General features: G+C 39.2%; 4 protein-coding genes across 4 annotated transcripts in view; 1 reads left to right on the forward strand and 3 right to left on the reverse strand.

Moving 5' to 3' along the window:
• Nucleotides 1-1,695, reverse strand: part of LOC110948780 (neuroblast differentiation-associated protein AHNAK-like) — a 13,667-nt gene extending 11,972 nt beyond the window's left edge. The window contains exon 1 of the mRNA XM_051954383.1: nucleotides 1,439-1,695. The gene's annotated coding sequence lies outside the window, so the exon portion shown is untranslated. The remainder of the gene's footprint in view (nucleotides 1-1,438) is intronic.
• Nucleotides 1,696-18,497: 16,802 nt separating this feature from the next.
• Nucleotides 18,498-25,373, reverse strand: eef1g (eukaryotic translation elongation factor 1 gamma). Its single transcript, XM_022220160.2, has 10 exons — nucleotides 25,254-25,373; nucleotides 24,204-24,362; nucleotides 23,873-23,936; nucleotides 23,505-23,647; nucleotides 23,192-23,335; nucleotides 22,915-23,044; nucleotides 22,121-22,325; nucleotides 21,181-21,353; nucleotides 19,607-19,731; nucleotides 18,498-18,870 (listed from the first exon to the last, which is right to left on the reverse strand). The coding sequence occupies exons 1-10, from the start codon at nucleotides 25,263-25,265 to the stop codon at nucleotides 18,712-18,714; spliced, it is 1,314 nt and encodes a 437-aa protein (XP_022075852.1). The 5' UTR covers nucleotides 25,266-25,373; the 3' UTR covers nucleotides 18,498-18,711.
• A 121-nt stretch (nucleotides 25,374-25,494) lies between these two features.
• polr2g (RNA polymerase II subunit G) lies at nucleotides 25,495-29,856 on the reverse strand. The gene is made up of 8 exons (XM_022220162.2): nucleotides 29,612-29,856; nucleotides 29,230-29,339; nucleotides 27,937-28,096; nucleotides 27,337-27,387; nucleotides 27,162-27,227; nucleotides 26,209-26,280; nucleotides 25,999-26,032; nucleotides 25,495-25,794 (listed from the first exon to the last, which is right to left on the reverse strand). The coding sequence occupies exons 1-8, from the start codon at nucleotides 29,621-29,623 to the stop codon at nucleotides 25,781-25,783; spliced, it is 519 nt and encodes a 172-aa protein (XP_022075854.1). The 5' UTR covers nucleotides 29,624-29,856; the 3' UTR covers nucleotides 25,495-25,780.
• Nucleotides 29,857-30,014: 158 nt separating this feature from the next.
• si:ch211-175m2.5 (uncharacterized protein LOC568697 homolog) lies at nucleotides 30,015-35,205 on the forward strand. Its single transcript, XM_022220161.2, has 5 exons — nucleotides 30,015-30,349; nucleotides 30,439-30,597; nucleotides 30,677-30,776; nucleotides 33,208-33,338; nucleotides 34,157-35,205. Exons 1-5 carry the CDS (start codon nucleotides 30,296-30,298, stop codon nucleotides 34,442-34,444), a joined length of 732 nt encoding a protein of 243 aa, XP_022075853.1. The 5' UTR covers nucleotides 30,015-30,295; the 3' UTR covers nucleotides 34,445-35,205.
• Nucleotides 35,206-55,605: the final 20,400 nt, after the last annotated feature.

The following is a 55,605-nucleotide window of genomic DNA, read 5'->3' on the forward strand; positions in this document are numbered from 1 at the left end:
CCCGTCTTCCTCCCTTCTTCTCCCCCCACACACCCTGGCCACACGCCCAGGTTATGAGACCAAAAAAAAGAGAGAAAGAAATCTCTCTTTGCCCACGACTTTAAAAAGTAAGTCATAAAAGACATGCATGCCTCAGAACCAAGCAGGCAGGGAGAGTTTTCAGCTTTCTGTTATGCAACACAAACTTCACATCCACATTCCATGAAGGAAGTTTGCATTAAAAATGTACATGAGATGATATTTTCATTGTTCCATATGACTTACAATCATACAGCAGCCAACAACACAGTGAAGACACAAAGAAAAAAAGTCTTGCTCAATACTTTTCATTTGGCCAGCACCTCCTTGAAGTCCCATGAAGGGCTTTAGGATTCACTTGGAGGGACTCACAGCGACAACCGTCTGCAGTGTGTATGGGTTTTTTTTTTTTTCCCTGACTGTGTAAAGGGTGTGCCTCTGTGAGGAGACAGCGAAGCAAGAGAGGAGGGAGGAAAAAAGAACGAGGGAGGAGGGAGGTGAAGGAGAGGGATCCACACCCAGCCTCGTTCCTGCGAGCTCTCATAGAGATGTACTTTTACTTTTTAAACTTCTCTGTCTGAGCAAAAGGGCTGATAAGAGAAACACCCGAAAGATAACAACAAACAAATCCTGACGACGTCGTCATCTCTCTTCCTCTTCCAATTAGCTTTCATTTTGTGTGTGGAATATTCCTATCCCATAAAACAGCTCGTTATCTCAAAGACAATGGATTCGTGTATCACTCACATTGCACGACAGTGAAATCGCAACACAAATAGTGATTTTCTGAAGTGTCACCTCTTATTGCTAAAGAGCCTATAATCATATCAAGGTGCCTTAAATCTATCCTAGTAAGCTGATTCCACGCTTACATGCATCTATAATAACAACCTTTGTCAAAGGAAAAGTGAAGTGCGCAACTCCAGTCAAGTCCTCTGCATTCATGTGGCTGCGGGTACACACCCACTTCTCATGCCTTGCACTATATTAAGCAAGTGAATAAAAAAAATATGATTTCAGCACAAAATCACCGCCACGTTACACCTACATAGAAAGAACACAAGTAACAATAGAGTCTTCATATAGAACTTCCCTGTTGTAAAACTTCCCCTTAGGAAAAAAGACCTGGGATACCACAAGAGATAAGCACAAGTGATAAAATAGGAGAAAAGTCACAGCAGTCTCACCCCTGATACACACAATCACTACAAGGCCCTCTTGCTAAATTAAAGGAATGTTGGACAGATAACTTTTGCAACTTAGTTGTGTAAACTTTGCCCAAGTTGTTACAAGGGATTTGTCATTTTCTAGCACAGTTGAGTCTAAGCAAAAGACAGCTGGCAAAGTTCAGAAAAACATTTCTTTTTAAACAAAGAAAACAGTCACATCAGTTTAAGAGAAGAAAAATGCGCATCTTTACCTGTGCGCAGCTTTTGCGCATGAGAAGCCTCACACGAGCTTGAGCATCCTTGAAAACGTGTCCTCTCCCCTTCTCCTCAGCCCAAGAAAAGCACTTTCACACTGTCACAACTTCGCAGTCTGTTAGGATTCTGTCACGATCAAGCAGATTTCCAGGGCGTTTTCTCCCCCTTCTCTCCCTCCCTCCTCTGCTCTGAGTTGATTTAAACCTCTTTTTTTTTTTTCTGTGTGGCTGCTCCTCTGGGCTGAGCAGAGTGGTTGGACAGGGAGTTGGGTAGGGCTCCTGGTTTGCAGAGGGGAGTGCAGGGGAGGGGACCTGGGCGAGGGAGTGGTCCTCAGCAGCCATGGGACCACCCACTGCTTTACATAGAGGGCTCCAATGACATGCTACAGGAAAAGTAAGTTGTGCTAAAGAGAAGAAAAAGTTTTTAAATTTGCACCGTGTACAGGTTAATGGCAACTACATTTCTCATTCAAAAAGTAACAGTAGTTAATAGTTTTAAAACAGCTTTTCTTCAAACACACATAAACAATTTAAGTCATTGTGTAACAAATGGCAAAAATTGACCAGCTTAGAGGATTTGTGTTTCATTTTGCAATACTGAGTATAGCTTTCAAATAATTCTTTCGGCTAGTCAACAAACAACAACTGCTTGAAATAGTTTTAAACCAGTTTAGTTTTTGTTTCACATTTCAGAAAAACTCCGATGTACACGGAGTAACATAATGGCGATCATATGATCGACAATGACACAAACATGTTATTACAGCATTTCAATTCCCGCACACAAACTGACACAAAGCTATCATTAACAAAATGACTCAGTATGGAGGCCTTTACTTACAAACAAAAGGCAAAGTGTGTATTTACGAGACAAGATTTACTTAAGCGTTTTGTTTAACAACGCCCACCCTGCTAACTGCTACTAACTACTATACTGCAACAAATCTACATGTTATATTATAAATGACTTCATTTCTGTTTTGGATTTTAAAGCCTAGTAAAGATTTTAAAAGCACGCTCTTACTTTAATCCACACGTTCAAAAGCAGAAACAGCAATTGCAATAGTAATCTCAGTAATTGTCAGGAGGAATACCATAATTACTTCGCGACATAATTCTGTAATAGTCAGTGTCACACGAAAGATATTTTTAGAATGAAACTTTCCTCATTGTCATCGGTAGTACAACTTTTAGACTCTAATATTAGGTCCACTAAAGAATATAACTCATATTAAGCTCAAAACATTGCAAATAATCACAGTTTAACAATGTTGTAATGTGGTGGGAATGAAAAAAGAAGAGATGGCGTAATACATTGTTGAGAGAGTCAAATTGGGTGAGGCTTCAGATAAATTCAGTCTGGGATTAAAGATATAATTATAGATGAAGAAGTCTGATAAAATGAGTTCTGCAACTCAAACAATGTTTTAGAACCATTTTTGTTGGATGTACACCAGCAGCCCTGTCAGATTGCCTTAAGCACTCCCTTATCTACACCACCCATCATGTTTCAAATAATAATAATAATAATAATGGCTTTATTATTATAGCACCTTTTAAGAACTGAGTTTACAAAACGCTTTACCGACGCGGCAAAAAAGAACAGAAGGATACTCAGGCAGAACATTGAACAACATAAGGCCGCTCAGTAAAAACATGGTGAAAGATTCTCAAAATAAATTAGTGCAACATAATAAATAAATGGCACAAAGAAAGAACAAGTGGAAAAGAAACAAAAATAGAGGGTAAAACCATAAACACAAGGCTAGAAATGCTAATAATAGTAGCAACAGTGCATAAGTAAAATAAATATAGAAATAAGCGAACAAAGATAAAGTGAAAAGGAATAAAATGAACGATGAATACAAATGATTAAAGTAAAAAAGAACAATTAGATGATAAAAGTAGACGATAAAAATAATAAGTAGAAATATACGATATCACATAAAAGTAAGCCTATAGAAATGTGTTTAAGCAAAGTTTTAAAAGAAGATACTGATTGAGTATGCTTTCCAAAGGCCTTGATCACAAAAGCTCGGTTACTGTTAGGTTTCAGCCTCGGCTTTGGAGCAGCAAGAAGTGCCTCGCCTGAGGATCTACGGCTGCAGACAGGCTCATATGGGGTCACTGTTTCTAATACATAGTTTAGGACCAGACCCTGACAAGGTTTAGAACTGATCAGCAAAATCTCGCTGTCATTCTAAAACGGACAAGGAGCCAGCCAAATGTGTCCATTTGAACAGTCTTAAAAAATAGATTTTTATTTAACATTCTTGTTATAAGAGTGGATATTGGTACTGAAGTTATTGTCACACAACATATCCGCCATTGTTTGTTGTGGTTTATTTAAGTGTGCACTTGGAAGCTGAACATTACATCCACGTATCTAATAATTTCAGGTCATTATGTCAAACATTTATCCCAAGGTTGTTGCTAGAGGTACGGACCCGTACCCGTAGCCTGTGGACTACGGATACGGCACCTGCCATTTGCCAATCAGATACACGAGATCTTGTCACGTGACTCCCGGTAGACGCTGGAGGTACGGACCCGTAGCATCAGTACTACAGATATGGACCCTAAACCTGGCCCTAACACTAACCCTAACCTTAACCTTTGCTTACCTTTAAACAGTTTGCAGTGGTTAGCAGCTTCTTGACTCGCGAGACTTGCATACGGGTCCGTATCTGTCTGGCAAATGGAAAGTGCCGTATCTGTAGCCCACAGGCTACAGGTCCATATCTGTAGACACTACCTTATCCCAAACTTTTAGCTGTTTAAACCATTTATCCAATCCATCCTGTCCTGCATTACATATTTCAAATATCCGAGCTGTTTTGTAATCTTTTTGCATACCTTCTGGTTTACAGATGATGTATAAGTACACCTGGTTGGGTATAGCTGATTTAGGATACACTGTATTGAATATTAGAAATGGGATGTCGTGAGTTATACATGCATATGTGCATTTTAATGCATATTTATGCTTCTCCAGCTCTCACAACGATGCTAATCATCCTTAAAACACCTCTTACACCCTTCTTCGAATGTCACACCCAGACTCCATGAAGTGAAATACAGAAGATAACACGCAAGGAGAATAGCAGACATAGAGGAAGTTACTGTGTTGTTTTGTGGAGGGAGAGACCGGGGAGTGGTGCACATATGCTTGTACAAGCGCATGCACACACTCGCACACACACATTTTTTAATTTTAATGTTACCACATTACAACACAATGAATCAGCCCAGATTTTGTTGTTCTAAAAAACAGGGCCGACTCCCACAAAAAGAAGACCCGCTGTTTGTGCGTGTAATAGTCTGTAATTGTGCACACGCTGAGATAAAAGTGAAGCAGTAATCCCAACCATGAGCAAGATAAGCAAAGATCTTGAAGAAGTATGCACGAAGGGTGCTTTTTGTTATTTTTTCTCTTTGGACTCTAACAGTTTTCTAAATAAACAAGTAGTAAAAATGCTCCAAATGAAAAACACATTACTGTGCCCCTCTAAAATGTTTGGAAACAGATACTCTGTGAATAAATAGCTAGATAAAATGTAAAAGACTGCAGACATCCTTTATAATATTGATGCGCACAAAGTTTTCTACAAAATCCAAAGTTTTAACCACAGATTATCTTTCTCACACAGTATTCTGCTCCTGCACCTGTTTGCTCAGCTCCTTGCATGTTTGCCTTTTGTGCCACTGAGGTGTGGCTGCTGTTGCCTTTGAAGAACCGTTTCAGCTTACAGCAACTCCTGTTTCCAGACAGACAACTACGATGAATCCGCATGTCAACAGCAGGACTCCTCTCTAAACTGCATGTTGCTCGACAACTTCTCAGCAGGCGTTGAATGTTTATGGTCACATAACAACTCAGCAGTAAAAAGTTTTCTTTGCTGCTCAAAAAGACCAAAGTTCAAACATGTCTCACTCTCACTCAAGAACCAGTTCTTACACTAATGAGGTGAACCCAGGTAAATGCAATTATTACTGCATGAATTATCTGTAATAAATCTGAATTAACTCTCAGCTGGAGCAGATCAGGCGTGGCAGATGAGTTAGATTTGAGACGACAAAAATGTAGCTTGCGCCAAAGGGATCGATAAATCAGTAAAAAATGTGCTGAATATTCTGCATGTTTTTACAAAGTGAATCCCCTCCTGTCTGTCACCGCTGTGCAGCAGGTCACTCTTGTTGAATACAAGGATATGTGGGAATGGGTGTGTTTCCTGGTCCTAGGTGTGTCAGCCAGTGTGAACGAGCGCAAATAGCTTGGCTCAGATGTGCGATGAGTCACGGCCCATGTCTACAATGAAAACAGGGCAGCCCAGACTGCAAAGGGGAGTAAAATCGGAGGATTAGATGGGGATGGACGGTTGAATGTGTGTGTGTGGGTGTGTGTGTGTGTGTGTGTGTGTGTGTGTGTGTGTGTGTGTGTGTGTGTGTGTGTGTATGATTAATGTTTCCCGCAGGATAAAGGAAGTCACATGCATCAGCCTGAGCAGAATTGTAACTTGTGATGCGATTTAAAAAAAAAAGACACATGCAACCTGGACCTACAGACTATTTCAATTCTATCAAATGTCCTTGAGCAACTGTTTGGTTCAGCCCATAGGTAGAAGAGCCAAATGGGTGTGGGCTGAACATTTGGTTGTGTAACGCAGGTTTAATCGGACACAAAGGACCGATCGAAATCAGTAAATCCCAACCACGTTCCAGCTCTTAATTCAAAGGAAATGACAGTTGTTTTGAAAACTTCTGATACAGTTTAGGTTTTGGCCATATGAGAGAAAATTCTTGTATTATCCTTGCAAAATGTCACGATTATGAAATGAAATTCTGTCCTACATTCATACAATGCAGGCAGTGTACTTGGCATGAGGCCGGTTTGTATGAGTCACTGGGATAATTTGCAAGAGCATGAGATACAATCGAGCAGCCAAGTTTGCGGCTCTCTTTTTTACTGTGTCATTGTTTCTGAAATTTCTTTATCGCATGTTTGCTACAGGTGACTGGTGTGCGATTTATTTAGTAAGTAAGGTGCAATCAGCAACTTCAGTCACTCTGTAACTGCCAGCATCATATTTCCAAAATGCTTGCGTTTGTCTAATATACTCATCACTTCTGTTCTGAGCTGGACGCAGCGTAAGACTGAACTTACATTGATAGTGACACCAGAGCAAAAACAGTGATTTACATAAACAGCAAGCAAATTCAAAGCATCTGCTTGCGCTAAAACTGATCTTGTTTGCTTCATTTGTGATTGTTTGAAAATGTCAATAGATTTCAAAGTCCCTCAACGGTGCAGTTTGCATTTGGAGAGATTGTTAAAAGCAGAAAATCACACACAAATCAGACCGTGTCCAAACAGAGAACTTCTTTGTAGCTTCATTAGATTTTCTCTTACACAATGCAGCATTGTAAATATTTTGTCAAGTGTGTCTCCAGCCAGTGGTCAAGACACAATCAGATAAACACAGTCAAACAGACGTTGTCAGTATTGTAGAATCTCAAAGAAATGTGGCTCCAATTTAGCTTGTGTTTTACACGAATGAATGCACTATTGTAGAGGATGAGTCAGAATGGCTGTAAAAAGTACGCAGCACAAATAGCAACCTATCATGTGTTCCTACGGCTGTTTCCAGTTTCAATAACACGACATGCAGCTTCTACTTCTTTGTGTTACTGTTTATGCCAACAGCAGTTTGTGGTGTCGCCTGAGGACAAGGCAGGGACAAGCAGCAAGCACAAACATTAAGGGAAGTGCTCGTTATTCAGGATACCATGAGTATAAAATGCATTTAGAAATAACAAATGGTAATATGAAGACAGTGAGTTACATTAATAGAACTGATAAAACTATTATTTCTTGTCTGCACCGTTGCATCATTCATAAAGTTGGAAAATGGACTCAACAGACTGTTGGTATATTGCACTAAATTCAAGTGTTTATAAAGTTTCATGAGCAATGTTTATATATTGAAATATATATACTGAAATGGAATGAAATGACAAATGGAATGCAATAACACAAGAAAAGAGAAAAGAAGAAAAGAAAACAAAGGTTTGGAAATAGTAACCTCAATCTCAAACTTTTCATTGTAAATTCCCAGTGTTTTTTGGCACCCTCTAAGCTAAATGTTTGGTAAAATGTTATGCAGAAAATGTCTTGTAATCACTGAGGGGGCACACAGTGTAAATAATTCAGTCAGTAGCTTTTTGAAAGCTGCTGAACTTCTACTTAACGATAGATAGATAGATAGATAGATAGATAGATAGATAGATAGATAGATAGATAGATAGATAGATAGATAGATAGATAGATAGATGGGCCACAACTAAATGCATTTAGGCATGTAGACGTGGTCAAGACAACTTGACCACGTCAGAATGGGGAAACAAGGGGATTTAAGTGAGTTTTAAAATATGAGAAAATATCCATTGAGTGGCAGTTGTGTGGATGAAAATACCTTGTTGATGAGAGAGGTCAGAGGTCAGATTACAACCAAGAAATGCAGAATACCATCTCTGAACACACCTTGAAGATGAGCTACAGCAGCAGAAGACCACACTGGGTGCCACTCCTGTCAGCTAAGAACAGGAAACTAAAGCTACGATTTGCACAGGCTCACCAAAATTGGACAACAGAACATTAGAAAAACATTGCCTGGTCCAATGAGTCTCAAGTTCAGCTGCGACATTCAGATGTAGGGTCAGACTTTGGTGTACACAACATGAAAGCATGGATCCAGCCTGCTTTGTATCAACAGTTCAGGCTGCTGGTGGTGTAATTGTACAGGGAATATTTTCTTGGCACATTTTGTGCCGGTTAGTGCCAATTAAGCATCATTTAAACACCACAGCCTGCCCGAGTATTGTTGATAACCATGTCAATCCCTTTACGAACACAGTGCACCATCGTCTGATGGCTACTTCCAGCAGAATAATGCACCATGTCACAAAGCTCAAAGGATCTCAAACTGGTTTCTTGAATATGATAATGAGTTCACTGTATTCCAGTGGCCTCCAGAGTCACCAGATCTCAATCCAGTAGGTGTGTTGCAACATGAGATTTGCATCATGGATGTGCAGCTGACAAATGCGCAGCAACTGTGTGATGCCATCATGTCAGTATGGATCAAAGCCTCCGAGGACTATTTCCAATGCGTTGTTGAAAGTATGCCATGAAGAATTAAGGCAGTCCTGAAGGCAAAAGGGCGTTCAACCTTTTGTTAGGAAACAAGGTGTACCTAACAATGTGGCTGGTGAATATATATATCACATTACTGACAGAACATCTTGTTGCCAAACTTGTCAGCAGCTTGCCAATTTTCTGTTCGGCAGTTACTGTGGAACCTTTGATTCTGAATTATGATTGTGTGTGCTTGTGTGTATGTGGGTAGGTTGGCGGGGGGGGGGGGGGGGGGGGGGGTCATAGGTTTATAATGTTGTCTGTGCTGTTTATATTGGTGTTGTTGGCAGGGGCGGTTTTAGACTTTCAGCTCTAGAGGTGCTTAGCACCTGGTTGGGCGCGAGGGGGGGGGGGTGCACATCTGACCAATGTCAAGCGACGGCTCACCCAGCTCTTCTGCATTCATAACAGAGCTCAGTCATTCTCTTAGATACTATTCGTTGGTTCAAGAAACAGTCAAAATAGTCCTTCTCAAAATGCTGACCGTTTGAAGTTTGATTTTCAAAATATGTCTGCTAGCAATGGAGTTAATGCCACAAAATAAACATTTGAATACATGCAGTAACGTCGCTTGTGTTCTGTGCTTTGCCCCCCAAACCTTACCTGAAGCTTTTGCTGGAGTTTTCTTGGGGGAAAAAATGCCCTAATAGCCATTGTGACGGTCGGCCTACAAACAACCCATTGATAAAACAATGATATGGCACCAGTGTGAAATTACAATAGCCTTTTTTCACCTTCATGTTTGGCATGCCATAAGCATTGCTTGCTTCATTTTGTGATTTGCGAGGCTAAACGAGTAAAATTCGCTAGCTAGAAGGAAAGCTAGTTAGCTGGATTGTTTGTTTAAACAACTCAGGCTTACAAATGCAGATTTCATGGACAAACTTGTGAGTTCACTTCAGAGTATAAATACCAAGTAAATGTTGCAGTCACCTGCAGTTGCTGGCTCTGTTGGCTAGCCTGTCAATCTCTCTGCCCGATCCATCACACGCACCGAGTGGTGGGAGCCAGCGCAGCAGCAGAGTAGAGGGGAACTTGCGCTCTCTTAATGGATCAAATCATTATCCAAAAGGGGGGTGGGGTCAAATTAGGGACAACTTTGCCATATTTTACTTTTGGTTTGAAACGGTAACATAAATAACACTGTTAATAATTATTTCAGCATTTATTATAAACATAAATAAATAACGCCCAATAATTCTAGGGGAGCTTAAAAAAATTAAGGGGCGCTCAAGCACCCCTGAAAATGGTCTAGCTCCGCCCCTGGTTGTTGGTCCTCTAACTACTTTTTCGGAAGAGCCCAACCGGGGACGGGAATTGAAAATTGGCAGAATGCCATACACTCAATATGTCAGATACCAGATGTGTTCTATGCTAATTGTATGGCCCCTGATCAAAAAATGAATAAATTAAATTAATTATAATTATTTTAATGGTCATGTGACAAAAAGAAGTCCGATAGTCACTCACTCTGCTTCCACTTTGTTCACTAGACAGTTTGTAACTGTGTCAGCTGTTGTTTGGTGCAGAGCAGGTAGCATTCAGTGGGACTTTGAAGCATTTTTTTCCTGAAAACAGATGCAAACAATGCTACGAGAGCAGTAAAAGTGAACAAAACTGCAGGCTGAACAGCTAAACAATGAGCAGGAACTCATTTTAAAGCCCCACAAAACCAAGAGGAGCTGCTGATTCAGATAACAACTGCAGACCAACACTACAAGACACCACTTTCACACAGCTTTCACAATGACATTTCATGCTGTTTTTCGAAAAATATAAATTATAGCCACTTGCCAGTTTACATAAGTAATTTTAAATGCAGGACAAATATTTGCTATGGAAAAGTTTTACACTGCTTTTCCAATCACTTAAATGGTTCTTTTAACAAGAACCAAGAAGCACAAGGACATCACCCCAGTATGTTTTAGGATAGATTTTAAGATTTTACTGATTACTTTTAAAGCCCTGCATGGCCTCTTTCCTGGTTACATTTCTAACCTTTTAATGCTGCATGCACCCATAAGCATTTTTTTTTAGATCCTTGGGCTTTTCTCTCTTCCAAGGGCCTGAAATCAAAATGGGACAGAGCGTTTGCAGTCAGGGCCCTGAGGCTCTGGAACCATCAATCAGTAAAAAAAAAATCTAGAAATCAGAGTCAGCGATTACTTTTAAGTCTCTTCTTTGGACTTAATTTTATCTGAGAGCCTTGCCTAAGTTTCATTTCCTCTAAATTGACTTTAATACTGTTCAGTAAAGTTCCAACCTCTTAACACTTTGTTGGTTTGATATACCATGTTGTATCTCTATCTGTCCTTTAAATTCTGATGATTTTATGACTTCTATGTTCTATTTTGCTTCCCTAGCACTTTGTGACGTACATTTTGAAAACATTTAAATAAACATTATTAAACAAAGAATCCAAAAATGTCATATTCTACAGCTTATACCAGAAACATTTCCAATCATATTTCTTTAGATTCACTTTAGCACCACTCTGTTTTCTTCATGTGAGGCCAGTGATGTTCAAAATGTGACTAAATTCCTGGCTTGTAAAATTTCTTTTGAGAAATGGCCTCATCCCATATGTGAGGCCTGTTGAAAAATCCAATTTAACTTAATTTAATTAGTGTTGATAATTGAATTTTCTTCATTTTCTTGCCAAATTAGGTAGCCCACGGCACAGAACCCAAAGTAATAATGTTCTTGATCCCCACATCATCAAAATGTTTCCCCCAAACCTAATTACTACATGCATCATTTATTACCTTGTAATCCACAAATTACAGTATATGTGATATTGCACTTCCCTTACCCTGGAGGGCTATGAGTAAGCAGTCTACAAGCTGGGACTTCTCAAAACAAAGTGTACCTAAAGTAACCACTGACAGTGGCGTGTATCCATGGAGAGATTACAACTACAAAGCAGCGGCAGACAGCTAATGACAGTGTGCAGTACTCAAGATACACTATCTTGCAACACGCAGGTCACACCGCCTGATATTTGCTATCACCATAGTAACTCATCATTGGTAATCTTTTTGGAATTCCCCAACAGCGCGCTCCCTTTGCTTACACACACACATACGCTGATGATTCAGAAAGGCGAGTTGTTCCTTTGGTACAGAGAAGAATGTAGGGGGGGGGGGAATGAGAGACAGATTGAATTGTGGTTTCCACTGCAAGTTGTGAGTCACGAACACGAGGGAGGGACTGAGAGAAAAGGGAAAAAAAGATTATTCTGGGATGGCTGCTATAGCAACATAATAAGCAAGGGGGCAGGTACTTGTAAGGGATGTTTCCATAGCAATGCCCTGTGTGTGTATGGATAAATATCACATGCCACAAAGCAGTTTGTACTGTAGTAAGGAACTCTGCTCTACTTTGTTACAGAGTTTGTGACTGTCTTCATAGAAGATGATCTCCCTGCTTCCTGTTTTTCCAATTCCTTTGTGTCTGCACACAAGACTCATCTAAACAGGCTGATGCCAGGAACGCCTTTTGCAGGTTGGGTCTTGTGGAGTAATTAAGTGCGTGGAAACTTCAGGTGTATTACTGTTGGCCAATTGTTATGACACACCAGCCCGCAGAAAGTTAAGTAACTCCATTGATCAATCACATTAAAAGAGACACAAACACCTCTGTGTTTGCATCTGATTAGATTACAGCGATTAATTGTTCAACAATGCTTAACAGTCACTCGCCAGTATATGTTTTGAATTATTGATCTAAGAGGAGCGATAAGGGGTTTCTCCTCCCTGTGGGTCCCCTCCCAGCTACTGTGATTTGACACCTTCCTGATCTGTACATTCCAGTCATAACTATAAATGTTGCAACACTCCAATTCTTTCTATGGGTGTGATGTAAAACACCGGCAAGTCAACACATGAAACCGCAATCTGTCGGGGTTGGGGTACCGGATTGCCCCAACAGCTCATGTAGAACTAAACGGCCTCTTTCCTAACAGAACACTGGAAGAAGAAGTCTGAAAAACATTTTGGGAAGAGGTGAAGCAAAACAGGTATCTGATTTTAGTTCTTATACCTGCAAAGTAGCAGCAGCAGTAGTCGCATTTTATGACAAGATAAAGTATTGCCTCAGGACAATTTGAAGACTGAAGGTGTAGCACACACCCAACCACAGCTGTGGAGCTATTATGACTAACTTTTGTATTTCCTAATACACAGTGTCTTACCCTAAGCAGAAAGTGCACCTACTGATAGGGTAATTAAAAAAACTAAATACAAATTCCTATTATTTTTATTTGTTTTTTTACAGTGATCAGTATTTCTGCCCTTGGTAGTCATGGCAGTGTGTTATTATAGTTTTTGCTTTAGTTTGACAACATGCCCCACCTCCAGATTCTGGTAATATGAGCCAGAAGCAACTCTGGGGTTTCATGTCCAAAAGAGCAGGGGCTGCTCTCTGTTTTCCCTCTGTACCTCTCCCTTGCTTCCCCTCGTGTCACACACTTTCCTCTCCACTCTCACACTGGCAACCCTCTGTTGCAGGGCAACGCAAACTCGCCGAGAAATAACTAATAAATAATCACCTCTCTTAACAATGTATGCTGCGGTTTGAGGATGTTATTTGCAGACATTGTTATGTTAGCCCACGACTGCTTGGTTACTATGATATATCATCTTGTCTTTCTCTGCCTTCTTCAGCTATTTCTCCTCAGCAGACTCACCTTTGACCTCCCTCATTCCTTTGCAGTACTGACTTACTACGCTGTGTTTTAGGGCCATGGAGAATGCTGCTCACTCCTCTTAAATGCACTAATGGAAAGGAACTACTCTCAAGTGGAACAGAAGATTTGAGAGTCTTTTTCCTCATCTAATAGAAACAGATACACTAGATATGCATTTTGCCTACATTTAAAAGTGTGTGTGCTTTTAATAAATCATCCGGTTTAGTCAGAGCCCTTACCTTACCTTCCTTAAATTTCAGTTGAGCATACATGCTCCTGTGTGTTCCTCAAATGCAAACAGAGGATGCATGAGGTGAAGTAGCCCTCAAGTGCTGACTAAGGATCCATTTTCCTGCCCCCATTCCTTTCGCACGACTTTAGGGTGTGCGCTAAAAGGACATGGAGCCCGACTCCAGACTCGAGTCCAGGGAAACCCCATAAAAGTCTGAGGGTGGGACTGTGTATTGTGTGCTGGCTGAGTGTTGTTTCTGTCCGCTTGGAGACGATGTAACTCCAACCAACTGACAGTGACACACTCCTGTAATGGTTATTAAACCTAAACAGTGCAGCAAAGCTGTAAACATGCCTAAACTGGGAGGAAATATATCTTTATGCGAGGACTTTATGGTCAACTTTAAAACTTAAAAGATCATTTCAGTGCCTGATTCAAATTTTTAGTCAAGAAAAATGTTGCAAGAGAAGGTCTGTCGTAACACCAGCTGCACTTAGGTTCTTTAGCGAAAACAACGTTGGACTGCAGCCTTTCACTCCCCAGTTTTTCACCTCGCTGTTCCAAGCCCTCCACCGACTACCTCACCCTTTTCCAGATGTGTGTCTTGCACCACCAGATGCTCAGCACATGCATACCATGCCTAAAGCTCCTACTGGGGGCTGACAGCCACACAGGGACCTTGTGTGGTGAAACAATACAACCTCTTTCTCTGTGTTCCTCCTCTCACCAGCACTCCTCACTGCTCCAACTGCTTTAAAGAAAAAAAAATCCCCCCCACCCCCTTGTGCAAAGACGTAGAAAAAAATGTCCAGAGAGCAGGGATCGGGAAGAGAGGAAGGAAAAACTTGTGAGACTGTGGCCAAGAGAGAAATAAAGACCAAGAGGGAGGAAGGTTGGCAGGACTGGAAGAGAAAATGTTGCTGTTGGCATAAGACTGCTTATTGTTCTTGTGGCTTGCTTTAGTTTAGCGTTTTAACTCTGAAATCCCTAAAAATAAATGAGGACCAGGGTATGCTATGGACTAGATATTGCTGCAATTGTGTAAAAAACTTGCTTCAAAACGATGAAAACTGCATGTGTTCTGCTCCCATTAACTTCACATTTGATGGCATGATGGGAAAGCTTTCCTAACGCCGCTCCTTCAGCAGTCGAAGGGTTAGCCTTCAGCAGTGTTGTAACTGCTGCAATGCTGCGGGTGAAGTCGAACTTATTTGCTCAAGTTACAGCCCTCTTCCACCATGATCCACAGGATGGGTGAGTCATGTGTTCAAGGACTTGGGCGCTTCACTGTTGTGGGAACATTTCCATTTTCTGATTTCCATGAGACCACAGAACAAACTAAAATGGCTTCCCTGATTCAACAGTATGGTGCAAGATGGTTGCGCCAAAATGATCCTGAATCACGCTTAGTAAGTAGGAAAAAGTGACACATCTGACTCACTCTGGGATGTGAGTGCTCTCTTGTGCATCTCTCATGTGTGTGTCAGACAGAAGAGCCACCCAAGATCTTCCTAACTTTAACTTATTCGCTGATTCTCAAAGCTCACATCCGGAAAGAATCTGAAGTCACAGTATAAATGTAAACCAACTGAATTAATGATATGGGCTGGACCAGGTGTCCTATTTATCCTACAACCATTTACAACACACAATAAAGCAGCACACAAAGAAGGAAAGGATTAGTCGGCCTGCAGGTGTGGGAACAGTCAACAACAAATGATCTGAAGTACTGTACAAACTTTCATATGGTTGGGTGTGTCTGATAAAACCTAGTGCTTTGTCTTCAGTCTAACAAGATGGACAAATTATATACGTGTAGCATCAATCACTACAAAATGATGGTTTTAGCTTCATTTTAGTCACTTAGTCTGACATGAAAGGAACAATTGAATATATTTAGGTACAGAAAATGGTAACGCTGCATGATCTGTTCCTCTTAACAAAGATCATTTTTCATTTTGGTGATAGCAGCTTGCAGAAGTAGACTCTGAAACATGGCATTTCTGCATTTGAGTAGGGTGTGGTCAAACCATACAAGCTTTCATATCTGCCCTTGAAGTAAATAGATCTCTCAGATGCAGTGCACTTACTATTTGGGGATGTTTCTGCATGTGAAGCTAATAATTCTCAATATAAATGTATTCAAAAGTACACCTATTAAACAAATATAAAAACTTTAAAATTTGTGGAGAAATAAATAACCACGTTTATAGTTCCGGTGTCCTAGTGAGGAAAACTTTGTATCACAAAGTTCAGATTTTATGTTATTGGCCCTTGCCCTAGGTCAACTTAGAGGAGTTCCTTATAAAGATTTGTTCCAGGCTTCTTTTCCTTGGGGAAACAGACGACATCAAAACAAGAACCCATGGTTTAAAGCAGACTGCATTCTTATCTTCGTAAACCACACAGTTCAGCCCAGGCATTTTCTCTGTTGGATGCTCTCCATCAACATGTTCCACCGTTATCCTTGCCTGCCCTCTGCAGGGAGGACAAAGCAGTGGAACAAAAGATTGTACAATCCACAGAGCTTAGAACAGCCCAACACACTCAAGTCATGTGTTTTCTAGACAGGCTATATGCTAAATTCACTCACTCATTAAGAAAATCAACCACAAAGTGCATATGATGAGGTTACAGTAATTTGATACCAAGCTGAAAAGAATTTCAGTTTTAAATTTCAGATATGACACATCTGCAAACCCAGCAAGACATCTGCTTGTGGTTTGAAGTGTTGTACCACACAACAGTGATGTCAGTGTGTTGAGAGCACTTTTACATAACCATGTAAAGGCATATAACTTTTGACTGGACATAAAATACATAATCAAGGTAAAGTCAGCATTATGCCTGTTGTGTGTACTGAATAAAAAAAATATGGAGTTTGTACACAGCTCTACTCTGCAAATGAAGAGAAAGTGGCTCAGACAGCGACAACTAATGCTACTGTTGCATCTTGTGCATGGTAATGTTGCTTACGGTCGTTTTGAGCCTCGGCAATAGGCGTTTCATCAAACAGCTTTTAATCTGTATTTTGGCAGCTTGTCATTAAAATGCTGCTTTATATCAATGAAAAACCTTTTGTAAAACTACTAGGGTGATGATTTTCATAAGTTGTCTGCAGGGTTGAATAGGAAAAAATTTTTGCAAACTTGTGAAACACTCATTTGCTTCCTGATTGGGGCTTCTCAGTCAGCACGTCCCTTCACAAATTACCACACCCCTTTCACACATGAACAACTAGAAACCAACCCTAGGTTTTCATTTCAGTAATCCCTTGATGTATGTGAACAATTATGCGACATGGATTCTCAAGCCTGTTGTATGAACAAAGTATTTCTCAAATAATCCATCACTTGTCCTGTCGAAGCTGGTTTTCATCAAGTAACATCATAAAATAAAACACAGCCAAGTGGATGTGGCCTTGGTCTTCTTAACCCTTGCCACCCGAAAGACGCTCTGGAGCGTTTTCTTGTTGCGCCGCGGTAATCAAAACAAAGCAGGAAAATGAAGCGTCAGCGAGTCTCCCTTTAAACGTGTGCTGAAAGTACAGATTTTGAACTTTCTACCAGTTTTTGAATCATGTTGATCGGCCAAGTAAAACCAGAGATATGATCAATAATAAATGCCACATTTTTTACCGAACTTCACCGGAGCTATTTCCAGCGTCTTTTATGCGTGGCGAAATTTTGAACTTTGGACTCAGTGGAGAGTCCTCTCTGCTGAAAGCATCTGGCGAGAAACACAGACCTTTGGAGTTATGCTTGGTGTAGGAAGGAAAATGTGGACCAGATTTTCACAAACCTGGCGTTCTCTGGAGTAAAAACACGAACTGGATTTCCCCAAAGGTGACTGAGAAACTTGGAGTTGAGTGACAGAGACGCTCTGACGGGGAGCGGCAGCACAGACACGCCCACAGACACGCCCCCAGTCTCTGTGTTCATAGTAAGAGAGTGGAATATTCTAGAAATACACAGAGGAGAGATGGCCAAATTGTGGATTTGGAACTTTCTATCATTTTTTTAAATTTTTTTTTTAGTCAGGGGATAGTTATAACTCTTTGGGAGAGCAGCACGTCCTTCACTGGCTTTGGCCACAGATCACTCTCTGCTAGACACCAAGGATGCACAGAAAATGAAGATTTTGTTTCAGATGTAATATATTACTGCTACTACTACTACTAATAATAAAATAATAACAATAATTATAATAAAAATAAAATTATAATAATAAAACAACAATAATAATAACATTCATAATAAACATATTCTAGCAATGGAGAACACCAGGACTCTGGATTCTCCTTGTGGTCCTAAAGACTGTTTCTATTGTTTTTGTCATTGTATAGATTGTGGTGGACAGAAAAAGCTTTTTGGAATGTACAAATTCATTTATGTAAAATTTTATTGTGACTCCTCATGATTTTGTAAATAGTTGTGCAAAAACGCCTAAAAAAAATTCCCGCATTTTAGTGCAAATAGTGGTATATAACTGTTAACTGCTAAATTTGTACATTATTTTATGACAAACAATGTATATTTACATTATAAGTTCTGAAAAAGATTCATTACACATGTTTATGGTGTCCACAGCAAAAAATGTAACTTTTTTCTACTCGGATTTTGTATTTTTTCTGCTATTCTAGGTCAAGTGTGTCCATACATTATATCAAAATGTCTAAATAATTATAGAATCACACAGGTGAGGTTGTGCTGAAAAAAAAGATACCAAGCAAAGCAAGATCAACAGCTTTTAAGGTAAAATCAGAATTTGTCAAAAACGGACCTAAACCCCCCTAGGGCCCTAAGGGTTAAGGAAGCAATCTCTGCTGGAAATGTTGAACATTAGAGGCATTTGTTGATAGCACAACGCTCTAAATACAAAAAAGCCCAAACCTTTCAAACAAACAGACTTTAGTCACACACCAGACATCAAACTCAATGGATGGCATTGAGGGAAATGCTTTATTTAGCAGGTCAAACAACAAAAAAACTTTTTTGGGGGGCCACTGAGACAAAATTCACTCTTGTCTTCAAACGCTGTCATTCCAAGTCATTCTTGCAGTAAAGTAAGTACGTGTGGCTGAAAGTCCATAGGTTTTAAGTGTTGGAGAGCAGAAGCGTAGAGTGCTTTCGTTGGACTGTGTGCTCAGTGTCCTCTCACTTGAAGATCTTGCCCTGGTTGAAAGCTTTACCCACATGCTTGAAGTCTCCCTCCCAGGCAAAGTACTCTTTTACCATGGTCTTGCACTCCTCACTGTTTGGATCCAGCTTGCGCCAGTCATATGATTCGTAGTCAATCTGCCAGTCTTGACACAGCTAGGAGGGAAATGAAATGTAATAAATGCAAGTGAATCACCCTCTGCTTTTATGAGCAGACAATGTATCACTACCACTGCTATCAGACATTAAACATTCCATCTTACCCATAAAAGAATAGTTAAGCCATCAAATGGTTTGCAGACCATGTAAGTCACATCGTCCTTTAATAATGTGAATGTCAAATCTTAAAACATTTTGACACCAGTCAGACTCCTTCCTGCATACGCTGTTCCTTCAGTTTGACTATGAAGCAATCTAAGTTTTCTATAAGCCCCAAATACAGCTACTTAACATCTGAAGTTTAAATAATAATCTTGAACTCTGGAATTGTTAAAATATGCCCATAGCATGAACCAGCCTTTTACTCACTAAATCAGAGTTGACTGGGATGAATATGGTCTTGACTTTCTCTTTCCCTGTCAGATTAAGACTTGGTGCCATGACAGGACACTGCCTTGCCCAATGACAGGGAATATCTACTCACAGGGTAAATGTTTGACTAATCTTTCAACTACTCAATACAACTGTAACCCTTCACCAAGAACAGAGTATTACTTTTAAATATCTACTGGTAAGACCACTAATCTACTTGTTTCTCAGGACACTAATCCAGCTCAAGTATTTTATACTGACTGTACAGTATGAAATCAAAACAGCCAGTCTGTGTATGAGCCTAGTCAGATGATTAACTAAGAGCATTGTCCGAAGTGTGTTTACCCTTTAAAACACTTACAGTGAAGGCTAGTTCCTGGCCTCTGAAGACCCAGATACCAGAGATGCTGCTGTCATTGTTGGTGCCAAACAAGATGACACTGGCGAAGGCATTCTTTCTGAGTTTGTCCAAGCGCTGGAACATACCTGTGAAGGACAACAAGCGGTTTGAAATATGGCAGCTATGTAATCATTTCATCAATGTGGCTTTAATTCCACTGAAACAAAACGTGTCAAAATAGTGTAGCAACGAATGAACCCACACTCTGACCAATGCTGCCATATGTTTGTTGCTAAAGGACTTCAAAAATAATTTCAATTTATTATCCACACCAACTTCACATGTGCCTTTTTAGATATGTCCAAAAACATGGCAGCTAGAGTACCTTGAGAGAATTTCCAGAGTAATATTTCAATACTCCAAGTGTTGTTCAATGTAACCATAGCATGAACCAGCCTTTTGCTCACTGAATCAGAGATGACTGGGATGAATATGGTTTCTAGTTTATCTTCCCCTGTCAGATTAAGACTTGGTGCCATCGCTGGACACTGCCTTGCCCAATGACAGGGGACTTGTAATGTCACAATATCAGACACTTGGCAGTCTATTCCAATATCACTGAATTTCACAATTTGACACCAAAATAAATAGCAAAAATGATGAACTACTTAAATGAATGTGCATAAAATAAACTCTTAGTAAAAACTTGCTGCTTACACAGTATGCTAACGCAGTAGCAACATTCCTTCACAAACTAATGACAGTACCCTGCTGTTATGAATAGCACCCAGCTGAAGTTGTAAGCTGTTGCTACATTAGCCTCAACTTTAACCATGGAACACTGCCACAACAACCGCTGCAATTTCACAAGCTAATAAAAAAGTTTAAGTTTCTTATTTGCCTATAATTCATACGCTGTTCAGTATCTCCAGTGCTTATGGCATCTACTGTTCCTTCGAAACCACAGAAAAATCTAGTCTCAATTTTTTCATCGATCTGACAAATACTTTCTCAAATTTAAATAGAGACCGGTTTCTGCCAAAATGTCATCATTTGTACACAGAACAACTATGTTGTCTTTCACAGTGACCTGCCCTTGTTTACTTATACTTTGTTATGTATTCAGTGAAAATTATCCTAATCAGCTTCCCTGAAAAGCTGTGCCACATTGACAAATGAGTCAAAACCAAATGATTGATGAGGGGCTATTCTGTGGCTCTAAATCTAAGAACTAGGCCTATAGCTGAGAGGTGAAGTCTCCCATGACAGTGAACACAGAACACAAACCAGACTAAAAGAGCCATGGTCCATAAAACCTTGTCTCCTCTGATCTTTTTTCAGATTCTTAGAAGCCTACACACTTGTGTGGTCAAATTCACATTATATGGAAATAATTAGTTCTGATTTCGGCTTGCAACTCAGGTTAACACATGAACTAACCTCCCAACCTTTTCTGTATCTTCTTCCCAACCACTGAGCTACCATGAAAAAATATGCAGGTGAATTTTCTTCTCAAAAATGACTTCCACATACTTGAGTACAACCCCTAAAGTGGATTACAGATGTTTGGTAAAGCAACTGCTGCCGAGTCTCACCTGTGATAAGGTTGCAGCTCTTGAAGGTAAGGGTGAGCTCTTCGGGGTATTTGTAGACAGCATACCAGATTGAGTATCCCTCACGGTCGAAGTTCTCCCAGAAGTGAGGAAGGGCTACTGTCAGGGTGTCCTCATTGGAATATTTTCTCTTGAACTCGTCCATGACAAATGTGCTATACACAGAAAAAGAAGAGAAGAAAAGCTAGAAAGAAGTACTCGTACATACAGTACATCTGCTGTTCATACATGCGGAGTAGAGAAAGACAAGAGTGTAGAAATTAGGTTTTGTAAAGAGAACCAAGCGCTCACTTGGAGAGGCATAGTTTGACTGCCAACGCAACTACATTAGAGTGTCTCTACGTCAACTTTGGCCAGTGACAATAACCCTAACCAAAACACTGGCATTTACCCAATCCCCCTACTCTATCTTTAATGTAACAGTATTATTTAAATACCTGGTAGATCTTACAAGTTAAAGTCTGTTTGTGCCCATAGCATGAACCAGCCTTTTACTCACTAAATCAGAGTTGACTGGGATGAATATGGTCTTGACTTTTTCTTCCCCTGTCAGATTAAGACTTGGTGCCATGACTGGACACTGCCTTGCCCAATGACAGGGGGACATGTGTTTTCAGCAGAGGACAGTTTTCTTTTTGAGAAATAGGCCTGTTAACACCCAACAAATCCCACACGTCTGGCAATGAGATTCAGTGGTCAATTCAATGCCATCAAAGGCTCCTAATGCACCACGGAGAAGCAGTTTTCATTCAGTGACTCGCATCAGTTCAAGTAGAGAGGAAATTCTCTGGGAAATTATCAGCCAAGGTGATCAGCTACAATCAAAACTTGCAGTTGGCTGATTCTCCGTGTCACATTGTTGAAGTGCTGATTAAGAGTGAACTTAAAATGTGAAAAATGTTTAATGACAAAGTCACTGTACCTCTTTGGCAGGTGTGCAAAGGGGTCCTTGGCTTTGGGCTCTGCAGCCAAAACAGCATCACAGTCATCCATTTCCTCTTCTGGAGCAGGCTTCTTCTCTTCCTTTTTCTTCTCCTTCTTCTCCTGGGGCTTGGCTGCCTCTTTTCCTCCCTTCTCTTTCTTGGGTGGGGCCTCTTTCTTGGGCTGCATCTCAGCAAATTTCTTGGCTGGAGTAAGAAAACAAAATAAGAAACATGTTTAAAGTAAAATGATCCAAATAGCTGTCTTTGTTTTTGCTATGTTTGGAACAACACCATGGCTGGGTCTCACAGATTAACTGTTAAGGACTTCTAGAAAACAAAGTTGCTTACATGATTTGTTTCTTAAATTCTACATAATTTCATGAAAATGACTTCACTTTAATAGATGTGTACAGGCCAGTGCTCTTTAAATGAGAATGTATTTCTTTCAGTTCAATCCTCAAAGCACAACCCTAAAACTAAAAACCACATGTGAGCCAATAACTTACATTTTAGGAGATGACATTTAAATTGGATTCAGACTTTCCAAAAATGAAGACAAACAGCAGTTTGAGCTATTTAGGCAATTTTAACACCATCTGAAAGATAAGTCTAGCATAACAGATAGATATGAGTATAAACCTAAGTCCAACAGCTATTTAATTGGATTTCATTCAATAAACTCAATATTTGTGACAAAAAGCAAGTGCTCATCTGACTTCATCTTTAAATTACACAGAATGTTCCAGTAACCAGCCTTTGGATACACATGCTTCATGCCCTCATGGTGACTCACCATCAAACTGGGCCATCTTTTCACACAGTTTGACCTCCCCGAGGACAGCTTTGAACTGGGGCTGGTTGACACAGGTGACAAACCAGCGGGTCACGTTGGAATAAGGCTGACGGAAAGAAGGCTCAAGGACCTAAGGGGGAAACAGAGGTATTAGGGATATTTGGAGAGCATCTCGACTTAAAATCATTATACCGATGATCTGTTGTTGTAAAACATAAAAGTGCTTGGCAGCGTGTGTGACCATTTGTGTGACTTATCCAATGTGTGCATGACAAACCTGTTTGTAGAGCCAGAGCATGGAGCAGACCACAGTGATGTCAGCCAGGCTGACCCTCTCTCCCACGAGGAAGGTACGGGTGTTCAGGTGTTGGTTCAGAACTCCAAGGACCCTCTTCACATCCTCCTTGGCTTGCTCTGTGGCCTACACAGACCCAGACAAAAAAAAAGACACTTTTCAAGATCACACAATAAAAAGTCTACTGTGTAGTTTAGTGCCCCAACAACAGGGTATCAATTGCCCTGCCTTCCATCACAGCCCTCAAACGATTACTGAAGTCTTTAGTTTGATCAGAAAGTGTCGAGCTGCACACCTGTTTGTTGAACTGCATGATTCCCAGAGTGGGGAAGACCCATGCGCTGGCTGGAGGGATGATCTCTGAGTCAGCAAAGCTCACCCACTGCATCACCTCAGCTGTTGCCTGAGGAGTGGCACCACGCAGGGCATCATTGCTCACTGTAGTTGAAAAGTAGAAAATTCTAAATCAGTTAAAAAAAATGTAATAAAAAATGCACAGACTATGCGGTTTACCGTAAACATGTAACTAAAATTACAAACATAGCTTAAAACACTTAAACCCAGTTGCACTAATGCCATTTCCTTTAAGATTTTTCGTAACCTAAATACATAATGTGTCTGGATAAACACCTTAACATTTATAAATTATTAATCTTAACTTACAGTAGTGAGCAATGGCATTACTCTCAAACAGACAGAAGCCGTCATCTCCCTGGTAGGCAGGTACCTATAAACATAAACAGAATTGAAGACTAATTTTACGCATTTAGTATGTTTTCATTTAGAGAATCGAGCAGTGCATTAATAAATGTGCAACAGTGATGCAGACACACTGTTAAAGCCCAAAGCGACAAAAGATTCACAAGTTCACTTAAGAAGCAACCACATTGAACAACTTCACCTAATTCATATGAAAAAGGGGGTGTTCTACATGCAGCCAATGATTGCAAAGCTGGACCACTGCCATTTAACTTGATAAAACAGTTACACTTACCTTGCCCAGTGGGAAATTGCTAAGGAAGGCAGGAGTACGGTTCGTCTGTCCGAAGGTGAAGGCAGGGGAGCTACTGGCAACTTTGAGGCGAGCACCACTGTACTGGGCTGCAATCTGGGCCTTGAAGGCCCGCCAGTTCTCTGGGTACGTGTACAGAGTCTGAAAGGAAGAGAGACCAAATTCCAATTATAGAAAACGAAACATATTTAGAAAAACTAATTTTAAACACGCATGTGCCACATATTTGCAAGGATATTTAAACACTAGGTGGGCCCAAGAATGATCTAAGAATAGTGGTTCAGCATCTCACTAATGTATACTTTCTGGCCCAGAACAGTTTGGTCACTTTGCACTACTACGGGATGTCTAGAACATATTGAAATGACTAAATAAATAAAACCGCCAAACCAGTGAAGAGGTTACTAGGACTGTGCGTTCTTGACACAAATGATGCCAGATGCGCTGATATTTAAAAAGAACGCTTTAACTGGGTAAAGCCGGAAAACATCTGCAAAGAAACTTGTAATACATAGCAGCTAGCACAGCGGAAATGTAGGTTTGGAAGCAACTCAAAGCAAGAAATGAGCTATGTTCACGTGGCTATCAATTGGCTTTAAACGCTAACTAGCTAGAATTTCTGCTCATATACGCTCAGTTTTCGAGCTTTGGATTATTACTTCAAATACAGGCCAGACTATGGACTAAACCAACTGGACTGCAACGTTCACGCAAGACGACTAGCCCCTGAAATGTAAGAATCTGTTTGCACAGTATAAGACAGCTATGGTAACGTGGCACAACCCTGAGCTAGAAAAGCGGCGTCATTCAGTTCCAATGCATCGCCAGGATAGCCGGAGCTAACCTGAGTTACAAAGAGCAGTGAATGAAATTCATTGTAAATAAACCCTAAAACGGCCACCAAACAACCAGAGAGTCTTGTCTATGATCAAAACTATTCAGTGGAAGTGCAGATGGGACAGATATTTCGTGGATTGCTCCAACAAAATACAAAGAAATCTCCCTAGCTCGCCATCTCTCCATCTTACTCACCCCTGCCGCCATCTTCAGGACGAGAGAAAGAAAGAACGACGGCGCGCCTCAGTGACGTATTTACGGTCAGGCGACGTGCGCGTCCTTGAAAATTCCGCGTTCACATTTCACTCCATGGTTTCTCACATTTCAAAACATTTTATCTGAATTTAAAACACGGAAATTGAAACTACTTGTGAACCGTTGAGTAGATCAATAGTTTGTCTAGATATCAAGATACAGTTATAAGTATACAAAGATATAAAAACAAATAAAATGCTTTATTACCATTCACATACAAAAGGTAATATGTAAGAATGAATTACAAAGAAACCAAATTACTTCTAAATTAGCACGCATGTCCTACATTTGTTTTGACTCTTACAGCAGTTTCCAAAAAAGACCCTCAGTCTGAACATAACAATAAAATTAATCTGTTACGGAGTATCTGCTCCAAAACCATACCAGAGTACAAAAATATTAATTTTAACGAACACATAGCTATGCGACTACACAAAATAATCCACAATGTGCTCCTCTGAAGAAAATCAGCTCACAAGACCTGAAAATACAGCAGAAAAGGCAAATTCAATAATTGCTCACAAAAGAGAACAAATGTTCCTGCACAACCACTACAATGACAGTGAAGCAATTAAAAGTTAGTTGAAATAGGAAGAACATATTTCCTGTTGTGAAAAAAAATAATATTTCGAGCATCTCTATTATATGCGACTGGTATGACAATCTTTTACAGTCTAATACTCACCCAAATAATCATCCATGAGAGATCCAATGGCAAACTGAAAAACAAGAGGAAAACCTGTCTTTAACTTAATGTAAATGAACATACAGTAAGTCACTCATATAAAGTAGTACATAACAGTAACATATATTAACACACATTTCTTATTAGTTTGCCCATGGCAAAGTGATATATAAACTTTTATTTTTAAAAAGACGGAAAAAAAACACTTACAATGTCATTCTTGTCAACTCTGGTTCCCACGATCTTCAATCGAATCTCATCATCTTGCTGGATTACAATGTCCTTGAAAATAAGAGAAAAAGAAACATTTAAATGCAAGTCTGAGCAACGGGAAAATGACTGGAGTGGAACAGCAGGCATCACAACAACTTTGTATACGGAATTTAGTTCTACTCTTTCTTTAAGTAATGAGCATATATAGCCTAGCCGCGCTAGACCCATGTTCTGAAGACACAAGGGTCTAGGCACGCTCGACAGGGAGGGAGGCGGGCTAAAAGGTTGTCTATCAAATCACTCTGCAGCAGTTGGGTAGGTATACAACCAATCAGCGCAACGAATAGGCTCCTAGAGCGCTGGAAATCGGAGGATGCGGTAGTTCGGTGAAGCCTTATTTATACAGTCAATGGGTGAAGCTCAAGTATATTACAGACATGTTAACAGAAAGATTATTCAGAGTCGGTGCTAATGGAGCTCAACGACTGTTGTCGTTTTTGTTGTCGACCCTGGCAGAGAATTAAATTCGTTGCCGAGGGTTGTCTAGCGCGGCTAGGCTAGTTGTTTCCGGTTGTTTCTGTCAGAATCATCGCGCCTCTGTCGTCACTTAGTTACGCCCGCCTTCTGACTCTACACTTCATGGTGATTCGTCGGCCAGTTTTAGGAGAATCCAGCCTCGAGCCTTATGGAGGGTAACTAGACCCACCCTGGCAGAGAATTAAATTCGTTGCCATGGGTTGTCTAGCGCGGCGAGGCTAGAGCATATATGCTTCAGTTTCTAAAAAATATCTCAGTAAACACTCATTGTAGCTTAATGGATGTTGATGTGTTTTTTAAAAAATTATTAAAAGCCATTAAAGACAAAGCAAAGAAGTACATTTTAATAAACACTTTTGAACAATGTTATGATTTTCTTAACTAAGGAAATGAGAAACAATGAATATTAATACCTCATCAACTGTCTTATAACAAGGTGGATTGGAATTAGGGTCAAACTCCATTTCTGAGGGGATGGACTGCAAAAAGAAATTTTGCGTGAGATACAAAATAAAAAAAAATACAATCAATAATTGAAGAGTATACCATCAGCAACTATGTCTAACTGCAGATGTTCAGCAAACTCACATGGCGAGAGATGAAGCAAGACATAGGACCAATTTCTGTGAACAATCCAACCTGCAAGACACAGAGGAAAAATGTAATTCAGATAAGGATCAACAGAACATTTTCTATTATCAGCTATTCATTACCTCACATTTAATTTAAAAACATCAACAGACACATTTTTCAGTGGAAACACATTTACTGTAACAAAGTTCAGGCTGTGCTCTTACACAATAGAGAACTAAAAAACATGCATGTAAACATAAAATTGTATAAAATACAGATATGTTTTGCACACTGTTTTCAGAGTATAAACATGAATTTGGTTAATTAAATGACCAGGTATAATGTGTGAAAGATTTTTCAAAAGTATATATATATATATATATATATATATATATATATATGACTTTCATTTATAATATATATTCTATTTTCAAAACACAATGAAAGCCTTGTGGATCAAGACAACAAAAGTCAGGTAAAGGCAAAAGAAGGGAGAGGTGGAAACATGATTTTAGACAAGACACAGTTGGAATCAGATTACTGTCATCATTAAGAAATATGTTCTAGCTTATAAAAATACCCTAAAGGGGCTGACAAACCTGCACCACCACTCACCTTGTTAACCTGAGTGACCACAGCATCCACTACTTCTCCTTTAAAGGGACGGAACACAATGGCCTTGTACTTGACTGGATACAGGACAAAACCTCTGCCTGGCTGGATTACACCTGCTCCGATGTTGTCAATGGTGGTAACTGCAATGACGAAGCCATACCTGAAGAGAGAAAAAAAAAACACATTTATTAAAATGTATATGTTAAACTTTGCCATGCAGAAAAATATATGTAAATGTTGATGCATAAAGTCATAAGAAATCAGAATTAGAAGTTTTACTGTCATTATAATACTGTGCAAGACAGCAATACAGTGAAATTCTGAAGGCCCTCCCTGAGTAAAATGTGTGCAAAACAGAGTCTATTAGGGCATTGCAAAAGTCTATAAAAAGACATTTGCTAACAGTCTATAAAAGACATTCTCAACAAAGCGATCAATAGAATAAAATACATTTTTTAAAAGTTTAAAAATTTGGCTAACAACCGTACATTTGAAAAGGTTTCTAAATATGTAAACGTTTGGTGTTTAAGTGCAATGTGTAGCAACAGAGGAGGGCAGATGACAACAAGCAAAGTAAAAATGATCTGTTGCTTTACGTATTTATTTTTTGATTGCTTTGATTTCTTTTTGTAATTTTAAAGGCAAAACTCACAGTTTAAAGCACATAGTGTTGAAGCTTGAACTTGCTGACTGCTTAGGGCAAAAACAAGTAATTACTGTTTCTTTTCCCCCCTATAGCTCTTCCAGTGTCACATCATCCCATAACACTGTTTTTTTTCTACAGCTGTTCGCAAATGATTAAAGTTTGCTCCTGTGCAACCCAAGGAAAAATTAAAAACCTCCCTTTATAGCTCTTTCAAATCAATCAACAAGATATAACACTGTTATAACACTGTTCTCTTACAGCTAGCTGTTCATGTGTAATAGGACCATGTTATCACTGGTCTTTTCCACCAATAATCTTTTTGTAACAGAGTAACAAAATTGTAGGTACATTATCTTCATGCCATATCTGTATATATGTAAATTCATCATGTCACATCTGTACACATCCATATGTAAATGTCACTATGTACATATCCATATGTAGGTTCATCATGCCCGGTGTGTTGTCTCTGTGAGACTTTTCTTTTTTTATCATTATATCTGCATTTTATAGCCCTGTTATAATTCTTGTACTTCTTTCTGCCTCATCTGAATTCAGCTGCTGTAACGTGTAAATTTCCCCAGTGAGTGATCAATACAGTTTATCACACCTTATTATACAGATAACTGAGTCTTGCAAGGACTCACTTGCCAGTGCAAGTACCCTCCACTTCTGTGAAGAGCTTCTGCTTCACGGTGTTGAGGAGGTTAGGACCAAAATACCTCGGATGCAGTAAGATTTCATGTTCCAAGGAAATCTGTGAACACATGATAAATGCTTTAGAAGACTGCGTTAACGGTACTTTGTTTTACTTTATTGTAAACACGATTATATCCATACTGCTGCTTTTCTCACTCACAAGAAAAAAGGCCACATCTCCTCATATAAAACAACACTAGTCATTGCATGTGAGGATAAGTAAAGTTTTGAAAAGCTACATTAGCCATCATGATGCTAGCAAAGACTGACACAAAACATGCATGCGTTGCAATCAGGCGGATCTCATCCGTAAATAATACAAATACTTACATGATAGAACATATTTTTGGCGTTATCCAATCCCGCCTTGATTAATGTTTTCGTTTTTAATTACGATCCAAAGCGTTTCTGACTTACTGAATGAAAAACCGTACGCTCGTTTGTTCGCAACAAAACCTCTTCCGGGTCAAGGCTCAAAGATACGGTTGCCCTCTCAGGTTGTCTCTCAGGCAGCTGTGGAGCAATTTATCCAAAAATCAACTTGAATAATCTCAAAAATGTATTCATTTATTTATCTATAGGACATAAACTGCTTGTTTTCGGAACATAAATGCTATAAAGAGCTGCGGTGGCACTGTGCCTCCGGAGGCATGCTGCCCCCTGGCCGTCAGGAGGATCCGTGCAGGGGGCGGAGCCAAATAGAAGGCGTCACTCAGAGCTGCACTTTGATTGGACTGTTAACATCTGACACAAAGCAGGCAAAACAAGGCATCTGACTACATGACGGCAGAAAAATGGTAAACATTGTCTAGATTATGATAATATACAACAATTACCGGCACTAGACTCGATAGCCCGCCACAGCTGACTGAAAGTTGGATAAAAATATAAATAATAATTAATTTAGCGACAGTATAAGGTGACCAGGATTTGTCTGACTTCCTGAATTATTCCGAGAAGACTGGAAACTATCCCAACTGTCTGGAGCTATAATTAATCTGCCTACTTCTAAGCATGGCGAGTAACTTCGTCTCCAGGCTGTTTCGTCCACCTTTGCTCACACAACTTGTAAGTTGAATGCTTTTTTTTTTTTTACCCCATGCTTCGTCTTTTGTCCTGTTTCTGCATGACTCATGTTTCTCCTGTCCTCTATGCAGGCGTCCCTCCGGTCAGGCTGTCTGCTCCGGGGACAGGCGGCGGTAGTGGCGGGGACCAGACACTCCTCCAGCGAGGAGAAAATTAGCCGCTATCCGGTTCCTTACAAGAAAGACTTACCTTATGATATAGTGGAGCTCATGGAGGAAGTGGAGTTAAAGGTTTTTAAAGAAAAATTGACATGCGAGGAAGTTCTAATTGATTTTACGACCGGCTAAACTAAACTTTGTATACTTACAGGGAGGATTTTTGCCCAACGTCTTCAAAGTCCTCTCTCACAGGCCAGCAGAGTTCAGAGCCTTCTTCGCGTACTACAATGAGCTGATGAACAAAGAGACAGGTGGGTGTTTGGGATATTTAGCTATAGTGGCTGTAAGTGCATAGAGTTCAAGGCTCAAAGTCCCTAAAACAGCATAAATATCTATAATTCCTGGCATCTACCAGGAGCCCTAATGTGGCTGGAGCAAAGGAAAGCTTATTGCAGCAACGTGACCATGGTTTAAATAATCTGGGACTGAGATAATGCTAAACAATGTTTTCACTCAAAATTGTATTCAATTTTGCTGCGGCAGATGAGCTGCTTCCCACTTATTGAGCGATACTGATGCAGGATTTGACTCCTTATCTGTGAAAGGAATAGTAATACTACACAAAACAACAACCAAAATAAACTGGAATTCACATCCCTGCCTTCAAAACGTGTAATCCTGCTGACACTGGGTTCAGTGATCATTCACACTCAACCTGTCATTTTGGACCTTAGTGTTTCCAGGTCTTTTTGGTGAAAGCATTCAGTTTGATTGAGCTCATGCAAGTACAAACAGATAAATATCAGGTGTTCAGCATTCAAGTCAGCATAAGCAGCACTGGTTGTTCTGCACTGAAGTTGACTGAATGAACTTACTACCTTTATAGCAGACGTTTACCCAGAGGGTCACAGCCAGAGAAATCTAGCAGAACTGGTTTAACACGGTAATATATTAGTGTCTTCCTTTGAAAGGAAATACAGAATGTTTCCAAAAAAGTCACAAGGCTCATGTTTTATACCATTATTCAGTAACAGGTTCTTCACAGTATGATGGCACAGTGAAATGGAAATTGCAATTGGTGAAATAATAACTTTATATGGAAGTCTGTTTACTTATCATGTAGAGCAGTTTTAAAAACAAGAGTAAAAAAAGTGCTCGGACAGATAAAGATACAGCAGGACGGTCAGAAGGCAACATAACAAGAATTAAGTTCAAACAAGAAGACAACAGGCATGGAAAGGCAAAATGCAATGTGTCAATATTAATATAGCCACATTTAAAGCAACAGCTGTTTAGTCAAAGTGCTTTCCAGTAGAGCAATAGGATTATTATGATTTGACCTAACAAGTGTAAATATTATGGCTAAGAACTTAAAGTATTATTTATTCTGTAAATTTAGCTGACTAAACTGCAAGACTAAAATAATAAGGTTAGGATTAATATGTGGAAACAGATGTGTGGCATCTAGAAGATATCACGATTTTTACTGTTGTGCAGTTTACTTCATGGCGTTTTAAAATTCTCTGGTTTCTGTATCAGGACCTCCTGTAAATCTAAGGTGACTTGTGGATCCTGAACCAAGTCTGATTGAGAAGAAGTGATTTGGAAAATGGACAGAGCACCAAATTATGGTGTTTCAGTTTTCAGAAAAGCTTAACCAGATGAAAAGCTGGAAGTACCCAACTCCATTTCATCTGTCTAATATTTGACTTCACAAAAATAAACTAGGCCAAACTCGACTGTCTTGTGTGTAAATATAATATAACTACAACATGGCATTTTTTGGTTGTGTTACTCTATTCTAAGCATTACAACCAATCATTTTAGTATATTAGCAACTTCCTTTAAAAGAAAATACATGTTTTCCCAAAAGGTTGTGTTTTAAAAAATTGCAGTGACATCATAGAAAGTGCAAGGTTGGACGTGATCTCTGGCATGTTCTTGTAAGCTCTTATTGCAACTTATCTATCCAGAACAACAAAACAGAAATCTGCAGCTTTAGAAGTCAATCAAAGCCTATTGTCTTGCTTCTTGTGTATGAGACTGTTTTGGATTTTTTGGCATTCTGGCAACTTCCAGTTTATGAAGGCCATATTCCAAGAAACAGGTTTACTCATTTATCTGAATAACTTCTTGACTTTTTAACTTGAGAAAAATCTTAACTTTTGTGCATTCTAGTCAGCAAAATAGATTTTCTTACGGTCATTGTCACAGTACGGGGTGGTTTCGAGCCTAAAGTGAGAGCTTGACAGAACAGTCGGATTATAATAAAATTGATTTTATTTACACAAATATACACAAACACTGAGACTTCCACGGGGGATCCCAGGTCCTCTATCTGGAGGAAACCTGGGGACACGGCAGGCTGCTCCAACATCTTTCACGTTACGTGATCTGAGTGTCGGTGAGCACCCGGATAGGCAGTAGGCTCCGACACTGAGTTCAGTGCAGAGCTGGTTTTTATTGCAGCAGGGGATGAGCTCCAGTCAGGGAGCGAGGGGCAACCGCTGTCCATGACAGTCATATTGTTAACTTGGGGTTAAGAAAGCATTTCCTACTTTCCAACTAAATTCCTAACTTTTTGCAACTTCTGTGTATCTCAGAAAGGGATGTGTGATTATCTCACTGGATCGTGTCTTTAGGCAACAGCAGGCTTTGATGGTGAATATTTTTCATTCTAATGTTGTTTAAAATGTGGGATATTTTTCCCCTACTGTTAGATTAATGTCTGTTGTCTTTCAGGCAGATTAACCAAGGCAGATCGTGAACTGATCGTAGTGGCAACCAGTATCCACAACAAGTGTCTTTACTGTGTGGTATCCCATAGTGCACTGCACCGCATCTACTCCAAGAAACCCACTCTTTCTGATCAGGTATAATCTTTACTTCATTTGTACCACTTTCTTCTGCTCACTTATTGCAATGCATAAACACAGATGTAGTTAAAGAAATCTCAGTATGTGATGTATGAATAATGTTAATACTAGGTTGTTTTTGCCACCTATAATCAATAGTATCAACACAGATGCGTGCATTGGCATACATAAATGACATACATGCTACATCTGGACTCAAGTTGTTCAGTATACATTTCGCAGTGTGTTTTATATGGGAAGAACAGATCAAACATTCTGTGGTTTGTTTTTTCGTGTTTTTTGCATTAACAACTGCACTTAATTTGCTTCTCAGTGAATCCCATTTTGGCATCTGTATATTTCTCCTTCTGTTTCCGTGTTTGCATATGTTGTGTTTCATTTTGGTGTCTTCCTGAACTACTGAAAATAATCAGAGCAGCAATATCTTTTTAGGTAGTTGCTCGAGGTACGGACCCGTACCCGTAGCCTGTGGCCTACGGATACGGAACTTTCCATTTGCCAATCAGATACACGAGATCTGGTCACGTGACTCCCGGTAGACGCTAGAGGTATGGACCCTTAGCATCGGTACTACAGGTACGGACCCTAAACCTGACCCTAACACTAACCCTAACCTTAGCCTTTGCTTACCTTTCAACAGTTTGCAGTGGTTAGCAGCTTCTTGACTCGCGAGACTCGCGTACGGTCCGTGTCTGTCTGGCAAATGGAAAGTGCTGTATCCGTAGGCCACAGGCTACGGGTACGGGTCCGTATCTGTAGACACTACCATCTTTTTAACATCATGTCTAATCGGCTCTTTCTCTGCTGTCGCTCAGGTCATTGTTAACTATGAGAATGCCGACCTGGCCCCTCGGGAGCGCGCCATGCTGGACTTTGCGATGGCTGTGTGTCGCTGTGACACCATCACAGAGAAGCACTTTCAGTCTCTGGAGGAAGTTGGCTTTGACCGCGAGGATGCCTGGGACATTGCTGCCATCGCCGCTTTCTTTGCCCTGTCCAACCGACTCGCACACCTCACCGACATGAGGCCAAACCAGGAATTTTTTAACATGGGCCGTATACCACGGGACAAGAGCAAGGACAAGGCAGGAGATGGCAAATGAAAAGAAAGTAGATGTGCAAGTGAGATTGTCAGAGGTCAAAGATCATATGTGACACTGACAATATATTCATGCTTCAGCAAAAAATGTCTCTATCCTGTTTTATGTTTTTGTCTTCCTCTCTTATGTGACCAATCAGATGTTCTCAGATTTATGACGAAATGAGATAAAAAATATCAGATATATGGGTTTGCAACCCTAAAAGCAATTCTATTTAAATGTTAACAGCTATGACTACTGAATACCTACAACTACAAACTAACATGAATCAAAGTGAAGTAATGGATGTTAATATTTTAGTGAATGTTTGAAATCATTCAAAAGTCTCACACTGTATCCAAAGTGTTTTTGAAGCCTGCAGGATTGTTTGACGTTGCGGCCTTTCAGTCTGAGCAAAGCCCTAAAAACCAGCATGTGAAAGATTCCAGACTTTATCAACTTGAAAGAGACAATCTGAGTTTGTGAGAGGTATAATGTCCCATCATGAGTGTATCTTGTCAGGGCAGTCATAGAGTCTTTGGTGAAGTAATTTCAATATTTTGCCACAGAGTCTGAACGTAGCCATTATGTTTGTTTACCATGATATTTTGAATTGTAGGTGGTTTATTTGACACTCTTAGCTGTGTAAGATTGTGCATTAAAGTTTAAATGAAAAATTCTTTATGTCTTCTAAACTGAAAAACCATCTAAACACTTGACACTAAATATGATTTAATGTTTATTTTTCAGTCTATCTTCTGCTTGAATAAAAAGTAAGACACTAATGTATTTTGAGAATAATTAATTTTTGAGGTGTTCCATTCGTGTCTTTGTCCATAATAGAAAAGAAATCATATAATCTTGATGAACTGCTGTGTATCACCACCTGATGGCACCATATTCATACACATAAGCATTTCAGTTACTGGACCAGTAGGTAAAATATGAACATGATCATGTAAGTAATAAGATGTGAGAGAGACCAGTCGAAGTAACCACACAGAAAGAAAGATTAAAAAAAAAAAAAAAATCCAAGTGAAGCTGAAACTTAATATCAGTCTCTCCAAAGCCTGTCAAATGCAGGATCAAACATGATGGGTGCAAATCGTAGCTGTTTTCCATTTCATTCATTTTCACTGTTTTTTCCCTTATTAATGTGACAAATCACTGCTCTGGTTCTCCTGTATTTATTTTCTATCTGTTATCTAAAGTGATACATGCCAAACATCACTGCAGGCATCACCAGAGGATTTGCTCTTGTGCATTGAAACACGCACACACACACAAAAAGAAGGGAAATGTTAAGTGTGAACAGAGCTTTAGTGAATGAAGAGAAATCATTTTAAATCATCACTAATTGTTTCTCTGTATTATGGCACTCTGAAAGTTAGTCAGAGCTTGAAAGCCATCCAAACGGGATGTTTACTGCTGTGCTGTGGGATCTTCAGGTGCACGTTCACTTTCAATTTCTATGCCAGAGCTTGGAACACATTGTTAAACCATGTGAAAGTGAATCCATTGATGTTGGTAAAGGTCACTGCACAGATGGCTCTCTCCCTGGGCTTGTCCTGTTCTGTACTTATTGCCTTGATAAAGTGTCGTATGTCTAAGAGACTGCTCATGTACTATTACAGTTCTTAATTAAGCACCAACCCTTGTGACCCTGGCGTCTCCATTCACTATTAAAGGGAGACAACAGGCTCCACACAATGCTAATTTATGGTCTGCAGCTGCCCTGTATCACTTATGCGGTAACTCTTCAGACCCAGAATAGAATAGAATAGCTCACAGTGGGCTGGGACCTGGAAATCTAGAAAATTTGACACCCTCCAAATTGCTTGTATTTTTGTTTTTCTTATAGTAGAATAAAAATCCAGTTCAACAACAACAAAAAAAAAATCAAGTCAAACGGTCTATTCTTTAAAAAGTTAGGCCAGTTTGAATCTCAGGAAATGACACATTCCACAGGCGTCCAAAATTGATATTTGAGCTTTTCATTCTATTTCTTTTTGAGAAATTAATAATTTTTACCTGAGATTTTAACAATATTCAGGTTTACCTGCTCCAAATTTTCTTAATTGCTTAAATTTAGAAGATTTCTGCAAAGTTTGAAAAATATAGTAAATTTTCACTCTTTTTTCTGAGACTATTTTCATGTACCACCCAGAATATGTTCACTTGCCATAAGCCAGATATGGGAAAGTATATATTTTCTGAAAGAATAGGATGTCAGGTGTTGAAAAATACAAGTGTCAGAAAATCTGGCTTATGGCAACTCTCATAGATCAAATTTTACTGAAGAAGGTCTAAGTTCCCCTGTGTGGACCTTGGGCGATTGATGTTAACACGTATGTATCGAAATTGTAAGTAGTACTTCTAATATACACATACTTTGCAGTTTAAAAAGACTTCTAGATGTCTCTAAGTGTAACAACTGCCTTCAAATTTTGAAAATGGTCATTTAAGGCATCAATTTAGGGCAGATTTCATTAAAAATTTGGTAGATTTTTCCAGTTTTTTGTCACAATTTTTCCTTTTAAGGATTCACATTTTTGTATTTCTCATTAAAACAAAACTACATAGAGCAGTGAAATAGCTTGTAGAACTAGTTTTGGTTTAGAGAACCAAAATGCACTTATCTTTACTTGTACTGCATGGATCATAGTAAAAGATGGTATTCTGTTCATAGTAAGTATTAGCTGTAGGAAATTTCCCAACAGCGATAAACACCCAATGAACGTGACATTATGTAGTTTAAGTAATATCTTTGTGAATAATTCATTAGGTTACATGGTTAAGTTCAGAGAAAAGCCTTTATGTCCTGTGTTATGATAGGCCTATGGAGGATAACTAACTTCATGTTTCACTGTTATGTTTTTTGTAAAGTAGTCATTTACTCTGCATAGAATTAGTTAATAAAACATTTGAAGGCAATATCATGTCTCGCCTTTCAAATTTACGTTTAATCACCAAATTCCGTCGTTGGAACCCTTCACTTATGTCTAGAAAAATCTCCCTGCAGCCTTAACTTTTTAATATAATTTAAAGATATCTTTTTAGATGTATTCCCAAGTATATTGCGGTTGAAATGAGCCCTCAATCACTACCAGGGGATGATTTTTAGCCAAGATATTACATTTTTTCCAAAAAATAAGCCGAGCAGCCCACTGTGTAGCTGTCCTATGCTACTCTATTCTTCTGAAAATTAGTGTTTTTGGGATTGATCACATGACAACAAGGTTAAAACCTTTCAGATGAAGGCTTTCATCCATTTCCTTTTGTAGTTGGTTCAATGATGGAGGAATCAATAAGGTTTTATACCCACTGTAATCTGGAAGGGGAGCCGTGGGAAGACTTGGCACTGTGTCTTTATTCTCCTGAAAGGAATAAAATAAATGAAAACACACGTCAAATGGGGTATGAAAAATAGCAGGAGAAAAGAAAGTAGCAGTGAAGTTGTGGGTCAAGTGTTTAAGTAAAGGTGAACACCAGTAAAGTGGAAAGAACAAACATTTATAGTACCTTCTATGTGGACAATTTCCAAATGTGGGGCCTGCAGTTCTGTCCATGTTTACAGCATGAAAAAAGTCCAAAAAACCAAAGAGTTAAAGAACAAAACTTAACATTCAACCTCACATATGTGGCAAAATTGAACTCATTTTAGTAAACAGCAATTTTTAAATCTGCACAAATACAGTCCCAACACTGTCTGCTTTGGAAGTTTTTGTGATACAATTACATTTTGTCAGGTTCTGTTAAAAATATATTTTTCTTAAAACTTTAAGATGACAGTAATCATGTCAACATTATTATCTGATTCAAGATGAAGAGATTTTTGTGGTGGTTGAAAATGCTGATAAGAACTGCAATATTCAATGTCAGCTGTGCTGCTGCTTTGATTGATGAAGCTGTTTAAATTTAAAGATTGGACTTTGGTCTGAGCTGCATTGCACTGATTGTGGTTTGCATTGCAAGGTTTTCTTGGGTAACATTTTTAGCTGCTCCACAACTTTATAGATATGGGAAATCTTAAAAAAAATATATACATGAACTATTTTTTAAAAAAATATGTGACTATTTATTATAAAATAATATTCATGGACCTTATTCCTGGATTTTGCCATACACTCATTGATGTAAATCTGCCATATCTTTGAGCACAGTCTCCAGACTTTAAACCATTTGAACCAACCCACAGCTTGAGGGGAAATAAGACGGGCAGTTTTGAAAGAAGTCGCTTACCATCTTGCATGCCTCCATTTCATGTTCAGGCAAATGTGTCCACTTGAATTTAACACAACTTTGAACGCTGTCAGACAGCTTTTCCATTTTTTTCACACTTTCAGAAGAGAGGCAAGTTAATTGAATTAAATATTTTCAGACATTTGTTTTTAACCCCGAGTTCTGAATTCAGTTATTCCTTGTGTTGTGATGCTCTCATCAGACTGTTCTCGCGATCAATGTAGTTTCTAACTTCACATTCCAAGCCATTACATTTTTGCCAGATCTTCAACAGTGCATCTCATACATTGAAATAATATATGTAGAGATATGGTATCAAATAAACAGAAGAGACCTTAATAGTCTGAATTCCTTGCAGGTCTAGAGTGGCAGAAGATATCTGAACAGTTAGCAGAGAGTATAGATGACTCTGTAGGAAGCAATGGCTGCCGCATGGCAATAAAGTCTGTTCTGAGAGCACATAGGGGACCTAAACATTATTAGGCAGGCGGCTCTAATGCTGAAGCTCATCAGTGAATATTAATACTTTTCTAAGCCCTTTTTGTTATTCACTTTTGCAGGTTTTCTTGTTCTTTTGGACATCATCTTGTCAAACGTGGACTATGTGATGTTTTTTATTGTACATGTATATCCAGTGCAACAATAACTGATTGAAAAATTAACAATAATCAGTGTTTTACATTTACAGATATATTTCAGTTACACGGATGAACAATTGAATCTCTGCGGTCACAGCAGGTTTATTAATCCAAAAGAAATAAAGTAAAAGATAAAATGAGTTCTCAATAGTCATCTACAGTACCTACAATGCAAAAGATAAAAGATTTCATCATTTGATGTTTTGATGATGATGGTGAAGTGTATGTTGATCTTAAATCTCCCATTGGTGTTCAATTGGGTTTAAACCTCATGACTGCTGATAGCATATTACTCACAATATTCCCATGCCTTAAAATCATTCAGCAGTGACATCATTAGGCCTATTTTAGGGGGGCTTCTGTCCCCCTAAAATATTCTTAAGCCCCCCTAAATAATTTTATGTTCATTTATTTAAAAAAAAAATAAAAAAATTGTAACAAAAACGTGCCAAAAAATTCAATACAATATGTCCAGAATAAGAGTTTAAATAAATAATCACATAACCAGTCATTAATTTAAATATGATCATAAATCTGCACATTTCAGAGTGGCCTTTTATTGTGGGCAGTCTAAGGCACACTTGTGCACTAATCATGGTGTCTAATCAGCATCTTCATATGGCACACCTGTGAGGTAGGATGGATTATCTCAGCAAAGGAGAAGTGCTCACTTTCACAGATTTAGACAGATTTGTGAACAATATTTGAGAGAAATGGTGATATTGTGTATGTGGAAAAAGTTTTAGATCTTTGAGTTCATCTCATAAAAAATGGGAGCAAAAACAAAAGTGTTGCGTTTAAATTTTTGTTGAGTGTACATAGGCCATTAAAAGATGCCTTGCCACCCCGGCTGCCACGCCAGTCCTGAGCGATCTAATTAAAAAAACATGTGTATGAAAGTTTGTGGCCGGCCGTAAAGAGCCATAGTCCAGAAAGGACGAATAACGAATGATACTCCGATGTCCGAGTGCTTTTGAATGCATCATGTAGACGTAAAGGCCCGGTCACACCGTCCGAACTTTGCTGGAGCATTCCTTGAACGGTGGGGGGTGGGGGCGAATTTCGACAACGCTCGTCATCGTGCACAAAATGGGAAAAAAATCGAAAAAAACGGCGTTGCTTTAGCGTTGGTTTAGCGGTAGCAAGCGTTGGTATAGCGGCATTCTGTGCATGCGGGCGTTGGCTCGGCTGGGGTATGGGAGACGCCAGTGTTCACAAACAGTGACGTCACGAAGTCACGTGATTACCGCGCTGGTTGGCAAGAGGAACCAGAGGAACAATGGCTGATGATAACAATGCGAACTATCCTTCCGTGAAATTGTCCCGATTATGCTCAATCCTTATCACCCGAGGCCCGATAAATATACGTGAATAAGCTGAGATATCAGGGAAACGGTAAAACCTGGCCAGATCCCTACAATTTGAAGACTGGGTGGGTTGATGATCCTTCATTGTGACCGGACATTTCCTTCACCGACATTTATTTTTAATTGATTGACACGGCTGGGCAGTTCACCCACCCAAAAATATGTAATTATGAATTAAAAATAATATATCTTCTGTTAATCTTCAACAAGATGTCAAAGAAACGTCAAGAAGTTGCTGTATTTTTTGTCTGCAGTATGGCTTCTATGTAACAGTAACAGACCCACAGCATTGGTGATTGAAAATAGGACAATTCTAAAAAACGATCGCTAGACGCATACAGAAACAAATATGGTTACAAATATGAGGCTGCTGGCTTAAGGAGATGTTATTGAATATGCTTAATTTGTCTTTAGTACACTTTCATCGCCTAAAAAGCGATCGGTAACACATGACAACACTGAACCAAACCGAAAGTGTAGAGATCGCTTCACGCGAAGGATGCGACACTAAATCAATATCTTTTGGTAAATAAGCTCAAAGTTGGACATACTAAACAATGCTAAACTGTTGAATAGTTTACCTGAAGAAAAGTGGGAGCCACAAACACGATCTCTGCTGCTTACTGGGGTACAATTTTTCCTGTTGATGGCTGAAGCCACCGCCATCTTCTCTCTCCTGACATCGGTATTCGGTGAAATTTCAAGCCCGATCCTTCTCAAGACGCTTCGTACAACCAACAACTACACACGCTATTACCATTGTGGTAAATACATGTGCAATTTCATTCATGAAAAGCGATAACTTTACGTATTTGTTTCAAACCCGATACCGTTCTCGTAGCAAGCCGTTATGTTACTGCCAGTTCTTGCCAACCAGTAGCAGTCTTGTACCACGTGACCATAGCAAATGAAGACACGCTGGCATCTCCCATAAAGTTGGTTTAGCGGCATACCGCTTGTGACTACGGAGCTGAACGGATCGTTTTGATACAAGTTCTGATAGATTTTTGATAGAAGTGCTGGGAGGCTCATGGATCCTCATTCCTCAGCTCCACCATCAGCTTGTCATACAGTCCATGTTCAGGCCTTCTCAGTATCCACTGTCTGACCCACACAACTCTGTCTCTCCTTCTCTCTCTTCTCCTTCTGTCAGCAGCTTGTTGCAATCTGAGGAGGTTCTGATTCTGCTGCTGGACTAGTGCACCAATCATAGCAAGTCTCTCAGCATCCATGGTGATACAGTTTTACTGTAGCTTTGAGCAAATTCGATATAGATGAGGTCTGAACTCAACGGCACACTTATGGGGACGACAGTTGGACTTCGGCGTGGCCAGCAAAACGTGACAGTAGGACACCAGTTAGACTGGGTTACAGTTGCGCTTGGAACTGATCGATCTTCAAAGTGACTCGGTCTTAAAGGAGAAGTTCAGCTCCCTGAAACTGAATGGCTTTTACGCTTCCCTAAGTGAAGCCAAGTTTCCAAACATTCGGAAAATGGCACAGAGGATGCTGGTGGTGTTTGGCTCTACCTACATGTGTGAGCAGACGCTTAGCATGATGAACATCAACAAAGCACACCACAGATCCCAGTTAACTGATGAACACCTCAGATCCAACCTGAGAATTACCACAAACAAACTGACACCAGACTTTGATGTACTGGCAATAAAGGATGACCAACAACACTGTTCCCACTGAAACTGAATGTGAGACACAATACTGACAAAGTAAAGAATACTCATTCTTTACTTTGTCAGTATTGTCTTTAACATGTAATTCATATTAGGTTGCACAATCTCCAACCATCTGATGCTGGTCTGGCCTGTCTGCCGAATTTCAAAAGTCAATGTGGCCCCTGAGCCAAAAAGCTTGCCCACCCCTGCTCTAACAAATCATGATAAAAAGCAAATGACATTTAATCACAAAAGAACAAGGAATAGTGAAATATAGAAACTAACAAATTGGTGGGCTTTTCCTTTAAATCTGATGCTCTTTTTCCACACAAGAGATGCACTTGCACTGTGACTCATGGATGAGAATGCGGAAAGGCAGAAGGGCTGAATCCCAACCATGCGAGTGCATATGGCACATTAGCAAATGGAAAGACACAAGGATGAGACCATTATCGTCCTTGTTAAGATTGTGTCAGTTGCTATTAGGAATATGTGTGAGCATGCATGTGTGCAAGTCTCCATATGCACAAACTGTACTCTCTCTACCAAAGTGTGTGTGTTTGTGAGGTAGTGGGCTTTAAATAAGGCTGCTCTGTGAGCCTTTGCAGCTGGGGTCATTTGCATCAGTTTGGTTTGATGGAATTTTACATGTAACAGCTTCTTGTCGCTTATCTGGGAGTCTAATCCCTACAGATTCATCAGAGGTACAACATGCTCTGTCGTTCCACAGCTGCTAAACAAGAAGAGGCAAAAAAGCAACACGTCTTTCAAAAATAGGATATTGTGAACCAGACAAGCAGGCAGGCAATAGCAAATAATGACAATAAATGTCTGGTTTTAGTGTTTTGGCGAGTAGAAAATATCTCATTTAATAAAACATTTACAAAAAAAGATAAGCAAATAACCTAAAGAATTGTGACAAACGGCATGACTTTTTGAAAGAAGATTATACATGATAATTCCCAATGTTCATCGCATTCAAGTATGCTGATATCAAGTCATATAATATTGTAAAATGCCAAACACACAAGGGTTAATTTCACTCAGTATCTGTAAGAAGTAACAAGATGTTTTTAGAGATTTAGAATCATTTGTAAAACCTCTATTTGTTGAAAGCAAATATTCAAAGTGTAAGAAATGAATAAGTTTAGTGGCTGGCAAGGAAATACAATGCAAGATAGGTACAAGAGAAAAGTCAATTTGCACATCCAAAATGTGATTGGGGAGCAGGTAGACCGGTCCTAGCAGTTGTCACCAAATGCATCATGATGATAGAAGTAACTGAAGTGTGAAAAGTGTGGCAAAGGGAACTCCAAACTAAGAATAGGAACAAGTTAAATGCTTGATATCTGCCATCAGCAGGGGCAAACTAAAGACTAGAACCACAGTTGCCCAGTAAATCTACTAAAACTGTTGCAGTAGATATTATCTACTCGTGGTCTGCAGCTGCTAGTTGGGCCTCAAAGCTCAGTGAAAATATTTCTTCTAGCAAACAAATGCTGATACATTGCATTTCCAGGCTGGAGCTCATTCATGACCTCTCAGTCGAGCAGTCGTGAAAGTGTTTCAGATTAGACTGTTCCAGACTGATAATCCAAATGCACATTTACTCAGATTACTTCATGCGGATTATAGGTCCAGCATCACCTCGTGCTTACTGTAGAAAAAGAGTGATACATGCTTATGCCATTGCTGTTTGTTCTCTGCTTGTCAGTTTTAAACGAGTATTTAAATTGTCAAAGAAAGAGTTGTTTCCACCTTCAAAAAGTGTGACCTGCAGCTTGTACTCTGAGCTCCTGAGTACACTGGAATGAATGGCTTCAATATTAGACAGAAGATTGTTTAATTACTGTGAAGTGTTTGGTTTTGGCATCGTTCCCAGTCCCAGCTTAAATATCAAAGGCTTCAATCTGCTTGTTTTTTTTCTCTATTTTCACAGTGTTTAGGCTTCAGATTATGGCTGAATCTAGCATGTAATACTCAAATAACTATTAAATCTCCCATCTCTGTGGTTGTCCTTGAAACTTGGCTAGATCCTCACTTGGCAAACTCTGTTGTACATATTTGCAAATGCTGTGCTCGCTTGTGTGTGTGCCATGAATATGAATATATATTTAATTGCCCCATATCTCTTCAGGGGGATTTACACGTCGCACGTCTAAAACTAGTGTTTCGGTTCCAGCTTGCTGACAGAGCCATGTAAACATTTATCCAGATTTCTGGCCCACAGAGAGGAGGAGGAGCTCTGCACTGTCAGGAAAACCCTGAGGAAAGCGATAAGAGATGAGACTGATGACGGACAAGAATCTCTGTCCAACCAAATGCCAGCGTCCTCTCTGCATTTGGCTGTGCATCACATCACCATTCTAGCTGTTGCGGGGTTTTTTTTCTCCCACCCACTGAAGTAAATCACAGCTTATTAAGGTAATGAAAGTGTCAAGAAAGAAGTAATGAAAAACTACATCCATAGACTGAAAAATAGAACACAATCATAACAACAAAGTAGAAGAAAAAAAATAGGAAAAATGCAAAAGATACTATAGAGTATAAAATAACAGGGAACAAAAAATGATGTAGTAGACACTGCAAAAGAAGAGAACACAGATCAAAAAGTAAAAGCTCTGTGATGCTCCATGTAGTGATGAATGCTAAATAGGAAAACTGTTTACAATGGTAATGTGAAAGTACACCTGAAGTCCTCAAGAAATCTCAGTCAAGGTGAACTGTAGAAGTTAGGACAACATCTGGGAAACCAAGAAAAAAATAGCTAAAACTGCACAATAACCTTCTATGACTACAAAGGAGTCAGAGAAAAGTTTAGCAGTAGTACATGGTGGTGCCCCACTGTGCAGTGTTGATGCACGAACAGGATTTAAGCAGAAGACTCACTGGAAGGAAATCATACACAAAACCTTATTACAGAGGCAAGCACAGCTGAAGCTAAAATTGAGGTTCTTGGCTACAATCATCAGAAGTATATTTGGAGAGAAAAAGAGCAGAATTTGATGAGAAGAACACCTTGTTATGCATGTGGGTGGAAACATTCTGCTCTGGATGTTGTGTGCCAACCAGTGGCACAGGCAGCATTTCATGGGTAAAAGGAAGAATGACAGCCTACTAAATATTAACAAATTCTGAATGCGAATGTCATGCAGTCAGCCAGGAAAATAAAAGAAGAGCCTGGCTTCTTCAGTAGGAAAATCCACCATGAACTAATTCAGGAATGCTTTTAGAGACACACTCAATATCATGGACAATCTATGGGCAGATTTGAAGCATACTGAGCATGCAAGCCTTAAAAAATGCTCAAAATTCAAAGCAAGAGTCTGAGATGGAAATTTTGTATTTTACTGGTTTTACCACACTTTACTGCCAACATAAGGCATGCTATATTGCATATTGTATGTTTTAACTGTGTCCTCTCTCATATGGTTTTGTCTCTCTTCCACTGTTGTTTGTGTTTATGAAACCAGGTTGACCCAAGGCCTTGGAATGAACAGTAGAATAGTCTAGCCCAAAGGTCAAGGAAGGTGGTAGGCAGGCAGTCAGCAGGCTTCTTGCGTGCTAAAGAGGTGAAAATTTTATTTTAGAGTTTTAAAGTTCCAGAACATTTTGGCAGCACAGCCTCACTTCAGTCAAGTTACCAAAACCTATAATCCTAATATATGGTGTTTAATTCACACCTTATTAATTTCAGACTTACCATCATACAGTGTGGCGACCTACTCTATGACCTTGATGTTAACAAAACTGCAAGCAACATCACTGTACACCCTACAAGCCACTGGTGTAGTCCAGGGTATACGGCGGTATACGGCGTATACCCACTTATTTTTGAGTTAGCATTGCGTATACCCACTTCTAATGCTCCCTGGTGTGCATCATTCAGTAATATCTGTGTGCTCGGTAGCCCTCTTTTCCTAAAGGATGATGAAGCCATGAACAACCCTCCTCTGCCTGTAATTGGCTGGTACATGCTACCTTCACTGATTCGATTGGTTAACTTTAGGGATGAGCCAATCAGAGGCAGAGTAGGGCGGGTCATACAGAGGAAAATTTTGCTAACCTCTGTGGCACTCCAGTTGATTGACAGGTCTGCTTGAAAGATGCACGGAAATGCGAGAAAGTCAGAATAAACACCTTTCAAGTGAGTGGCACGTATCGAGCGAACCTACTTTCATGGACGATATAATTCTCAGGTAAGTTTTAAAGTGGTTTCCAAATGAATCATTGTTTTAAACTACTGGCAACATGACTGCACATTTCAAGGAGAGGATATTCTGTCGCCAGTGGTTAAATAAATGTTCAAAAGTAACTGAAACACCATGTTTGCCTCATGATAAATACATGTTACATTAATCCAGTTTGCTTGTGTGACCAGTAATAACTACAAACTGCTCCTAATCAAGTCATGATAATTTTATAATAGTGGGCAAGTAGAAATGACTGAATAAATTGAATAGAGTAGTCTTCTATGTCACTGTTTCTAAAACAGGGCGGCCCCCTCTTAAACTGCAGTCCTGCATGGTGAGTCAGAACAAAGAAAGATAGGTTTCAACAAAGGAACAAACAATTAAACCGCATTTGACCTGAAACTAAACAAAAGGTAACTGAAACTAATGACCAGCTGTGTGTTTTGCTTTAATCCCCTGTATGATGTAAACTCTAACATAATATTAACATAAAAAAAACGATGATAGTACATGCTGCAATGTTCCACTTGCATGATGGAATTCAAGCAAAATACACAGGATGAAAACAGTAATGTGTAGTATGAAAGTGTCCTGGGAGAAGTGGTGACACTGTCTTACATTTGATGCTCATTTTTGTGTCCATTTGCTTGAAAATCTATCTACTGTTTTCAAGACAATTTACTCACATACAGGATTTAAGCTCATAGTGGTGCAACGTGAATAATTCGGGGATCATTACAGTCAAGATTGATCCTTTAATCACCATGCATACCTGTGCCAAGTTTCACAGCAATCCATGTCATAGTCCTTGAGATATTTCAATAGAGGAAGTCAGAGGATCACATTGGGATTCATCATCTTGTCTATCTGAAAGCATGTGCAACGTTTCATGGCCATCTGTTCAATAGTTGTTGGGATATTTTAGTCTGGACCAAAAGTGATCAACTGACAGACTGGCATTGCCGCCAGTAGAACCAAACTTCTACCAAGTGAGCAACAACAGAGCAGAAAGTGATCCAACCAATCTAACTAATGTTCTGTTTGGAGTGATTGTTTGACTTGATTAGCAGCAGGAGGCCTTGCATCATGCAGAGCAGAAAAGGACAATCATCTGGTGAGGTAACGTCCACCAGCCGGTTCTTTCTTCACTCCATCCTCCAGGGGATTGTGGGAGGTGGTAGATTGATTGGAAATGGAATGAGAAAATGTGAAGAAGAAGCAAGACAGGCAGCAGTGTCCTCGGGTGATGTCCAGTATCTCAGCTTTCAAGCTAAAGTGTGCAGAGGAAGCAATAACATATGACTGCCAAAGCCCGCCTACCTATCATAAACACACACAATTCCAACCGCCCATAATCCACCTGCCACACACAGAAACACCCAGCGAGAGCTTCATTTTTCTTTTAAATAATAATGCTGGGCCAGCAGTTCAGCAGGCAGAGGTCGTGGCCATATTGAATGGTAATAAGGTTGAGCTTCGTCCAATAACTTTTTTTATGGATTTCATTACTTTCCTCCCCTTTTCCTCACTTTGAGCTTCCTTGACCTGTTTATGATTTGAAAATTCAAAATAATTCTCCTACAGTATATCATCTACAATAGTTGCATTATTAGCCATCACAGATTAGAATTTAATCTGTATTCTCAGAAAGCAAAGGAAGATGTTTATTGTGGTTCATAACTTGGTTCATAACTTTTTGATTTCCTGTGAAGTATACATCATTCACATGCTGAGCGCGGCAGTCTGACACTCTCTTAACATGCAATCTGGTCTCGCTCAAACTCCTTCTGTGCACAGTGTGTGCAAATGTTTTTCTATGGAGATGGTGCGCAACCATGTGCGTGTGTATGTGTGAGTGTGGGTTCACAAGCGGTGGCTGTAATTTTGCATGTGTGGATGTGAGGAGCTATATTTCTCTTCTTCCTTAACATCTACCTTTAAAAACCCAAGTCCTGTTGCAGAGAAGCATCACAGTGATGTAGTATTTCATGGTAATGGTGTATTTCTGTCAAGACCAAGATGCTCAGTTTAGGTCTAATCCAGCTCTGTAGGTTCAACTGAAGTCTCAGTGCTGCAATAACATTGGAATTTTAATAATTATAACAGAGCGAAGAGCATGATGGGAATTTAATGTGTATACTGTATTGCATTTTTGTTACCAAGCCACTACCTTCTCACCGCTGTTGTGCTCTGATCCCTGATAAAATTGTCACATCTCGGAGGAATATAAGGAGAAACAGATTTCTAATTAAGAAGTGTGATGTGGTGAGCGACTGCTCTGTAGCAACCAAATCCCTGAATGATTACAAGGTTAAAACTGATTTAGAACATCGGGATTTTCCCCAGCATGACAAGATATTACTGTGTTTAGATTGAATACAGTCACACAAAATCAATGCAGTGCTTGATTCTGAGCAGAATCCAGAACATATATGTTCTTTTGTAGCCAGGGCAGTTTGTTGTAATCAGAACAAAATCAGAATGTCCTTGCTTGATAAAATTAGTCTCCATACTGTAGTTTAATTGCGAATAGAATAAGCTTCTCTACCTTGTTACATTGTTGTGGTGGTTTTATTTGTTTGTTCCAAAGGTCAGTCCAGATAATATGTTCAATGTAAACTCTGCGGGATGTAAAGTTTATACAATATATTGATTGGTAATGGCTCACAGTGGAGATGAAGTGCATGGGAGGGAAGCAGAAACTGGTTTGTTTTGTTATTTTTATATTTTTGTACATCAGAAATCCTCAACATTATCACAGACAGCTTTACAAATATACAGTGTTTTTCTTGCAGAAGCGATCTGTCCTCTTTCATCACTCACTCATTGTTTCTGTGGCTGTTTATTTACCATAATTACACCAGATGTAATTTTGTGTTAATATTTCTGAGTCCAAACAAAAAAAATGCATACACCTTCCCTGTCTTCCTAACCTCCCTGTCTTCTGAATAAATCAAAATGTCAAAATCACAGTTGATATAAAGAGAAATATTTAGATTCTGAGCTAGACTTTCAACCTTGGTGTGAAAATCATTTTGTTCATACAAAAGATTTCAGTAACATTGGATGGCAAGTTAGTATGTAATCATTGGTTTTGTAGCCAGTATTGGCACATGCTGGTCAATTTCATGTATTTTTGTACAGTTGCTAAACTAAATATATGGTACGCTTTGGTTGGCATTTTGATGAAATGTTGCACAATATTGACACAATTCCTTTAAATGTCCATATCTCACTTGTCATGAGTTTAAGTCTGTTGAAGTTTTGTATGATTTATCACTGTAATATTCCATGACAGGAGTTTCAAAGAATCACATTTATGATCAGCCATTTAACATGACTGCACATCACTGATACAGTTTAATGACATTTCTTTCTCCACGCCCTATGTATGCATCTTGGTTCACTCCATTGATAGCTTGTTGTTTAACACACACACACACACACACACACACACACACACACACACACACACACACACACACACACACACACACACACACACACACACACACACACACACACACACACACACACACTGAGAGACATGTTCACTGCAACAGGAATAATCAGATTTCTTCTTCAAAAAAAGCATTTTATTTTCAAATTACTAGTATCTGTCATATATAGTATGTGCCATTTATTTGCAGTACAGTTACATTCTGCATGCAGTATTTAATAAACAACTCTGTACCACTGGGAAAGTCAATGGGCTACCATATGTATGCCAGGCAGCACACATGTATTTCTGTTAAATCCTTCTGTTTCTTGCAAGTTTCTGTTTTGGTTTTTGCTGCCCCCTTATTCATTCTGATTCTGGGCTCCTTTTTAACTGCAAGAAAAAGTCCTGCAAGGATTCTAATTTTTGACATATTAAACCCTATTTACTTCCACTAAAATGTTTGCACTATAAATGTCTGCTAGGAAATGAAGCACTAACGCTGATCAACTGACCGCCCAACATTCTCTGAGAACAGCATTACAGTGACATCAGTCCGCCGCAGGGAAAGAGTGCTAAATGGCAAACTAAGAAGAGCTCTATTCATTGACATCTCTCACAAACATGTAGTCGTTTGATAAGAACATCATCAGTGACACAGACCAAGTTCAACACAACGCCTCTGAATGTCTCTTGCTGAACACATTTAACTCTGACCATCTGTGGTCCTGCAGCCTACAGATTTACATCACATCTTTGCAGCATCAGAAATATCTGATGGGAGCTCGGCTATACAATATAGCAGCCAAGGTGGCTGTCATGAATAAAAAATGAACTGCAACCATTCTAAACATGCGATTCCTCTGCCAGAGCTCAGACCTGATGCAAACCTCTGAATAACATTTACTTTGGCTTTACATTTTCAAAAGCTGTCAATCAAAACTCCAAACTTTAGATAATCCTCAAGTATTTCCAGTCCCGTTGTCTTGCTCATATTTCTTCCCTTTGCAGAGTGTGGATAAAGCTTTTCAGCACCCTTTCCATAAAAAGACAAAAAAAAAGATTGGAAAACCTTAACATCAAGCAGTCAATTTACCGTTATCATACCTTTCTACGTAGTATTGGTTCAAATACATCCACCAGTGGGTTTACAGTTGTCTGAACTGGTAATTTTCCCCCATTTTAACAGGAATATGTTCAACACAGTTCACATGAAAGTGACACCTTCTGATGTTTCCTGGAAAAGCATCTCCAGCGGACGGCACCTTTCTTTTTTCCACTGACAGTGTTGCTTGTTATGTTGCAGCTGAATGTTTTGTAATTACGTTTTTAGCTTGGAGTTTTCATTTACCTGTTTCACCAGGTAAGTGTCTGCCTCCTTTTTTTTTTCCTATTGTTGCTTCCAGTTGTTGAATGGTATCTGAAGCATCTCTGTTTCTTAGTTTCTCTTTGTAGAGATCCACTAACAGATCAGCCATCTGTTGTGTGGATTCTTTTTCATAAACTCCTAGTAGATATTTTAGGGGCATTATTTGATTGAGTAAGATAGCATTGTCCTGGCTCTGGTGTGGATGTCGCTGCAGGCTCTGGTTTCATGAGCTACGGCATTTTTTATTTTATTTTTTATTGGCTGAGACTGCTGTCAATTCAAGGTTGAATTGGGGGAGTGGCTTGTTTACCACAATGTTCAACCATCTGCTTAGTGGTGGAAAGGATAGGTTTATTGCTTCTTCTAACTCTTAAAGCATCTCTCCACTGACCACACACACACACACACACACATTGACACACTTCCAAACATCAAGTGTGTAGTTCAGGTAAGCAAAACAAAACCAAGGGGGCTTGCTTTGCAGGAACAGAGAAAGAGGGATTAACCTTTAGCGCAATATAAAGAGAGAGAGGCTGCTTGTCTTTCAGCCAAAATTCCTTGAGAGCCTTCAGGCACAACACACACACATAAACACACACATATATGAACATGTGGCATGTCAGAGCTTAGTCTTTACCATGAACCTACCTCTTCTATCCTTAACCTATAATCTTGACTTGTAGCAGGGATTCTCTGTTTATCCTCAGTTATGTAATATTCTTTCATATGGGCTACTAAATGGTCGCTGCCCTTTACTGTAATCTCATCCGCTCTCTCTTTTCATTTAAGCAGACCATTTACTTGTAAACTATATCATGAACTGATTTTTTTTTACTCTGTTCATCTTAATGAATGTAAAGGAACCCTGTTTGGGTCTGGTGTTGGTTCACTTCTTTGTTCTTCTGAGCTGCTGTTGTCATTCTCCTCGAAATCTTTTGTCTGTCTTTTCCTTCCCTAGTTGACTTTTCATCTTCTTTCACAGTGCAGTTATTCCAATTTCATACATATTTCCATATTTCTGTATCTTTTCCACCAAAATGTAACATTATATTCTCTGTGCAATTGTAAAAGTAGGCCAGACAATGTAGAGAATATACTGTACCTACAGCGTGGAGAGATCAAAGAAACATCAGTCGTGGGTCATGAAAACCACAGAAGCTTTAACACACAGCTGCCTGGTTCCATTTTGAAATTCAAAATGTCATCATATTTTAATGGGGAAGTTTTTTTAGGATGTAGTTTCATAGCTACTGCAGCTGCTTTTACGTTTACAGTATGAATTGTGTACATGATAGCTGTTAGAGCTATTGTTTCTCATCATACAGTTTGATGTCTCATTTATCCATCTGGCGATTTCACATTTTGTGCTTATTCTCTTTGTATAAACCTTGTTCAAAGTGCTGCCAATGAGCTGCAGTACTTTCATCTGTCTCTGTCACTGACTGTTTCACTCATCTTTATCCACCTGCACTTTTAATTAATGATTAGAGTACTGACATGGTGCGGGAGTTATACTGTAACTCAGTGCTTTAGTATCCCAGTGCTATACACACAATAATTATTTTGCCTATGTAAGATCAGTGGTAAGGCAACTAATTTGTATATTATTTGTATATTATATTATATTATATTATATTATATTATTTTATATAAACTTGATTAGATTTTTTGGTCTTAAATTTGGTATATTAAAACATGTTAAAATCTGTTTATTTTTTATTGCATTTTTGGTGTTAAAACAATAAGAATATTGTCATTGCTTCTGTTGTAACCGGTTCTACTTTCAAACGTTTCATGAAATGAGTCAGTTAGAGGAAAGATAAATTACAATTAATCCACCTTGAACAAACCTTGATTCTATTTAAAATATGTATTTCACTTGATACACAGATTTCTCACTTAGTCTTGAGAATACCTTAAATACAGTTTGGTGGCAAAAATCCTGACAAAATAAACAAGAGTCAAATATAACAGCAGAGGGACTCTTTTCAGCTGATTAGTTTCTCAAATCTGGGCTGCACAGTAACTCGGTGGTTAGCACTGTTGCCTCACAGCTAGAAGATCCCTGGTTTGTGTTCTGGCCTGGGATCTTTCTGCATGGAGTTTGCGTGTTCTTCCTGTGCATGCGTGGGTTTTCTCCTGGTTCTCCAGCTTCCTCCCACAATCCAAAAACATGCTGAGGTTCACTGGTCATTCGAAACTGTCTGTAAGTGTGAATGTGTGTGTGCTTGTTTGTTTCTATGTGTAGCCCTGTGATAGACTGTTAACCTGTCCAGGTATCCCTTGCCTTCACCCTGTGTCAGCCGGGATAGACTCCAGCCCCCCAAACCCCCACCTGCGACCCTAATGAGTGTTAAGGGGTGTATAGAGAATGGATGGATGGATTTTCTCAAATCTACATCAACAGATATGCACCTTATACCTCAGTTCCTCAAATTGCTAACTTTTGTTAAGCAGAATAACTACACTGTTAATCAGTATTTTCCATAAAGAATCATAAGGGTGTATAGTCTGTTAGGGATGTGTTTCAGTCAGGTCTGCTTAACACTTGGCAGCTCTTTTTTCAATTTGACTTTTCAATAAATCCAAATGAAAAGCTGGGTTTAAAGCTTTGTCAATGTTTTTTTTTTAAATTCAATTTTTATCATGTCTTTCTGTGTCATTTTTAGTCAATCATGTTTAGGTAGTTGCATGAAAACTTAATTTTTAAACTAAAATAGACTTTAAAAATTGGCAAATTACAAAATTTTTGAATTTCTGTTTATTAACGCTTGTCGTTGGACTGTACCATTAGCATCTGAGGGGGTCTTAAGCTCAAATAAACCACAGATATAAAGTCTACAGAAATTTAGACCAAGTGCAGTGATTCATATTGTGTTTTATATAGGTAATCTGACAATGCAATAATTTTCGTGGCTACACTTAATGTTTGACATTAATAAAATGCCACAGACAATATATTGTCCATAACATAATTATGATATTCTTGTGCCACTTTATTCATTCATTTATCTAGAATTCCATTCATTTATTTGCCGAGGGGTTATAGCTAATGATTTCTATCATTGCTTGCACACGGACACCCTCAGGACCAGTAGCAGGGGACATTACTCAGGCTGTGACTAATATTCGCATACGTATCGAAAGCCTCCAAAAATAGCGTAGCCAATAGATTATTGCATGGTCAGATGTCATACTGGGGCGAATTTGGCTGTAGACTCCTCCCCACCATCCCCGGATATGGACAATTAGGATAATTAGTCATTTTTTCTAAAAAAAAGATTCTGAAGCAACTAAGAATCCAAACATGAACAATTAAAAATTTAACTGGGAGGCAATTATCCATGTGTAAAGTGAAAACCCATTTTAATTTGATCACTTTGATGGCGCAAATTGGATTAAAAAACAAACAAATTGTAAAGCATTGCAAGCATCCAGTCACAGCCTATTAATCTAAGTGTTTTGTCAGTCACTTCCACATCTGAAAAGAAAACTCCCTTCATTTCTCGGTCCAGCTGTATTTTAAATATCCAACTTTGTTTCATTCTGTACATAGTGTGACTGTGAAGCTCAAGATGATACCTGAGTAATGGTGTTTCAAATGCAATTCGTGATAGAAGGAAAATTCTGAGTTCACGGCAGAGTGCAGGAAAATTTTGTGCTGTACAAGAACACAGCTGATGCCATTAAAAAGTCAGATTCCTGTCTCCCTTTAATCACTCAGAGTCCTCCAGTCTGCACACTTCCAAATATAAAACTTTATCTCTTAAAAAACATAAAAACACAAACCATTCTGTCTCATCTGGGCACAGTCTTAATCACTGGAGCTCATCCACAAAACATCAAACAACTGGAAGTTGAGAGGATGTCTTTTTTGGCCTCACAAGAAAGAAATAGGAGCATATTTCCTAAATCGCAGAAGAAAAACATGCCCCACATTCCTGGTCTTGTTTTGTTTTTGCTTTTTCAGCCTGTTTTTGCTTTTTTTTTAACTTGTTTATTAAATTTTGTCTGCCATTCAGTTCTATATTTTCCTTCCTTTTCTGAGAACAAAAGCAGTTTTCTACCACTATCTAGGAAAACCAGAGCTTGTAGTAAACAAAAGGTGACAGCCTATTTATGTTATTTGTTTTTGTACAATGAAAACCGTTGTATTTGCCCAGTCCTGGTGAGGTTGTTTTAACCTATCCAAGCAGTGTCAAGCTCCTTGTAAAGGCTGACATTTGAGGTTGAAATCATTGTTTACGTTTTGCCTCTCGGTCAC

This window comes from Acanthochromis polyacanthus, chromosome 10 (genome assembly GCF_021347895.1).
Source record: "Acanthochromis polyacanthus isolate Apoly-LR-REF ecotype Palm Island chromosome 10, KAUST_Apoly_ChrSc, whole genome shotgun sequence".
Classification (NCBI taxonomy): domain Eukaryota; kingdom Metazoa; phylum Chordata; class Actinopteri; family Pomacentridae; genus Acanthochromis; species Acanthochromis polyacanthus.

What these genes read in the sequence shown, in the direction of transcription:
- eef1g (XM_022220160.2), bottom strand. An exon ending in TGCTCTGGCTCTACAAACAG is followed by an intron (nt 23,045 to 23,191) that starts GTTTGTCATGCA and finishes TTTCCCCCTTAG; the next exon opens with GTCCTTGAGCCTTCTTTCCG. An exon ending in AAAGATGGCCCAGTTTGATG is followed by an intron (nt 22,326 to 22,914) that starts GTGAGTCACCAT and finishes TTCTTACTCCAG; the next exon opens with CCAAGAAATTTGCTGAGATG.
- polr2g (XM_022220162.2), bottom strand. An exon ending in CTTGCTTCATCTCTCGCCAT is followed by an intron (nt 27,228 to 27,336) that starts GTGAGTTTGCTG and finishes TTCTTTTTGCAG; the next exon opens with TCCATCCCCTCAGAAATGGA. An exon ending in GTTATAAGACAGTTGATGAG is followed by an intron (nt 26,281 to 27,161) that starts GTATTAATATTC and finishes CTTATTTTCAAG; the next exon opens with GACATTGTAATCCAGCAAGA.
- si:ch211-175m2.5 (XM_022220161.2), top strand. Translation starts at nt 30,296, where the DNA reads ATGGCGAGTAACTTCGTCTCCAGGCTGTTTCGTCCACCTTTGCTCACA. An exon ending in CACCTTTGCTCACACAACTT is followed by an intron (nt 30,350 to 30,438) that starts GTAAGTTGAATG and finishes TCCTCTATGCAG; the next exon opens with GCGTCCCTCCGGTCAGGCTG. An exon ending in AACCCACTCTTTCTGATCAG is followed by an intron (nt 33,339 to 34,156) that starts GTATAATCTTTA and finishes GCTGTCGCTCAG; the next exon opens with GTCATTGTTAACTATGAGAA.